This window comes from Pleuronectes platessa, chromosome 10, assembly GCF_947347685.1.
Source record: "Pleuronectes platessa chromosome 10, fPlePla1.1, whole genome shotgun sequence".
Classification (NCBI taxonomy): Eukaryota; Metazoa; Chordata; class Actinopteri; order Pleuronectiformes; family Pleuronectidae; genus Pleuronectes; species Pleuronectes platessa.
The window spans coordinates 8641882-8713970 of NC_070635.1; the positions used below are offsets into that span (position 1 = coordinate 8641882).

General features: G+C 46.0%; 1 protein-coding gene across 2 annotated transcripts; it reads right to left on the reverse strand.

Annotated features, from left to right (window-relative positions):
• Positions 1-385: 385 nt before the first annotated feature.
• On the reverse strand, positions 386-31109 carry grik5 (glutamate receptor, ionotropic, kainate 5). Of its 2 annotated transcripts, XM_053433473.1 has the most exons (20): positions 30998-31109; positions 29336-29500; positions 26745-26842; positions 26216-26381; positions 21879-22057; positions 21103-21156; positions 20158-20316; positions 19605-19757; positions 17933-18037; positions 15107-15214; positions 13647-13850; positions 12542-12655; positions 11839-11948; positions 11424-11597; positions 9498-9663; positions 8290-8515; positions 4339-4467; positions 2335-2456; positions 1652-1688; positions 969-1021 (listed from the first exon to the last, which is right to left on the reverse strand). In XM_053433473.1, the coding sequence occupies exons 1-20, from the start codon at positions 31107-31109 to the stop codon at positions 969-971; spliced, it is 2634 nt and encodes an 877-aa protein (XP_053289448.1). The 2 variants fall into 2 exon arrangements, with proteins under 2 accessions (XP_053289447.1, XP_053289448.1); XM_053433472.1 differs by lacking the exon at positions 1652-1688 and having other exon boundaries at positions 386-1021; positions 2290-2456.
• Positions 31110-72089: the final 40980 nt, after the last annotated feature.

Consider the following 72089-nt stretch of genomic DNA (forward strand, 5'->3'; position numbering starts at 1 on the left):
TCACATCTAAAGGTTAACTTACGAGGGAGAGAGAGAAAGGAAGCCAATGACGACCGTCGTCTGCGACCTCTGGGCTCAGATTTCTCCAAACTGAACTGTTCGTCAGAGTCAATCACAGAAGCTTTAACCCACCACTATCTCTTTGGAGCCAGTTCTGTATCTGTGGGCCTCAAGCTCACCTGGAGAACAGGTTACAGTCTTCCTTGTTTATCCGGTTGCCTCGCTCTCTATTGGATGACCTTGCCAAGTTCCGTTTTTCCCCCTTTTGTTCTCCGATGAATTTCACCTGCGGAGCCGAGCAATGTTTTTCTGAGCAGCCCAAATGTCCCTCAGTCATGTCATTGGCTACCTGCAGCCCTCCGCCCCCGCCCACACGCCTCTGGTCTCAGTCCTGGTTCACCAGTAGGTCTGTGGTGTTGCTGCTCTGTGGAGGTGGAAGGGGGCGGGCAGTATGAGGTGGGGGGCTGTGATGTAGCCGCCGCGGGCTGGGCCCCCCTCCGCCCTCACTGTCTGTGTTGGATGAGGATGGAGGCGGGGGAGGGGGTAACCTGGGCAGGGGTGCCGATAAAGGTGGTATTCTTGTCGACGTCGATCCTAAACTGCTGCCTGACCTCAGGCTCTGGATCCTCCGGCACTCCTGGCAGATCCTCACGTGGGTGCAGTTGCGGGCTGGCAGCATCACAGGGGCGGGGGCCGGTGGAGGAGGGGTGGTGTTGGCACCCAGGGGATCATCTAGGAGCCGCTGCGGTCCAGGACCAAGATCTGAAAGCCCTGTCCCTCCTGCTCCACCTCCTCCACCTCCAGCACCACCTGTCAGGGGGCCTGCCCCACTGTAGAGCTTCCCGTTGCTGAGGCGCATCTCCCGCACGAGGCGCAGGGGCCGAGGGGCCCCCAGAGCGATGCGTGCCGGGTGGCGCAGGGCCGCGGAGCTGCTGAGGGGCCGACGGCGCCGCATACGGGAGCTCTTCTTACAGGAGACGGCGTTTCGGAACTCTGTGATCATCTCCTGACAGACAGACACCTAGAGAGGGAAGGGGAGGGACGAGGAAGGACAGTAGGAAAGACGGAAGGGAAGGAAAAGGGAAGGAAGGGAGGCAAAGGTAGGAGGGGCGCAACAGACACAAAGTAGGCAGGCAGCCGAACAAGACAGTGGTAAGGCAGTACATGAATAATGAGAGCGGAGGGAAAAACGCAAAAGAAATGAAAGGACAACGAAAAAAAGGGAACAAGGCAGAGAAAATAGGCGTAGTAAGGCATGGTAAATGAAAAGTTTGCAGGAGAAGCGAGGGCACAGAGATCAACAAATGAATTTTGAAAACAGAAATGAGGAGGTGAAGGGGAAGGACGTGGAGATGGGTAGAGATGGGAGAATAACCGAGGAGCAGAGAGTTATTACAATCCAAACACACAGAACACCGAAATGTCGTTTAGTTTATGGGCACTTCATTATGACACTGTGCACTATGAACGGACAGGCAGGCCTACAGGTGCACTAACACAAACAAAGACACACAAACGGCACAACCCCACACACACGTCCCCATGTTTAAATAATATCTACTGGGATACACGACAAACAAAATGCATCAACACGTCCACGACACACAAACACCACTCTCACTGAAATCATAATAGAAAGTCATGTGCTCACATAAACAGAAACAGGACTCATAATCGGAGAACAGACACTGATGGCCGAATGACGGGAGGTGTGTGTGTGTGTGTGTGTTTGTGTAAGTGTGTGTGTGTGTGTGTGTGTGTGTGTGTGTTTGAGAGAGAGAGTGAGAGAGGGAGACGCACAGTGAGATGGGTAGAAGTAATCCAAGAATGGAAACGAAGAATACCAGCGTACATGTGAGGCATGTAAAAGAAGATACATCATGACATTTAATGCCAGGGGAAAAGATCACACTACTTCTTTATGCAAGCAAATATTGGCATCTCTCAATATTGCTTATTCGCACCATCAAGTTTAGCTTCGCAGACACTTGAAACTGCCACACTGTTTAACACCAAACACTAAAAAAAGGGCACGGTGACTTCAAAACAGGCACGGCATGCAAAGTAGAATCCAAGTCTCTGTTGGGTTTATCGTCTTTTGACACCACAGAAGTTCAAGGGCACATTCCTCTCATCTCAACATGCACATAACCTCAAAACGTTACAGCACGCACAGACCAACAAACGAACATATCAGTGGAGGCAAAAGGAAAAAGAAAATCTACCCACACTCACACACCCACGAAACAACGTAATCAAAAGGGTTGGCGGGGTGCCATGGGAACCTACTGGGGTGTGTCTGTGGTGTCGGCGAGGGCAGGTATGGGGGCATACCTCATCGGTCTCTGTCGAGCGGCGCGTCGACCACACAAACTCCATAATGGCCACAAACACGGCAATGATGAGGCCACAGATCAGCACCACAAAGATGCCCCCAATGTTCTCCATCCCCAGACCTGAGAGCGAACCACAGGAGAGAAGACATCAGCACACACACACGCAACACTTTGTCAAAAAGGCCATTTTGTCTGGACTAGACACAGGGAGTACTGTGCAGCCAGTAAAAACTGTTGCATAATGTTTTCTGTGCCACCAGAGGAACTCTGTTAAATGAATGGTTCAATAGTTTGGGAGATATTGGCTTATTTCATTTTCTTTCTCCAACTTCTTGCCAAGAGTTAGATGAAATCAATAAATATGAAGTCATAGACAGCCGCTGATTAAATACTGGAGACAAACTCTGTCCAAATGTACGAGCTTCGTCCCAATGTCACACAATCAGCTTCCCATTTTGACAGACACTGCTTATCCTTGGAGGATGGCGGAGGGAGCTGGAAGCAGTCCCAGCCGACTTTGGGCAGGAGGCGCAGTACATCCTGGTTACGTCACCAGGGTGTCGCAGGACCAACACACAGAGACAAGCAACCATTCACTCTCAGTCAATTTAGACACATAAACCGAATTTGCATGTCTAGGGAAAGAAGGAAGAAGCTGGAGAACATGTTGCAAACACATGGCGAGTATGCAGACTCCACAACACAAGCCAAACCGGGATTTGAACCAGGAACCTTTTTGCTATGGGGTGTTAACAACCGCACCTCTGTGTTGTTATTTTTTTGCACAGATTACACACAGTAGCTATAATGTGTTGCTGATAGTTAGACTTTGTTAGCTTTGGATTGAGGCTAGCTGATTAGTACACACAAACATTTCCAGTCTGAATGCTAAGTTCAAATAACCAGCTGTAGCTTTGTATTGATTCTCATTAAAGTCTCAGCAAATTTTCAAAATTGGTGAACTATTCCGTTAAATCTGAGAAAATTGCTCAAGTGAGGACACATTTATCATCTTGGGTAGGCACTGGCGTATCCATGGTCGGGGCCAGGGGGGCAGTGGCCCCAGCTGAAATCTGGATTGGTCAGTCAGTCAGTCATCTTCTATGAAGTACATGGAACTATTTTCAATGATGTGTGGCCTTGCTCAAGAGCTTACAGTGAACAAGGAATGACTTAAATGTGCACCTTTCTTAATCAGGAATTGTGCTGGGATGTTAGACCCATTATTGGCTTCCCCGTGTAAATTGTGGCCCCTTTATGGCCTCTTATTTTAGAAAAATTCCTCGATCCGCCACCGGGTTGACAGCCTGTGTGATGTGAGGGTCTGAAAGGCCTCTCTCAGTATTAATGGAGCTTTTCTCGTCCTAAGGACTAAAAATCACAATTTCTCAGCCTCAAACTCGACCCTTCTTTTTAAATCTGTTCCAACCTTAAGAAAGTGCAAAACCAAATCGCTGGAGTGCTCCTCCAATTGAGTTAAGAAAAAAAGATTAAATGCCCCGTGATGAAGTGACTGAGTGAACAGCCTGAAATGCTGGAGTGTTCAGATGAAGCTCAATGAAGCTGAAACATCCGGCACAGAGCATTTTGTTCAAAGTTATTGAAACCATTTTTTAAAAGAGGTTTTCCTCTGACAGCAGCGGCTTTAATGCAGAGTCATTTTCATTGTCTTTGTCATGTACGCAGGCAGAGACTTTTAACGCTCTCACACACAAACACACACACACACACACACACACACACATACACACACACACACACACACACACACACACACACACACACACATAAACAGTCACACTCTCTCTAATACAATTTCCATTACACACCACCTGAGACAAACAGGAGACATTTGGGAAAGTAGATTGTGCTAAGCACCCTTCACAAGGACTTTAGGTTAGGCATTAGCCATTAGTGGGACTGTAGCAGAGAGTGAGGAGACTATTACTGGGGACATTAGAGAGAAGAAGGGAGTGGAGACAGACAGCTGCGGTCAACTGACCCTTGGCACGGTGGTCCTCCTCTTTGGGACATTGGCCCCCCTCCCACCACCTCCTCTTCAGTATCTCCAGCCTGTTGTTCTCCTGCAGCTGGAGGATGGCCAGCGTGATCTCATCTCTGAACGGAGACCCTGGCAAACGACAGGAAGGCAAGGATAAGAGAGCGAGCGTTGGAGGACGGGGAAAAAGGTGCAGAGGAAAAAAACTAAAACACACACAGCCCTGGACAAGAGGAGGATTATTCCAGAAGAGGAGGGGAAAAAACGTGGAATGAGGAAAAATGTGAAAGAAGCTAGGAGGACGAGTCGCAGAGTATGAATTGCTGCTGCAGCCGAGAGATGGCTACGAGTGATCTTATGGAGAGAATAAAGAGAGGATTAGTGAGGGATAAAGAGCGAGAATACATCCAGACTGAGCCCAGCGGAGCAGCTGCTGGTCAGAAGGAATAACAAGCATGTCATGAACTAGATACAGTAGAACAGGCCGAGAGGATTTAAAGGGTCTGCTCAACTTAAACCATATATTTTCTTTGAATACATATGCTTATATATGTTTTTTTATTATGCAGCATCTGTCTTGCTAACCAGTTAGAAGGAGGCAATGTTTTCATTTGTGTTTCAGCAGCATTACCCAAACATTACTTGACGGATTACAACAAAACGTGGTGGAAGGATGCAGGATGGGTCAGGGAAGACAATATTAAAATCATGTAGAGGGTCTGGATCCGAGGAATTCTTTTTCACTTTGCTTGTCGGGCGTTTTTTTGACATTTTCATCCAGTTTCCCAGGCAACAATTCATGGATCAAGAACTTGTATCTATGAGTCAGTGCAAATTGGTGCAGTTTGATCGACTTTAAAGGGGAAAGATGGGCCTTGGCAGAGGTATACGCTCTTCTAAGCTTCTTCTAGTTTCATAATAAATCAGAACCCTTAAAATGCAATCTGTTGAAAGAGCAAAAACAAGGAAACATGTCCCCAGCCCCTGTGTCCAGGAGAACCACTTGTTCAAGCTGTTATCATCTATAAGACGCTATAAATCACCTCCCACCTTGACAAACAATTTCAAAAATATAATATCCCCCCCCCCCACCACCACCTCAATGCAGACCCTGAAACCCTCTCTCCATAAAAATCCCTCGCCCTCCGAGTGGGTTACATCACAGCTGCTGTGCACTGACGCAGGGGAAGCAGCTCATGCAGATGTTTCCTCTCCCAGGTAACGAGTTATTATCCCTTCTCCTGATGAGGTTCAGGGTTTTGGATCCAAGATAAATCCTCATCCTTCATGTTGAACCCCCCCCCCCTGCTCTGTGTGGAACATGCTCACTCACACCGTGTCTATTTCTCTGCCAGAACTTGTGTTCACCAGTGCAGCAGACTCAACCAGCACTCTCCTCCTCTACAGGTCACTGGGGCTATAGGTGACCTACTACCTCACTCTGGAAATAGCTCTGAGAATAAAGACCCCGTGTCCTTGACTATTTTTGGAGTCCAGTCTCTGTGAAGAAACTCAGCCTTGAGCTTAAAGGTCATACTTATAAGAGATTTTAAACAGTACGGCAGCAAACTGTTTTCTATGGAAGTATGTTTGTTGTGTAATGGCATCCTGAGTGGAGCAAGAAGCTCCATGGGCCCTCCACGAATTTACAAAGCACAATGACAAGGCCAGTACACAGTGCTCAGGTGAAATCAAGCTTTCACGATTTCCTCCACTGAGGAAACCCTGCTATTCAGCTAAGAAAGAGATTGAGAGGGCTCTGACTTGAAATAGAAGTGGCCTTTTCTCATTAATGGCTTTGGGTGGATTGTTGTGTTTTTTGTGCTGCTGTGAATACAGGAGGGGTTTATTTGTGTGTTTTGGGGTCAATTTTGTCGCTTATGGCATTTGTTTTAATTCAAGATGCTGGTGCTCCTGATGTGACATCTTTTGGCAGAATAATTTACAACTGTATATGTATATATATAACCTTTAAGCATATAAAACAGTCTTTTAAGAGCAGCATTTCTAAATATTGTAAGTTGCACATGCCATCTTTACATTTTTAACCACAGTAGATTTGACAATTAGGGACTTAAAACATGTTTAAATCCCCAACTCTGCACCGGAGTTCGGCTTCTGCTTTTATTTTATTAATCTGGAGACTTTGTTGCTTGTATCTCTTCAGTTACATGCAGTTTCAATTTCATGTCCAAAAACATGGACACTCCTTGTCTACTGCAGTGTCACTGTTGTCCTCTGAGCCCTCTGATATTACTAAGTAAGCTGAGTCTGCTGATGTCCGGGGCGGTATGTGTGACATGTTGGTGGAGATGAACAAAGCTCCAGTCTCGGGGTCAGAACCTCTGAAAGGGTTTGCAAAATGAGTTTGAAGTGCAGTGAGATTATTACCAGAGAGGGAAATAAGAAAATCTAACTTCAACTACATCATTTTACATTTATTTTTCTCCAAACTTTCCTTTAATTCTTTTAATTTCCCTTATTTTTGCTTGTGAAAAACTGCGCATGCTGTTTGAAAAGTGAAAAGAAACAATGTAATGAGAGAAATCCTAATGTGATGGGTGGCTGCAAGCGCATGTTGCTTTGTATCAAGACATTAAAAGGCTTGGAGCCAGTGTGTTAACATGCTTTGTGATAATATTTCTTTTCTTTGTTAAAAGCCTGATCTCACAGCTATTGTTCCGTCCTTTAACTACTGGATGTAGAACCCAGAAGACCATACATTAATAATAGGTTCCTGCTTTAATTAGTTCCTGCTATTCCTTTGCCTTAATCTACAAGCCACGGCACAGTTACAATAAAATACTGCAGGAGCGTATGGAACCAAAACAAACGGGTAATTGTTACAATCCTCGTGGTTTCGTATATAACACTAGATGCCTTCTGTCGATTTCACAGTCGATCTAGGGCCTTTATGGATAAATTATATGTGCGTTGACATGACAGCTATATTTGTGACCTTCCGTGACCTTTAAACGCTTGACGAGGCCAATCCCAGCCTTGGACCTTTGGGCGAGTGAGTGGAGGCAAAAAGACAAAAGATGATTGAGTGGTTGCCACAGGGCTTCGTGTGCTTTTAGATGCACAGCTTGAAAGGAACGACCCTGAATAAATCAATACTGATGTATAAATCTCCTCTCAAAACATTTTCATAGGCCCACTGGAAGACTCATACATTCATTAACATATTTTAAACTGTGTGTAATCGCATCCTCTCCGCTCGAAGGTGTTTTTTGTTTCAGTTGTTTATTTAACATAGTAGCAATTTAAAATGTTATAAAATTAAAGTAACTCAATATTCAAACGTAAGAGCCCACTAAGCATATACATGGATGTATGTATATATTGTATATCTCTAAATAAGGACTATAATTTAGAAGTAACAACTTAGCAGATAGATTTACAGAATGACTATCTCTAATTATGACGATTACTGTGACGCACTGTATTCCAAGCAATTTAACATATGTGTGATTATATTTTTATATTGGTCTTATTTGAAGTTATTACCTTGTCAGTCATGCTGTGTCAAGAATTGAGATGGAGATGCTAATAAACTTTCACGACTGCACTGCTGCAATTGCCTTTTCACCTGTCTCACTAAATCACTGCAATGTTGACAAGCCATTCAACGTGCTGCTGCTATTGGCTCCTAACACAATACAACACAAGGTCACACAATACACTTATTTTTACCTCTCAGGCTTTATGTTAATCATAGAATTCATTTTAAAAAAGTTAACTTTGGGGCGATTGGGATTTCTAGTCAGTAGCACCTAAACTCTGGAATAGTTCCCCGATAAGATTAAGACATTTGGACTATTTTATTTGCTCTCTGATGTGTTTTTTGTTAGAAATCCTCTATTTATTTAGATTTTATCACTTTTCTTTGCATTTATCACATCATCAGGTCCAACAAGGAGAAATGGGAAAATACAAAATTAGCGTTGTTACCCAGTGGCATGCCGATGCCGTAGCCCTTGGTGTCCAGCAGGCCGCCGATCTTTGTGAGATTACAGTTGAGGCCGCGGTGGTATTCATTCATGGTGCTCTCCATCAGGAAGGCATACTTTGAGTTGAGCACACGGGCAATGCCCTCCTCGGTGCTTTTCACAAATACACTGGGCTGCTTGGAGTTCATGTAGTTCCACATGCGCTGGTAGGTCTGGTAACGTGAGTTCTGCAGAGGAACGAGAAGACATCAACGCAGATTCAACACTGACCGCAGACATCGATATCTTATCATTGGTATTTAAAGAAGAAAGAAATCAAATGGAAAATACACATAGATCAGAAACTCCGGTGTGAATAATGACAAGTAGAGTAAAACGTCAACAGCAAATAGATGGTAAAAGGAGAGAGGAGAGGAAAGGAGAGTGAGGAAAAAGTGAGATGAATTAAGGCAACAGATTATTTGCTCATGGCGCAGCTGATGCAACATCTTTTCTACAGATGGAGGTAAATCAGCACACAGGAGGGGGTGCAGCACTCAGCAGAACGAGGCAAGTCCAAACTGAGGATTGAGTGTTTAATGTGTACAATTACATGTTGATTTGAGTGTAGAGAAGGTGTGTGTGTGTGCGTGTGTGTATTTGGCAATGAGTGGGGTAATATATACCACACTTACTTATATATATGGACAAACACCATGAGAAATCAAAACACACACAAAAACACACATTGGCATCTAGCCCTTTCCCATACATGCACACAAATAAACAAGTATGTTTTTTTTTAACATTCACCTACACAAACTCCCACATGTAAACACACCTACGCACAAAGACAACACACACACACACATGCGCGTGATCTATGACAAACACAGATGCCGACACAGATGCCGGAAGCGCTTTCATAAGCAAACACAGGCAGCCAGCCACTTAACACAAACAGCCATAAAGAAAACAAACGAGGAACTCAGAGATAAAGTCGCAAAGATGAGGACAAGCATTCACTCCAGGCCCGACAATAAAACACAAAAACACAAAAAACTTCACGATAAATGGTCGCAATAAAGAGATTCCGGGAAATGTCAGATTGAGTAGATCCGGCTGCCATCACAAAGAGCACAATATAACATCTACACACACACACAGACACACACACAAACAGTGCCAAACACAGAGACAAATCATATATTCATCTGCAGTGGCTCGTACCATGAAGAAGGTCATGGTGCTCCCTCCATGGATGGTGCCGTACCCGATGTTGGTCTGGTCGGCCAAGTCGTCGGGGGACTCGATGGGAACCTCCATCCTCTGGACCGTGAGGAATGCCGCCAGGTTGGCCGTGTAGGAGGAGATGATGATCAGGGTGAACGCCCACCTACGAGGAGGAGACAGAAGGAGAGGAAGAGGGAGAGGGGTTAGTGTGGGGATGTGTGATGTGGACGGAGATGACATTCTAAACAGAATATCAATAAACAGCTTTGGGGACTTAAAATAAATCAGGTAATACCCTCAAGACGCCATCGGATCTGTCCCAATACTATTCTGCAGTACAACAACTAAACCTTAACACAAAGAGCTATGTTCAGTGATAAGAGGAACAAGGAACCGACGGTGTGGCCCCCACAGAGCCCTGATCTCAACATCACTGAGTCAGTCTGGGATTACAGGAAGAGACGGAAGACACTGAGACAACGTGAATCCTACAGGAGAACTGGGGAACCGTCTCAAAGATGCTGGGAACAACCCTCCTGCCATTATAAATGTACAGAGTAGAGGAAGGTGGTGCTGGTTTGGCAAACGCTGGTCCTTTAGGTTAATTTCTGCGTCTGCCAATTGAGAAACGGTTGAAGCAGAAATTTTTGTGCTTCTCAAAGTTTTGCGAAATAATCATGCATGGCCACTATTTCCATTAATCAGCCCTGCTCATTGATTTGAAAAACCGCCTGAGTACAGATTCCTCTGCATGAACAGTATAGAGATGTAAAGCATCTCACCCTAAATAAAATACTGTACAATTAGAAACCTGAACTACACTGCACGTCTAAAAACTTTCTTTCAGAAGAATATCATGTACTCAATATATTTAATAATCACTCCTATTCCATATCTAGCTCAACCTCAGTGTAATTATCCCTTCCTGTCTTCCTCTACCCTTTATCTCCTTAGCTCTTAGCGATTATTATTTCTTCCTCAGCACAGCGCTCTTTTAACACTCACTCTTGTTGCCACAGGAAAATGATTGGGACAGTATTTCTGTGGGCTTAGCGTTTTCTGTTTGCATGAAGAGCTAGCCCTTCAACACCGAAACTTATAAGCTACGCGTCAGCTATATGACGAAAATCCCCGAAAGTCATTATCTTACACAGCAGATGTGCAAAAAAAAAGTATTAAGGAAAAATGCAGGTTCTTGATTAAGGAATGAGGTAGCCAGTAATTGATTTTTGATTTTAATAATATAATATATCAATAAACTTTATTTATATGGCACTTTTTAATACGAATTAAGAATACAAACCATTATAAAAAGAAGCAAAGTAAAAGGGACAAATAAATAAAAGTAAATATATAAATTAAATATAGGTTGAAGAATACTCATCTTATAAAATCTGTGCAGCAAAGTGAAAAAATTTAAGTAAGACCAAAAGCCTAGTAAAGAGCAGTTTTATAAGAGCTATTTATTAGAGTATAAGGATTCAGCCTCAGATCTCCTCTGGGAGTTTGCTCCACAGAGAGGGTGCCACAACAGAAAAGGCCTTGGTCCTCATCCTCGTTTGTTGCTGGTCTCAAATTCTTGCCTGCTTCACTAAACTCTCCATCCTCGATGAATGTGTCCTTCAATTTTCCAAATTCCACTGTGGAAGTTGCACAAAGGACAAAGACTTGCGTCCAAAGTAGTTTGAATGTCACGAATCAGACCTGCACAAGTCTTGAGCTCCGATTAAAGCTGAGCACTGGGACATTTTTTCCCTTTAGCACATGAAAACAGCTTTCAATGTCAAACTCTAACACCGCTGTGCAGAGTGAGGGTGAAACATTCAAGAGTAGCAACAGTAAGTCAAATACATGTTTTTGAGTGGAGGTGGGCACACAAACACACAAACACACAGACACACACAGAGCAATTCAGGTACTTACCAAACCCCACTAACACATCTGGTCGACAAGGCTCTGGGCATTATCTCTGATCCCTGCTGCATGAAGCCTCCAACAGGGAACCACAGGCTGTTTCCCAGTGTGTACTGGTTCTCCAGCATGTCCCTGCGCTCTCGCAGACACGGGTGAGGGTTGTACCACTCGTAGGGACTCAGCCTGTCGGGGGGGAAACAAGGGGTCCAGTGGAACCAGGTCAAACTACAGAGCGGTAATGCTCTTCTGCCAATTCATTCATCAATCAGTCACTCGATACTTGTCAAACTGTCTGCAGGAGGTTGTGTTGGGTAAAAAGCATCCCGGTATGTGACAAGCAACCCGTGTTCGACAAGATAAATGGTGATAGAGCGCAGATGTGAGCTGCAGATTATCAGTACAGTGTGTGATGTAATGTATTGACCTTGCAGCCAGGAAGAGCACGCAGCTGACAGCCAGGTAGGCGAGCAGCATAAAGAGCCAGACAGCGGGAGAGAAGGGATCGAGGAAGGAGAAGTAACCAGGCTTCCGACCCTGATGCGGTGAAAAAAGAAGAAGAGGAGAGGAAGGACAATAAAGAAACAGAAAGGCGCCGACAGACAGACAAACAGGCAGGAGGGCACACTGTGATAGAAAAGAAGTCATCTCCCAGTAGGCAGTAATTGTCCCTGCTGCACCACAGGAGGGCAGTGTCCTTCACTGCACTCCCACTGCAAGTCTGCAGTGCTGTGATACGCTAATGCTACAATCCATAAATGCTCTATTTCACAATGCCTACTGCCGAAGCATACTTGGCCTAGCCCCAAAACCTCATTAGCAATGTACAGCTGCCACAGTCACCGACTTACAGAGCACTGACTTACTGGGCAATTTAAACTACAACAATAAATTTCACTGTGGACCCAGTGGCTGCAGCAGCATCCTACTTTCTACACATAAACAAGCTTTAGCTTCGGTAGACGAGATCCACAGCCTGATTCCTGAAGCGTCATCTAACGACTGTCATCGGCTACTGTGTGACCCTCGTTCGCTTGAGAGCAGCGCACACGGTAGAAATGAAATCCAGTCCAAGGTCCAGTGTAAGTTTCACCCAGTGGTCGCCCCACAGCCCCGGATAACACCCTCACCAGCTGAACCCTGTACAAGATGCTGATCCCCAGGGTCATGAACGGCTTAGAGAAGTCGATAACTTTCTCTCTCTCTGACGTGATGGTGAAGCCCGCCACGGCCAGGTCCGCTTTCTGTAGGATCGACAGGGAAAGACAGATGGGCAGATGGATAGATCATAGTGGGGGGGGGGGGGGCAAGAGAAAGACAGAGGTGGTGGACGAAAAAACGAGAAGTGGTCAGGTGGCTGTGCAAAAACACTGGATGTTGCATGAGAACATTAGGGTACAAATAAGAGCTCTGGATCACGGGAAAATACAATTCTGTCCTCACATTTGAAAAAACATACACACACACACACACACACACATTATCCCCGTCCAAATGAGGCTAATTGCAAGTAAGCACTGGGTGTATGGTCTCTCCACCTGTATAAAACCTCGCAGGTCTCTGGTCGCTCTGCCTTCCCTCCATCTCTTCCATTAAAAGCTAATTGATGAACATGGGCCGCTAATTAGAGCTGAGTGATCAGGCAGTGGGGGAGGGCAGGGAGCGTGAGGAAGCGTGGAGAGCTGGGGGAGCACCAGTGTGGCAGGCCCCACACAGGGACCACAGTCTGGTAATTGAAGTATACTGTATGGTAATTAAGCAGAGAGGGGCTCTCATTAGCCTGCTTCAACCAGAGTGTCTGTCAGAGGCGCACTAGGCCTGGACAGGGGGGAGAAAGAGGGGCGGGCGGCGGTGGCGGGGGGGGGGGGGGGGGGCGGGCTGGGTTATGGGAGGGTTACTGTGAGGAAAGATGGCGCAGACAATTTAAGGCGATGCTACCACTCTCTTTTGGGGAATTATCAAGTCAGCTTTTGTCCTAGATAAGAGCCTTACTCCCCTCTGAGGGCAATTTGAGACATGGGAAGTTACAGCAGAGTTGTGGTTTGGGGCTAAAGCGCGAGTGTGTGCGTGGGTGGGTTTGTGTGTACATGCTTGTGTGTGTGTGTGTGTGTGTGTGCCTGTCTGTCTGTAGAGACACTTGTTTGAACATTTGAGCATTTTTCTGTGTTTGTGCTTTGTGCATGAGAGTCGGGAGCAAGAGGCAGAGGGAGGTGGGGGGGGGGGGGGGGTACTCACCCTGTTGATTAGCTCTCCAACCATGCCAGTCCAAGAGCCGTTGGGCTCCGGAGCCCCGTACAGCCCATCATCCACCAGCTTGATCTTGAAGGAGAATTTCAAGATGTTCGCCAGCTCCCTCAGCATGTCCACGCAGAAGCCCTCGTACTGGTCGTTGCCCTGGTACACCTGGTAGTTGTCCTTACGCATCACATATGGGTTTTCCTACACACGGGGGGGGGGGGGAGAACAGGGAGGCTCAGTCCAAAACAATTCATATTGTATTCGAGCAGAGATTTTAAGGCTCAAGGTTTCAAAACCAAAACTAAAATATTAAATGATATTAAAGACATAGTTCTGCAATGAAATATGCTAATTTGCTTTATTGAGTCTTTCTAAAGCGTTTTCAATCTCTACTCAAAATAAATAATAATATAATAATTAGAAAGTTTATTTGTGTAGCATCACTCATGCATTCCATTGTTGGAAAAAAAATACAAAATATATAACATAGGTCTACTCATTTTTTAAGATTTAAAGAAAGAGTTGTCACATCTGACACCTTTTTATATGAATTTTAAAGACACTGCAGTGAGAACATAATACAAAGATGAGTTGCATCACAGGATTCAGATTTTCATATTGTATCGAATATCGTGGCCTTGTCTAAACCCATTTAGCTCATTTTCTTTATCAGCTTCTTGTCAGTCACCCCTGGTGTTATGGAGGTCCAGTCCTATTTGCTCAAGTTCTTTGTTGAAAGTCATAAAATGGCTGGTGCAAAACGCTGTAATGGATCAGATCAAAGCCAAAACAGACAGAAACAGTGACAGCCTTTGCAATAGACCTGGGTACAAAGAGAAGACAGACGGCCGTCTTCTCCACTGAGCGTGAAGCCAAATGAAGAAATCCTTCACAGAGCTTGAGTCATATGTCCAGAAATCCCTCGACACATAATCAAGGGTAAACTCATCCTGGGAGAAGGAAGCAAAACAGCTCGGTTGGCTGGGAAATATCTACGTACAAGCTTGCCACAACAAAACCATATGAGACTCCTCTTTTGTTCTACTATTTTATATTCTAATAGGATTATCCTCCTTACTGTTTATAGAGCACCCTGCGGTGCAGACGCTTTCCTGTATCAGGTCGTTTTTACACATCTATTTCCAACCTGATGATGATACAGCAGCATCATGCAAGAGCTTTATTGATTTTCCGATGTTACATTACTCATGAGGAAACCAGCAGGAGACAAATCATAGTATTTGGATTAAAGCAGGGCACCGTGATTTTTGCCAGTTTGAGTCCAGCAACACGTCTCTCTCTGCGCTGTGTCAGTTTCTATGACAGCTTCAGTGACAGGAGAATTAGCAGAAACAGACCACAGCACAGCACGGGCTGCGGCACAGCTTGCGCGGCAAAACACGAAAACAACTCTGACCTCGCCAGGGCGGCAGTCCAGAAAGTAGGCGCGACCTTACCAGTATGGTGGTGACAACGAGGGTCTTGTTTGCCAGCGTCTCCGAGACATTGATATCCAGACTGGTGGAATTCATCGCCAGGGTGTTGTTGGAGTACCAGATCCCAATCTAGCACAGAAGAGAAAGTGAGTGGAAATCAATTGGCCATTATGGGATAAATAATGTGCTAAATAATCTCCAGGTTCGCTGCAACCGTTACTCTGTCACTTCAGGCTACAAATAAGCGTTTCAGTGAGTGCGTTAACCCTATTGGTCTGGTTTATAGTACCTTTGCATGTTGAATATTTGATGCCTTGCGTTGTTATCCATATTGTTACATGCTGCATACACAGGTTGACTTAATTGTTCCCACTAGAGCTATATAAGAACCTGCAGTCTATGCACTAATGTTAAAAATAAAAACCTGATGTTTACGGGCAGAGCAACGAGCTGAGACAAGATGGCAAAGATGGTAATGAAAAGCATTCATGATCAGGAGCTTCCCTGCCATGTGTATTTTCCTTCATTTACACCTTCTTTAAATTGCATTAAAAAAAAAAGGCAACATATTTCCATTTTATGGAGACAGTGAAGTCACTTAGGCAGATAAATGCGTGATTCAGACCTCGGCAGCGTGCACGGAGGACACCGGCATCACAGAGGAATTTCTTCTGAAATTATTATTGTACGTCTTTCAGTAGGTCAAACGAGAGGTAACGATTCCTCGGACAGAATTACAGTTTGTCTTTGACACTCCGTTTCCAGCTCTGACATTTAAGTGTACTCGTTTTTTGTCTTTTTATTTCTGTGAACCACCACAGCCGGGCTACAGAAGAGGTGCTGCCGGGCTGAGAGAGGTGAGTTTAAACGCTAATTACCAAAATGCAAGTCTCCCACGGAGATGAAGTCTGGCTTTAACCACGGCTATCAGTTGGCATTTAGTGTTTACCCAGAGTGCAGATGGCCTCGTGGTCAAGCCCGAGGAAACATATAAATGGAAGGTGACGAGAGAGTGTTTCCCGGAGTCAATGGACCGCGGCGCAATTCGCTCAGTCTGGCTCAGCAGTGATGGGTGTATTTATGCTTCATTTAATCTTGACTTTGAAACACGGGGGGAAATGGATTTTGATTTCCAGCTCCCCTCACTTTCCATCTAATGTCCATTGGAGGAGTCTTCATTGACGGAACGAGCCACTCAAACGGTGCTTACTACCTCGTTAGCTCGGACCGCCGACGCTCTACTTTGGTTCCACAAATTGTCCAACAACCCCTCAACAAATGTGTTGTGGCTTGTTACTGATAGATCAAAAACATAAATACACACCCTTACCAAGAGGACAGATCTGATCCAGGAAGATGAATGAAAGGGAATAAATGCATAGAATGAGAACTTGAAAGCAGGATAATAAATATTTTAAAAGAAGAAACACGCAATAAAACACACCCTAGCGCGGATTAATACACATGCTGCTGCAGATTTAATTGGTCTGGATTATGGCGATTTACGTAAACTAATGTTAGAAAATGTATATATTGCTGAAATACGTAACTCAGTGTGTTAATGACTTGAATTGCTTTTGTTACACTGCACTCACCCAGTAGTTTATGAGGAACACCTGAACATTATCTATCCAACCAGCGGTAGCACTTACATATATTCAGTGCATATGAAGGTCAGGAGCTTCACGTTCAACATTAGAATGAGGATACATGTCCGTGGAATGATGGGCTGAATATTTCAGATTTTTCTTCACAACAGTCTCCAACGTTTTCTCACAATGGTGCAAAGAACAAAAAACATCCTTTGAGCAGCGGCTCTGCAGACGGAAAAACTCCTCTTTGATGAGGGAGGTCAGAGGAGACTGGCCTGACATGTCGGAGCTGACAGAATAACCGGATAACCGCTCTTTACAACCGTGGAGAGCGGAGGGGCGTCTCGGAGTGCGCAACGTGTCGGACATCGAAGCGGACGTCAGCCAAGAGCAGACATGACGGCCTGCAGAGGGCTCACCAAACACCGGACAATTGAAGAGCCGGAGAGATGTAGCCTGCTCTGATGAATGTGGATTTCTGCCGGGGGGGGGACGGAGATGGAATCCACAGCATCAATCCACACGGCCAACCTGCCTCGGGTCAACAGTTCAGACTGGAGGTGGCGGTGGCGTAATGGTGTGGAGCATGTTTTCTTGGCACAGTTCGAGCCCCTGAATACCGATCAATTTGAACGCCACAGCCTATCGGAGTGGTGTTGCTGACCATGTGCATCGCTTTATGGCCACAATTTACCATCGGCTAATGGCTACTTCCAGAATGATAATGCTCCATGTCTGGTCCCCCTGAACCGTGCCAGTTGCAAACACTGATTTCCACAAATTAATCTCATTATTTATGGCCGTGGGGAGAAAATAAACCAAACATTAATGAAATATCATCCGTCAGATGAGAGAACGTCACGTCAACGTGCAGCTGTGGTCGAGGGAGGAGAGATGCACAATGCTGCACTCAACACTGCAGACCTGCTAGAGATGTAGCATCTCAAATTCAATTGATGAAGTATGCAGGCAGCTAATGTATTCAAGCCTTCAGATAAAACAAATGTTTACACACATTTGCAGCTCAAAGGCGCCACCTCAGATCGGAGGCTGTGGTTCTGTGCCGTCAGGTGAAATCCCAAAAACTTCACCAAATAAAAATATTTGGCTGCTATCAGGGGGAAGCAGTGACGAGGCTGACCTCAGGGTCAAACCCCCCCCTGAGCGATGTTCAATCAGACAGTTGATCTACTTCTAACCCAAAGCCTGAGGCCCATGTGACCTGGCTGCTACATAATAACCGGTGACTCCTGACCTCTTTGTGGCCTCCTCTGTGTTTCTCCAGGATCCTCAGGGTGTAGTTGGTCCTCTGACCTTTGCTGTTGAACTCCACGCGGCCCGTCAGACCATCGTACTCCACCTGGAGGGGGCGGACGTGGAGAGGGCACACGTGAGGAAACACGAAGGAGGCAGGGCAAAGGAAAGACAAGTCAATGAGAGGAGATTGGGTATAGGAAAAATGAGGATAGATTGCGGAATAAACAAATACAGGCAATCTGCTCTGTGAGACAAAACATTCTTCTTCTCACTATCCATCACGATTAGACAAACAGATCATATCAGGAGTGATTAGGAGGGAAGAGTGGGTGAGAGGCAGAGAGAAGGAAAGAGCAGGAGAGACAGAGACTGTGTCTGAGGCTGGACCAGACAGGGATAATCAGTTCCGGATCAACTAGGAGAAAGTGACTGAGTGAGAGGCTCAGACAGAGAAGCAGAGGGAGTCAACAGCTTCCTAATAAGACTTGCACCTCGCAGCTCAGCTCTGCCGCTCCGAAACCCAGGTGCTGGCACAGTGAGCGAGATCTATGATGAATGGAACGCTGCTGAAGATGGAGCACACCATGATGTTGACTAACAAAGACAGATGTCGGGTCGGTGGGGCGGAGGCAATGAGAGATGAGGCTCGGGCTGCCTTGACAACAGGTTGTCAATGAGACTCACACACACACACACACACACACACACACACACACACACACACACACACACACAAACGACCAGAGATGGGAGATGACAAAGAACAACAGGAGACAGAGGTTACATTTGACACGAGGCGAGGATGATACAGAATGTGGTTGTACTGTCATTGTACTTCATCAATAAATCAATCAGGAGGAAAATGAATCACCTATTCATGGTCATTGTTTGAGCCATTTTCAGAGCAAAATAAAAAACACAATGGTTCTACAATCTCGGATTTGATGATTTCATCCTTAATGATTATACATTTAAGATTTTGTTTTTTGGTCAGACAAGACAGATTATTATCATCAACAATAAATATATATTTTGTTGTATTCTCTCTGGTTTAGCAGTCATTGTTTTGTTTGTGTGTTGCCTACATTTTAGAGGCTGGAAGCAACAAATGTTTGACATTTTTGCTTTTAAATGACGGAAAACGATTAACATTTACCAAAACAACTGTCAATTAATATTCTGTTTATCTTCAGTCATTTAAAAACAGAAATGTCAAACATTGGCTGGTCCTAGTCTCTAATATTTAAATGAGACAGATCATTTAAAGTCAGGCTGCTGATACAGTTTGTTTCGGGCATTTTGCTTCTACATGACTGATCATTGTGATGACAAAGTTAAATCGATTACCAAAAAAGAGTTCATTCCTTTTGAGACATTCATCTTCTGATTGTTTCTGCCTCAATTTGAAGACTTTGTCTCAGGAAATGGCAAATGTGTGTGTCACTGTTTTCACACATTGATTATTTATCACTCCAGTTGATATTGTCACTGTGCATATGATGGCTGTGTGTAAAAATATGAAGAAAAAAACATCAGGCTTCTATTTCACCCACACTTCTTATGATGTATGCATGTGCATGTTCATGCGAATGGAAATTACCATGGGCTACATATGAGGGGGGTGATTGCACGTCACGCATTGCTCACAGGCCGACTGATCAAACGTTTACCATGCGCAGGTAGTTCATCAGACTGGTCCCGTGTTGCCAGATTTGAGGTGAGCTGCAGCTGAGCGGCTTCACACCGATTTCCTGACTGCGGTTCAATTCCCTCACCGCCCCCACCACCACATGCACCGCGTCAAACATCAGCGCCGACGAGAGCTGTGGAAGAGGAGGAGAAAAACAGAGGGGGGATGGAAGCATAGGGAGGAAGGACAAGGAGTCAGGAGGGGGGAGGCAATAAGGAAAGAGGAGAGAGGTGCAGGCACAGATGATTGAGTGGTTAAGAGGAATGGAAGGGGGTGGCAGCGGGTAAAATAAGAGGGGGGAGAGAGAGAGAGAATAGATGTGCGGTATGAGTAAACCAGTGGGGAGGAAACACAGATGGATACATCAATACCCATTAAATACAAGCAAAAGACTAGCTGAATCTCTTTAACTGCTCCATGAATCAGTGTGAGGGATAAAGTGGCTTAATTTTCCCTGGCATGCAAAACAAAGCTGTAAAAATTACTGGTGGATGTGTGCATGCGTGAGTACGCCCCGTGTTCCGGGGACTGACCGCGGGACCGGGATACGTGAGGTCGCAGCCCTCCCTCCAGGAGAGGTTCAGGCTCCGGATGAACTCCAAATAGAAGGGGTGTGTGGTGTTGAACATGGAGAAGCCCACAATATTGGAGTGCTCATCCACTATGTCATCCAGTCTTAGGAGGGGGAAGTCCTAGAGAGAGAGAGAGAGAGAGAGAGAGGACGAGTGGAGGGGGGGGGGGGGGTGTTTGTAGAGACAGAGACAGAGACAGAAAATTCAGGTGAGTGACAATGTTGACAAAGCATCAAACCTCAGCTCAGAAGAAAAATACGGTGCCAAGAAGAGTGTGATAAAGAAAAAGAGAGGCTGCGGGGAGCGACAACATCTAATCTCTGAAGGAGAGAGAAAAAAGGATAAGGACAACTTGGGAAAAGGGGGAAATGGTGATAGGTCGAGGAATCCAGTTTCGTTTCACAGAGATAAACACACACACACACACAAGACGCAGCATCTGAGGCACAAGAGAACATCACACAGAGAGGGGCCAAGAGAGGAGAAAAAAATAAATCAGGTATGCAGCATAAAGTGACACATTAATTCAAATGGCAGGAGGGGAGGGGAGTATATCAAAGCGGCAGATGAAAACACTGGAGGAGTAAAGAAGGTGGCGGGGGGCAGAAGAAAAAGGCCACATCCCGTCTGTCATCATCTTCACCTCAGACCCCTTTTTACCTCTGCTTCCCCCCCCCCCCCCCCCCCCCATCCTCCTCTGCACTTCCACATCTTTGTACAGTATGTTCATTTCTCAGATCTCGCCATCCTTCATCTCCTCTGCCTGTCACCTCTCTCTTCGCCCTTAATCGAATACTTTCTCCGCCTTAGCACCTTCGGTGGCTCGTAAAGAGACAGAAAGGGAAGAGCGGGCGGGGAGCGGGGAGGAAGAGAGGACAGAAAGAGAGGAAGGGGAAGAACTCTTACCATGGTGGTGAGGATGTACTTGTAAAATGCTGATGTCATCCCCAGCTCGGATGCCTGTCGAAAAGAAAGAGAGAGCATTAGATGAAATAGTAAGTCCGGGGGGGAATACAGGATGTGGAAGCAGGGAACGAGGGAAGATGTAGGGAGATTGGCGGAGGGAGAGATGGCGAGGGCAAAGGAGCGGAGTTATTGAGAAGCAGAGAGCAGAGGAGACGGTCGGGGGACAGAGTGGGAGAGAATGTGGGCGAGGAGGCGGGCAGCATACGTTAATCACAGTTTTACATCATCAGACTAACACTAGGATATTTCGCTGAGGGGCGACATCCGCTCCAATGTGCCCAGTGAAAACAGCCCATACGCGTTCAAACTGTGAGTCACTGGGCTGGCTATGGGCATCACAGGCCGCACTATGAATCAGAACAAGCCTGGGTAGCATCTGCACCGCATCCCAGCTAAAGATGTTCTTTTGTCAAATACTTTCTTAAGAGAGTAAAGTGATTGTTGCTGGCAGAGATGCATAAATATTGTTCGCTCTGCTGCTCCGGGGGCCGAGAAGGTAAAAATAGATGTTAATTCTATTATAACAACAACTGCAGCCTGTGGGAACTTTGAGCGAGACGTGACTGTAACCGGAATTTTTCCAAAACGGATGTACACAAAGAGAAACACACAAATCCCTTTGAGGGATACCGCGCGTACTGTACACCGGAGTAACTTCAAAATCCTGCACCTGTGTGGGCGGCTCAGAGAAAATAGATTGATCCTTGAGATCTGACCTTCTTGAGGATGAGATAAGAGATGGAGGCATTGGCATCGATGATGATGGTGGCCACTTTGTCATCGCGGATCTCCTTCAGCAGCGGCGTCGGGTCCAGGTTGTCGTCCAGCATTCTGACTGACAGCGTCTCCCGGGAGATGAGGAAGCGGCGGACCAGCTCCTCCAATCTCAGCAGGCCTGAGGCAGAGCCGAAGCAGAGCCGGGTTGCATATCAGTGTCTGTATCAATAGACATAACTCATATTTCCAAAAAAGTAAGCTTTGCAGGACCTCTGAAAATCGGATATCCTCGGATGCCTATATAGTTGTGTCGTTTTTGCAAAGCGTGATTGATGGTTTGTCTAAATCTCCAGGAAATGAAACATCATTTAATGTGGAGGCTACATTATGTTTTCATTACTGGCTTTTTTTCAGTGGGACTCGTTTTTCTTATCTATGGTTCTGTTTTCAGGCCTGTATTTATGATTGTCCTAAACCTACGAGAGAGATGTTTGTGTTATTTGAAAAGGAGCAGATAGGCTATGGGCCAGGGAAGAGAGTGGTGTAGATAGCGCCACCATGAGGTCATTTTTGCAGCACTTTATTATATAATCAAAACTGCATGGATGCACATTTACGTACGTCCATTCGCACACTAGCTATTTTGAGTCAATAAGTGCATTGTTAATACTCGGATTGTGCACTCAAACCTGTGTAAAACAATAAACACCTGTCACTCTAAACAGTCTCCAGCTTGCCTCTGTAATGAAAGGTGAGGGAGCATTAATGTATTTTCATGTTTGTGAAAATGGCAGCCAGGTTAAGAGTCACGTTGTTGTCGCTGCTGCAGACTTTCCATGTTGCCTGACTCAGAGAGCACACAGAAGAAAGAGCAGCACAGCAGTAGATCACAATCACTGTCACATGTTGCAATGGGCATTTACTCCCGTGTTCGATTTGGAACACAGTCTGAGTACAGATGAACAGAATGTACATAATGTTCAGAATGTTCAGAATGTACTGCACGTTCATGCACTGACTGAAGTCGCCTGCTTGAGACACAGCAACAATAATTTCCCCCAGTGATTCTTTCTACTTCCAGGCTATTTGTTTTCTCCTATGAACATTACAGACTCCTGGAGGGAGGCGAGAGCACAGACTCGTTGGTGTATTTTTAATAAGTTCGGCATAAAGGGATTTCTGGCCGTCAGCCTGGATGTCGGTCATTACATTTTATGTCTCACATCATATGCATGCATCTTCCCTTACTCTTACTCTTTAATGTCACTCCTAAAGATTTCATCTCATCTTAATTTTGTTCATAAAATACTTGAATGAGCCAAAAAAATTGATATTTTGAGAAAACATAACTCAATCAACTGAGCCTGTGAGTCTGAATCATTTGAAATTCATCTTTGTACAAGACCTTAATATTCTCAGACAGGGTTTATGTATCCTTCAAAATTCATAGCTGCCACCAGCCAATCAGAGTGACAAATTTCGCAACATTTGCTATTAATAGATTAATACATTTGGAGGGTTGTGCAGCCTTGGCAGAGGTCTGCGCTCCTTCAGTGCTTTGTAATTCCCTCGGTCTGTTGTCCTATCCCTCAATAATTGCTTTTCAGTGGTTTGAGCGACGTGTGCTGTGAATGACACAAGCGTGTGTTCCAAAAAATTCGAAACCGTAAAATTAAACAACACAACAGGGAATGCAGGAATACTTGCTAACCTCCAGCAAGAAAATAAAGATGGATTGAGAGAGGGTTGCACAGCTGCAGGAGCAGAAAGACTGGCATACAGTTCTTCAGACAATTTGCCCACTTCAAGCAAGTTCCTCTCGAAAATGAGTACAACCCATGGCTGTCAAGACTCACTTGACATTGTGTGCGGAATGAGTCTTTACTAGAAAGTCTACCCTGCCGCTTCCTAATTGTAATTCCATAGTAAAGCTCCCCTAGCTATGTAAATAAGTGGTGGGGCAGGCATCCGGGGGATGGGGGTGTGAGCAGAGAGTGAGGAGAGGAGAAAGAGAGAGGTAGCACACAGAGCCCTTCAGCAGGAGAAAGCCTCTGTAAGCAGTGGGGTAATCACTGAACCAGGCCAAAACTTTAATTAGTTTGAGGAAGGAGGGGGAAAGAAAAAATCAATGCACTTTACAGCTTCCTCTCCTCCCCTCTCTCACTCTCCTTCCTTCACATATTCCCTCTCTCACACGGCTCTAACCTCCCTATCTCTCCCTCTCGTCTTAGTGCTGTGCTCTAGTTAGTTCTGTCTGTCTTTATCCATCTCGCTCCTGTGCCGCCGCCACCGTCTCCTCCTCCTTGTGCTCGGTCTCTCTCCCTCTCGCCGTCCTTAACCTCATCCATCTCATGAAAACTGCATAATGGAATTAGGCTCCGATAGCACGTAGTGACCCGGGCGCCGCGACAGGAGCATACGTTTGAATGTGACCCAAAATCTCCGGCTCGCTCTCATGTAACTGAATATCTCAGGACTGCTGCACTTGCACGGGCTGGGAGGAAAAGTCAGATTAATCCCATTAACGGGCGGTGGCAGAAATAATCGGTCGCTAAATACGTTACTTAATTAGGGAAGGCACGCATGGTGGTGATGTGACTGAAGTGTGTGACTTCACACGTCACTCGCCTCACTGACGAAGAGGTAAGAATGTCGACTTCCCTTGAACGCATCACTCTACGCGGGGGTAAACAAGATGAATAAAACAAGTGATCTGGTGGTAAACATTGTCTGATGTAGAACCCCAGCAGAGCCACACACACTCACACACACAATCACAGACATACAAAAACCTGCTCATGTGTGCACTCAGGGACAACACACACACACACACACACAGACACACACACATTGCTAATTGCATAAACTAGCACTCAAGCATACGCACATGTACAGACAAAGTGAAGCAAGCAGACACATTTTTTTATATACACAAACACACAACAGTCATTTAGCGGAAGGGGGGGGGGGGGGGGGGAGGACAAGCCTTTTGAGTGGCGGTTAGCACCTATTCTGAAGCCATGGCAACCAGCTTCATGGCGGTAGATAGCGCAGCCAAGTGGGTCAGAGTCTGCGAGTGTGATAACCTTGTAAAGATCACCTTCAAGCCAAATGTATTACACACACACACACACACACACACACACACGCTCTGTCTCACAACCATCAGACTATCTGTTGCCTCTAATTCTCCTGAAGAGAAAAGCCTGTTGAAAGACGACGCTCTTATCTCTCCCCCCGTTCAACCGACGATCAAAACTAGGAAAATATGTCTGATGCCGTTTCAAAGCTCTCTCTCTCTCTCTCTCTCTCTCTCTCTCTCTCTCTCTCTCTCTCTCTCTCTCTCTCTCTCTCTCTCTCTCTCTCTCTCTCGTAGTTCAATGAAACGACGAGTCCGCGAGGAATTCAGCCGACTTTCAGGGAAACCGTGGGATGGCTGGCAAACTGCTGGCGAGATAATGAAAGCATCTCGGTGATTAAAATCGTGTTTTCATAATGCCCCAGCGTTTGTTTGTCATAATCTGCCCGAGTCACACTGCGATGAGAAGTGTTCAGTCTTAGAATGGCCGCACTTGTTCTTTATGTAATTGTCCTTCACTTGTGCGGTTTCTACGTGGCTGGTGAGAGCAGGAGCTGCGCAACAACTCATCCCAGATCAGTTTCCTTCAGGGCTGCACAAAGAGTCCTCGACTCTACAGGGGGAAAGAATTTAGATTTTTGCAACCTCCTGCTGCAGGTAGTGTATTCCGTCTTTATTTTTATCGAAGCCCTGTTTGAATACTACAGCCACCATCCGACTCCAAGCCCTTTTAATTCCTGCCACTCTTGATAGGTGAATGCATAATAAATCAATAATGCACTCTTTCAAAATGAAAAATAAAGAGGGCTAGTGACTAAGCCCCAAATCCCCTGTAATGTTAAAATCTGTGGCTGGCAAGTTAAATCAAACGTCCCCTAAGTTCCTCCGCAACTAGAAAGCATTTCACACACGAATATTTATTAAACGGGTTTGGCCTAGCAGCGCTCTGAGGTGGGAGGAGAGATGGTGCACGATGGCATGAGTAATAAATAGGAAGGGCTGTAGCGTGAGCCATGTTCTGAACTCTAACAGCAGACAGAACTTTATGACCAGACTGTCCAACTGAGTGTCCAGCAGCGCAACACTCATATGTGCCAACACTCCCACAGAGGCATCCGCACACAAAACGTACACATACAGTCGGGTAATAAGCTCGGAGAGAACACAACTGATTTGTGCGTTTACACCCACTGGAACGCCAACATAGCCTAATGCACTGTGACATCCATTCAGGAGAGAGGCAGCATGTGTACTCACACTCAGCCTTGGCACAGACCAGGCTGGCTGAGGGATAACTGAACGAGCGCAAGATGGCTCCGATGGCCAGGCTCAGGTCCTCGTTGCTAGGGTACAGGGTGACGGAGGCGAAGCGCAGGTACGGCAAGCGCGGCGTCTCCTCGGGTCCAATCTTCACGTGAGGGATCTGTGGGAAAGAGGAGAGAGGGAGGAAGGTAAGCAAAGGCTAACGTGTCGTGATTAGGTTCCCTTCCAAACACAAACAACGGGGCGAAGAAAAACACACTGGAATGAGGAAGATCCATTAGAAATGCTTGAGGGTGAAAAGGGAGATAAGAGAGTTGGCAGAGAACAGAGAGACCTGAGGATAAAAGGCTGCAGGAAGAAAGGAGAAAGAGGATGACGGTAAATTATGTGAGAAAAAGGCACAGAAGAAGTGACTGTTTAGAGGCATTCATCACGACGTGTGTGTGGGAGGGAGGTTGCAGCGAGTCGGAGGGAACGAGCAACTGGATGTGTACATATTTGTGTGTTTACCCTCCACACTCACCTCCTTCTCTCCACATATGTGACTGACAGTGGAGCCAGAGGCGGGGCTGGAAGCGGGACCTATCACAGACACGACGCCTTTGGGTAGAATCTGACACACTGAAAGGTAGAAAAAGAAAAAGAGAGAAATAAACACACCTGCCCTCTGCTTCATTCCGTTGGCAGCACTGAGCTGCAGTCAGGGGAAAGTCGTGGAAATAGAGAAATGCAACAAAGACGCATGAGGATTTCAGTTAAACCGCTGATTCAAGTGTAGCAGCACAAGCTGTCTCATTCTGATCTGATTTATTTTGTGATAAAGACTCGGAGGACCACAGCAGGGCAGCCCGCGGGCGGCTTCATGTTATTATTCACTTGTTTACACAGAGATTTTTAAGACAATTTGCTCCCATTTGATCTGTGGCATCAGAGCAGCACTGGTAAATTGGTCACCTTCAATTAACCCTTTCTGCTGTAGGACAAAGCTTGAGAAACAGTTTCACATATTTGTGTCTAATATTATTAAATGACATGATTATTAACTCAGTAAATCTCACTGTTAAGCTTCCTAATTGACAACTAATGTCTCCATTATGCTCATTTAGGCCTAACTGACTAATTTCCCACATTTTCTTACCTGCAGTTATCAATTTCAGTCAATTACCACATTTAACTGTATATTTTCTCATCAGTGTTTCTTTCTTTATTGTATTCTTGTAAATGTTTACATGTTATGAAGCCTTCTTGTTTATATCATGCAAAACCAGAGCTGGTGCCAGAGGAAATCCCCCCGCACACAACCAAATGATTTTATATGGATTAAACAGATATCATGTGCTAATTCATCAGCTCTGACAGAATGGTAGGCAGATTGTCTTGCCTTATGACAAAGCCAGATTATCTGTTTCCCCCTTTTATGGGATTTATGCTAAACTAAGCTAACCAGCTCCCAACTGTTTCATACACTCATCAAACTCTTTACAGGCGAAATAACTGGCGCTTTCCCCAACAGGGATTTCTTAAAAATGATTTCTGAAATCTCTGTCTGTCGGTATATTGTCTGTGTGACAACCCACGACAACAGCAACATCATCTGACTCTCCAGGTCGGGGCTCTGAGTCAGACTTCACTGAACTCTGAATAAACAGGCGAACAGCTCTTTGTGCAGCAGCAGTGGTTCAGCCTCAGGTGGATGAACTCTGCCACCAGCATCACCACAGGCCAAGAAAACAGCCCATTCCAAACTGGTAGTTTTAGAACAGACGCTGCACTCGTTCCTTTTAAAATCCCAAATCACACCGACCAGTATCCATCACTGAATAAAAGTTAAACCTTAGAATGCTATAGGACTAAAACCTAAAGAAATCTTAAGCACAGTTATTAACGATTGTTTCTAAAATGTTTTCATATATACAGTCAAAAAATTGTCTGGTGACTTAACTATGTAATTCTCAGAGTCAAAAAGTTCTCTCCTCGTTGGTATTTTAATTCATCCCAATTAGTCCTCCTCAGTTCCTGTCATTGTTAGTCTGTGTGTGTGTGCCTGTGTATGTGTGTGAGTGTGTTTAAGCCCACACTGTGTGCATGTGTGTGGGAGTTTGTGTGTGTGAGTGTGTGTATGCCCACACTGTGCCCGTGTGTGTATGCATGTGTGTGTGTGTGCATGTGTGTGATCGGCTGTGCGTGCCTCAGACAGCTGTAGCTGTAAGATGATGAGCTCTCTGATCCAGAGACCAAAAAAAAGGCTGCTAGCAACAAGCCTGTCAGAGTCTCCTGCCCATCGGTCAAGGACGGACACACACACACACACACACACACACACACACACACACACACGCACACACACACACACATACTCACACACACACACACACACGCCTGTAACTCAAGCATGCAAATATGTACATAGCCTTTCTCCAGCACATATTTTGCCAGTAGCTTGTGGCACGGTCAGTGAACTGTTGGAAGAGGAGAGAAGGGGGGGGGCTGTCTCTGTCTCTGCTGTGGTTGGATTCAGCCGAGCGTCTCCGTCAACTCCTAACATTCTGTTTTAAGTCTGTGTATCAATACAAATTTAATGGAGGGTCCTCTGTGGTGTGCTGCTGCGTTGTGCTGGCCTGCATGTCGATCTGTGTTAGTATTTGATGGTTTGTTTTCGTCTTCACAGTGGCTTGTGCCAGCTGTTACTGGAGGGCACTGGTCTCCTCTGAGAGGCTTAGTGGTCCATTACTGGTCTCCAGTGACATGTAAACTAATCAGCGTGAGCTCTTACTGGTTCCTAATCACACGTAAGTGGTGGTCTTTTATCATGCTTGTCATTTGAGGCATTTGCTTTTTAGAAAATGGAATTATATCAGAACCCCTCTTAAGTGTTTCGGGATGAAACATGCAGTAGACACGAGGTTATGGTTTTTTAAATTCATGGACTAGTTACTATTTAATATTAATATACTATATTAATAATAATATCAACTGGCATTTTAATTGGTCACTTTTTACGAGAGCTAATTAGACACCATGCCATGTAATGGATTTTGCTGGATTTCATCACTCATGAGGGGTCGTGTGAATCTGCTGTACTGGTCTTCTCCGACATGCATCGGCTCCACTCACTGGTGTCAGTAGTGTCGTACTGGGAGTCTTTCTGCAGCTCATATATGTCCACCTCCACTCGGGCACGGGACCCGCCCTCCATAGCGCTGTTGATGTTCTCCCTCGCTAGGGCCAGCGCCAGCCGCTCCCCGCGCCCACACACAGACTGGTCATCCAGGATTGCAGCTGGAGAGGCAGAGAGGGAAGAAGCAGGGGAGAGAAGACAGAGGGCACCGGACAGAGGAACAGGAGAGAAGGAAGCAAAAGTGTGTCAGTGGGGATGTTTCCGGGAAGATGAACTTTGATGTTATTCAGAATAGTAGGTGATATGGAATCCACAAGAGCTAAATAATCAGCCTGGCTAAACTAACTGGCTGCTGGCAATGGCTTCATCTATAAAGACTATAGATTGTATCTAAGGATAGACGACAGCTCCCCAATAATGAAGCCAAACCATCTTAATCGCCCCCTAGTGGCTGACTGCATTTCCATATTAGTGGACTGCACATAAACAAAACCCCATTGATGTTAGTTCAAGTGCCCATTTGAGTTTAATGTGATTACAGTGTTTTAATCAGTTATTCAGTTGTCAATTTAATGATGGACATCTGAGACTCGCAATTGGTCAAGCTCATGTATCGGTGGGAGCTAAAAACCAAGGCTCCACCCCACAGAATCTGAATCTGATGTAAAGAATCTGGCTCCAATGACATCAACAGTGCAAGATGAGAGAGACATGACAATGGTATCAATGCGGCTGGAGAGCAAATAACCAATGTTAACCAATATGCTGGACCAGTCCTTTGAAGATTATAATCTTAATGATGTTTGCCATGAAATCAAATTAAAATTGAATCAACAATACAAACATCTGTACAAGGGTGGGTCATATTTGTTGGTGTGATGAGTCTATATTTACGACCTAACAATAAAAACAAATATAACCGATGTGGCATCTCTGATCTCAGCTGGCGAGTCATTACAGATTTTAGGGGCCTGTACCGTAAAGGCATCACAGTCAATCGGGCTCTGGGAACCAGCAGAAGACCATCAGCTGATCTGATGGGAGTCAGGAAAACCTTGACATGCACAGGAGCTCACACACAACAAGTACATTTCTAACCTCTGATACTATCCAGGAGATCCACTGATCTATAAACTTTTAAGAGTAAAGTGGTTGGTTGCATGTATATGGCACCTCTGCCTGCTCCTGGTGAAGATTTCATAGTTAAAACTGAAATCTTGATACTGCAACAGAGCCTCTGAGAGAACCTGTCAACTGCTTATCACTCTTGGCTTGCGATTGAGAGAGAGAGAGAGAGAGAGAGAGAGAGAGAGAGAGAGAGAGAGAGAGAGAGAGAGAGAGAGAGAGAGACAGAGAGAGAGAGAGAGAGAGAGAGAGAGAGAGAGAGAGAGAGAGAGAGAGAGAGAGAGAGATGGCTCAACTTTTACTGCAAATATCTCCTAAAGGGTTTTACTGCATTAGCTCAGTTAGGACAACATTATAAGTGCTAATTTGGCTTTGAAATGCTTTCCTGTCACCCCGGCTCTTACTGTCCAGCTCAATGTGGCAACAAACTCTTCGGGACACTGACGCAGGCTGAAAACCAACCATGAGAAGTATGTGATGAGCAGGGTGAAGAGCAGGAGCAGGAGGAGGTGAAGGAACAGCTGACCACTCACCCATTCGGACCGAGGAGAGCAGGGGGGCCTGACTGAGGGAGCTGGGCGGCATGGTGACTAGCAGGAAGGAGAGGATGTGTATTGACAGCAGCAGTGCTGGCAGAGCCGGCATCTTCTACTGCTCCTCATGGAGAATGGTCTGCTGGCTGCCTGTACCACCACCTGCAGAAATAAAGGACAAACCGCTTGTTACTGAACACACATACAACCATTCTCATCTTCCTTTAAATTGTCGTCCTGCAGCTTATCGGCAGCTTCCTCTGCCGTTTCCATGTAGTGGGTGTACCTTTAATTTGACAGCACATAGAATACACTTTTATCACCAGCTGTGAAGATGTTCACTGTCACATCACAAAGGCTGTCCGGCGCCGTTCACACACACACACAGCCCATTTCATTATAAAATACAGTACACACTCACACAGCCCATTTCATTATAAAATACAGTACACACACACACAGACGTCTCTAGTAATGTCTCATGTAGAAAGTCGGCCGTTTAGCGGTGACAGGACTCAGCCTTGAAGAGATCTCCAGAGGCAGCTCAAAGACAGCAACACAGCAACTGTGCACGGGTCAGCGGGAATTCACTCATCTACACTGTACTTACACATGCATACATTCATATAAACACATGCAAACACAGCCACATAGGAACACTGCATCACACACACACACACACTCACAGACTCGCAAGCACAAAGACAACTGCCTTGAACATGAATAAAAAAAACATACACTACACTCCCTCACATTTCCATAACTCCCACCGTCACCACTAAACACACACAGGGGAGATAAAAAGGGACACAAAGAGCGCTTGGCTGTGCACCACCGGCGCCCAGCACACCTCTCCACGAGTGACACAGCCGTGCACTGACTGACAACATGACAGGGCAGTGTGAAAGGATGGAGAAATGAAGGGATGGTTGGAGACAGAGGAGAGGAGAACGAGTGTCGTGTGACAGGCAGGCGAGGGACAGTAGAGGGGGGGGCGGGCTGTTGACCTGGGATTGTTTCAAATGTCTGGATCACCGGTCTGAGTTGTAGACGGGCCGGACAGACGGCTGAGATGCTCAGTTCACGACCTTTAATTGACCTTGCAGAGGGGAGGGAGGGCGGGGGGGGCGTGAGTGGCAGAGGGTTGACCTTTGACCCTGACAAGTGCATGCGAGGGGGGAAATTAGTCGACATGTGTACATCAAAGAGGCAGATGTGTTGAAATGGAACTCATTATACAGAGCACGTTTAACCAGGTGAGCATCGAGTGCGGCCGCTCCATCACCGTGTTCAACGAACATCCATCAGCTCACAACACGCAGCCTGCTTCACTTTGAAATCTTCTGCTTCTTTCACGCTCACCTTTCCAACACTTGTCTCACTTTGATGTTTAAAGCACGTCAAAAAAATAATAATCAGCAACTCTGTGCTTTGAATCCCTCTTCACCTCCCACGAACCCACAATGACGTCTTTGTGCTTTGTGTGTGTGTGTCTGTTCTCCGTGTGATTAACTGCCCTCCCTTTCCTCCTGTCTGACTTCACGTAGGTCTCGTTTTTTCGGGGGTTTGTTGTGTCAGAGGGGGGGGGGGGCAACGTGTGCACAAACACGTTTGTATTACTAATAGCATGCGACACACTGTGCAAGGAGACGCCATGCTCTCATTATGGTGGCCCCGGCTCAAAGTGAACAGAGTCAGGGCTTATGTAAGGCCATCTGTACGTGTGACACAAAATAAAATAACAGCCACACAGTGGGACTAACCTCGTTTTTTCCCCCCCACACGTTTCCGATAAATCAGACTTGTTCTAACACAGTGTGTTACATTAGAGGTGCAGGGGAATAATGACTTCTTCATGCTGTTTATATATTTGTGTAAATGTGTCTAATGCTGCACATGTAGACTTACGACACAGACAGTTATTACAGAGCTGATTATTGTGACCACGCAGCGAGGTGCAGTTAATGACCGTGTTGTGTTGCACAGTCTACTCCATTGTGTTGCCTATTACCACTGTATTCTGTTTGCCTGCCACACCAGTGGTCTCTTTCTCAATTTACTCTTCTTCGCCAAAGTGTGTGTTTGGCGTCTGGACCCCGTGTGTTTCTTCCAGGGCATGTATGAACCACAGTGCGAGTGTGATGGCATATTGATCGAGCCCGGCTGAAGTGGCGGGCCCTCAGGTGCAGTCAATCAAAACAATGGGGAACCTATCATGGGACCACTGCATTTCACGGGAGCCATCTGATTGGCTATTACCAGGAAGCAGATTGCCATGATGACGAATAAGATCCTTGCTGAGGCTTTGCCTTCATCAATGATGGGATGGAACCGGTGCTATTTCATTGTTATTGAGAGCTATTGACAGCATTAGACAGAGAAGATTACAGCATCTGCACTCTGAGGACAAGAAGAAGAAGGAGAAGAAGAAGAAGAAGAAGAAGAACAAGAAGAACAAGAAGAAGAAGAAGAAGGGTGGAGGAGATGGAAAGCTGAGATAGAAGTAAAGGGAATGAGAGAGAGAGAAAATAGTCGAAACAGAGAGGAATAGGCTGAGGACAGTGAGGGAATAAAAGAAGAAAATTGAATGCAGAGAGAAGAGATTGGAAAGTGTTTCTGCAGCAAGAGAGACGCAGAGTACGGATGGAGATGGAAATACAGAAGTGAAGCGGTGGAGAGTACATTCACTCAAGTGCTGTACTCAGGCTTTTATATTAGCTTTTACTTTTCATCCACTGATTTTCAGAGGGAAATATTCAAAGACAACCACATTAATTTGATGTGACTAATTGCAGCTAAGATTATACTGCGCAGTATATGATCTACTCATATAATGTGATTCATGGTTCTGAATGAAGCACCGAACATTAGACGTGGTTAAAATTAGCTCCACATCCCCAGCCCACAACACTAAAATAATGATTATATTATAGTAATTATTCGATAACAATAATCGGATACGTATAACACATATATTCTGTTTTGTTATGTTGCTCCATCATTACTTCAGCACTAAACCCTGTTTATCACAGCGCCGGATGTTTTATCACTAATGAGTCGTCAGTGTTCTCTGCTCTTACTTACTGACAGGAATGGATAATCATGGCATCCGTCTCTGAAGCTCGGCTGCCGACGCTTCCAGACACTCTCATTTAAATCCTGTTGAGCACAATCCAACAAAAACATTACCTGAAATATCCTAGACTTCTTACCAACCTTTATGCAAAGCACATGTTCCTTCAAACTCTCTGAGAGTTTCAAACCTTACTCTTCGATATATTCATCATCACTCATCTCACTAATTCTAGTTTTCTATTTGCTGCTTGATGTTCCTCCTGTTTGCAGGTTGACTGCTTATCCGTGTTTCATTTGAATAAAAAACCTCGGTCTAGGTGAAACTACATGATTAAAACCACATTGTGACATTAGTGGTTAAATGAAGCCAGGGATCTGCCTGCAGCGCTGCAGGAGAGTGAAGGGAAACAAGTTGATGTAGTCGAACGATGCGGAGGGGAAGCAGATACAGCCAGAGAGAAAAGAAAAACAGAGAGAGTATTGCCGTGTTTAATCTGCGAGGGCTGTGTGCCCGGGTGCTGTACGTGCTCTGTTGTTGTAGCAGTACGAGGGCTGAGTCCCTGTAGCAGTCGGGTGTCAGTCTGCAGGGAGCCGGAGCAGCAAGAGGGCCGAGCCGAGCCAGACTAGTCTGAGCCGCACAAAAAAAACACACCGCCTCTAGCCCCCCTCGCTCGCTTTCATTCTGCACCCTGCTGTAAGTCACCGCGCATGCTGGCACCGCTGAGAAATACACAAAAGCAAAAATACATAAATATCCCAACTCGCTCTGTGTGTGTATGTGTGTGTGTAGAAGAGAGAGAGAGAGAGAGAGAGACGAGAGAGAGAGAGAGAGAGAGAGAGAGAGAGAGAGAGAGAGAGAGGCAGGGGGGAGAGAGAGAGAGGCAGGGGGGAGAGAAAGAGAGAGAGAGAGAGAGAGAGAGAGGCAGGGGGGAGAGAGAGAGAGGCAGGGGGGAGAGAAAGAGAGAGAGAGAGAGAGAGAGACAGGGAGAGGGGACGTTCATCCCAGTTGGAGATTTAGCTGCTTGCTGCATGCATTCATCTCAGTGTGTGTGCGTGTGAAGGCAAATGCATTTTTGGCGAATCATTTGTTTTTACCCCTTCTGCCATATTGTATGACACAAGAAAATCTGACAGTGATCATAATGGAGGGATGAATCATTCCCATAATTGAATTTGCGAGTGGAACGGCTTCGGCGGCTGTGGATTTAAGACGACTGCGCTGCCAGTCATCGTGGGACAGACATGTTATTTTGCTCTGTCCTCTCACAGCCTGTAGTCATTGTTGACTAAAGGCTGCCGGACTCCTGCCGCTGAGTGAGCACAGCGAGGGCCAGGAGAATTTGTTTACCCCGAGACAACACGGGGGAGTTTGGTGTGTCTGGATAAGAAGGGTCTCACCTCCTTTGGCCTCCTGCATCATCATCAAGTGTTTGCTGCTTTCTAATATCAAAGCAGCATCACGTGGCCTTCATCGTACTGACACTGCACTTTCTCCCTCTGCGACCTCCAAACTCACCCTCTCTGCCTCTCTCCTCTGTCTTCCCTTTGCCCTCTTCTCCAGAGCCCCGTCTCTCCGTTCCTCCCTTTCTCTTCTGCGTCTACATTTCCTGGTTATACCTTCACATTTCCTTTTCATTGACTCCCTTGGTTCTCTGGCTTTTGAGAATTTGGATTTCAGACATGCCAGGTTCAACATTTGAAGTAAATATGATTTATTCATGTGATGTTGTCCTGCTGGGGGGGGGGGGGGGGGGCTGGTCTGTACATCTCAAATTAGATTTCTGAACCTATTTATCTGAAAGCAGAATGCTGGGTTAAAGGTTACATGAGCTCGGTCAAATGCAATAAGAAAAGGAAAATGCGGCTGACTATTCTAAATGCAAAGTTAATCGTATATAAAGGAGGTGGACAACATAAACTTGGGCAGTAGGAGTGCAGCGTTCATTGAATGTGCGTTCATACGCCGAAGCCCAACAAATTCACTAGATCTGGATTTCTGGGGGTATTCGCACTAAATTACACCACACCACTCATTAATATATGGATCTACGAATTCCTCTCAGAGAATCAAAGCAAATGTCGAAAAAGATGAAACAAAAATGTCACGGATCTTCACCAAAATGAACTGGTTTCCTCCTGTGATCAAGCCTCAGCAGTTTCTGCATAATACTGCTTCCTAACAAACAAACATGATCTCCTCGGCGCAGGCAAAGAAGCACAGCTCCCACTTGTGAACGTTTGCTTCTGAGAAGAGTTCCCCTCACTGTAGTGACGAAAAAAAAGAAGCATCTGATGATGTCTGATACGGGAACATCACAAACTGCAAGCTTCAAAACGCTGCTGAAGCGACATCAAACAGAAGTTATGAGCAGACAGAACATTGATACTCTGCATGATTCTGTAAAACCACAGAAAACATACAATCCTTCTCCACGGTTCAAGTGAGGGAGTTTTTAAAAAGTGCATTTGTATCTATTTACTTGCACCGAACACAGTGTGATGGGTTATGTTCAAATATGGATATAAATCCAAGTTTAAAACATGTAACTTTATGAGAAAGACAGACAATTAATCAACAATTTGACAACATTTGAATTATTATGAAGTAAGACGGACAAACATTTGCTTTTCAAATGTTGAATTTTTTTTCTATGTTTGAAAGTTGAATCTCTTTGGGTTTTTCTTGATGGTGGAATAAAACCTTTTTTGACAATGTCACCTTGGAACCCGGGAGCTTGTGATTTAAGTGGAGGAGAATTTGTAGAGCAGGTGGAAAAAAGTCAGACAAGAGATCACAGCTCTTCTTGGTCTATTTAAATTAATAAAATACTTTTTGGGGGGTTTGACGTCAGTGCACAGATGTTTCATTTATGCAGCAAAGTGATTTGCACGTACGCTCTTTGTGAATTTGTCGGAGAAACGGTCAAAACAATAAAACACGGAGGAATATTAAAACGGGGAAATAATCCTCAGGTGCAGCTTTGACTCAGAAGTTTTGAGGGCTGTTCCTGGATCGTACAGGTGTTAACGTTCATCAGTCAACACGTGCCTCCTACACGTTTTCACCTTGTCCTCCCCTCAGCAGGTGTGCAGGTGCGCCGATCGCTCATTTCCACCTCTCCACCCTCTCTCCACCACCACCACCCCCCCCCACCCCCTCCGCCCATATCTCCTCTCACTCAGCCACCATCTATTTTGTCTCCTTGCCTCAGGAACACTCCATACCCCTGTCTCCTCACTGACCTCTCTCTTCTCTCTGCCTATCTTGGCTCTCGCCCGTCTCCTCAATCTCAACAGTACACTTTCTCTGTTACAGTCCTACCCTCCACCACCACCACCCGCCCAAACCCACCCACACACACACACACACACACACACACACACACTCTCTCCCTCTCTTCATTGGACGTGGATAAATTCTTCCCAGAGTTCTCCTTGACAAAGAGGCCCTCAGTCAGTGACACCGCCTGCTTGGGGAACCACCGTGCTCCTGAGACACTGTCACATCCGAGCATGTCACGCCTAAACATACACAGAAAAACACACAGGCAGGCACTGGAGCTACACACACACATATACACACATACAAACACACACACACACACACACACACACACACACACACACACACACACACACACACACACACACAAACACATACACTCTTGAGGAAGGTCCAAGGAACATTGTCTGTGCGTGTGTGTGTGTGTGTGTCTTTGTGTTTGTGTGTATGTGTGTGTGTATGTGTTTGCTTGGTTCAACGTGAGAGCATGTCTTTTTAGTATTCTCGACGGCAGAGCATGTCTGTGCGCTGTTTGTTTGTACATGCCAGCAGTGAGTTTGCATCTCAGCCTTTCTTACCACCCGCTGATCAGATCAGAGTGTGTGTGTATAGTGTGTGTATGTGTGTGTGTGTGTGTGTGTTTGTGTGGGATGAGGAGGAGAGGGGGGGTGAAGCTCAGAGCACCGCTCTCCCCAGGAGCTGTTTTAAAAAGATGTGCTGTTCAGTGTCACTGGCTGTCGACGCAGGTCCCACTTGTTGCAGCTGGGGCTTATATAAGCGCAGCAGTTTAATCACAATTAGGAAGCTCTCCTTGAACTCTCTCGCCCCCTGGCTTGTTTGGAGAGCTCCAATTTGCATTCGGAACAAAGCCTTGGAAAGACTGATATTATGACACATGGCGCAGCAAAGAGAACAATGTCTGGGTGAGAATAGAGCGCTGTCAGTTGGAATCAGTGTTAACTATCAGATGGACGTCACAGTGGATTTTCACTTCCATCTCCAATGGCTGGTTTGGGTTGTGTTGTAGGATTTTATATAATAACATGGTGCATACTTAAGTGCTTGACTTATTATAATCCCATTGTTGGACTGCAAATCCCTTGTGTTTTGAACTGGTACAATTTTCTGCTCATTCTTAGTAGTTTTCCTCTTTCAACTACTTTTTCCGCCGCAGAGCCAGCCAGCCGAGGAGGAGGAGGAGGAGGAGGGAGGGGGGGTGTCTTCTTGAATTGCCTCTCCTGAGACTTCTTACGTTTTTTATGAGCGTGTGCTTCAGGGTTTTGTGAGCGTGTGTGAATAGTATTTTTTCTTGTCTTCTTAGACAGTTTACACCAGTGGTGTGAGCTCGTTAAGCCCATTGAGATGAACCCAGACGTTGGTATGTCCTACTGGTCTTCGCGGATATCCCCTGACTTGATTCGACGAGGCATCGGGACGTCACATTAACACAGAAGCCTCCGAAACGTTTCAGCTGACGACTGACGCAGCGGAGCCATGTTGAATGATGAAAGCGTTTCAGAGTCAGAAGTCTTTTCGATCAGTCGCAGCACAAAGGCTGAACCACGCAGACGGGTCGTGGATCCCTGCAGCTGCTGAGCACGTAGGACTTTGAAGTAAACCGGATATTTACAGTGAAAAACGGAAACAACACTGGCTGTGTACAGAGGGACAGACAGAGGCAGCATGTGTGCACTGCCACGGCTCGGTGCTGAACCAATGAACCGACTCCACACAGCTCTCCCACTTAGACACCCACACACACACACACACATCAGATATTCACACACACTACAGATACATAGAGATCCACGCAAACATGCCCAATATATTCACCTCCATGGCCGCACACACGTACACACATACAAGGGTTGTGGATTAAATGACTCAGATGGCATTTGTTCTCTCTGCCTCACTCTCGCTCTCTCTCTCTCTCTCTCTCTCCCCCTCTCCCTCTCTCATTGTCAGGTTTTGCTGCCGTGGCAACAGAGTCGGAGATGAGAGGAGGAGGGAGTGGGAAGTGGGGAGTTTGAGGGAGATGGAGAGAGAGAGAGAGAGAGAGGAGAGAGGGAGCTGGTGATGGAACAGGTAAATGAGAGATCGGGGAGTCAGAGCCCACTGGTCATGTGAGGCGGGGCTGCTGCAGTGTGTGTGTGTTTTTCAGACTGAGCTCCGGCAGAAACGGAAAGAATGTGTTTTTATGCTACGTGACTGGGAACAAGCGTGCAGGCTGCGCCGGACTCGTGTGTGTGTGTGTGTGTGTACATATGTGTGTGTGTGTACTGTATGACTCGGACATGTTGCGTGTCCACTCATGTTGTTGTATAACACCCACGATTACGTCTAAAATTGGTCATCTGAAGTCAGGGCGAGCCATCACACTATCAGCGAGGATAGAGGCGGAGAAGAGAGAAGCCCAGAAAAACCAAATAAAGGGGCAATGGAGTGCTGTGAGAGGGCTCTAGTGCTTCAAGTTGAACCCACATGTAGGATTTCTGGCTCGTGTGTTTTTTCGTCTGTGCTAATTTGCTCTGCAGAAACCAAGCAGCCTGCTCAAATTTGTTTCTTTGTTTTTTTTGTTGTTTTGTTTTTTTTCTCCAGTTGCCCGGAGCAAGAGACAAATTCTCTCTGACTGCACTTCTCAGATTCAATTCAACATCTGCGATGGATTCATTTGCGACTATGCAAAGTAACTATGCACAGACCAAAATATGTAGGGCAAGCTACTGCTCTCATTCAGGAGATGGATGACGGCAACTCTCCTGCAGAGGTAAACCGTTGAAGAGAAAACACATTTTTGTTTCAGAGGATTTCACAATGAGATCTGTGAGATTTAATTTTTCCTTCTCCTCCAGGAACATGTGCATGGATGTGTAATAAATGATCAAGAGTTAAATCATCTTTAAGTTAGAGGGATTTTCACGATCACTGCAGGTATTATGAAACGTTTTTCCAGTCTCTCAGTGAACAGACAATTAACTTAATCGTTTTAATATCCATCCATCCATCCATTATCCATATTATCACTTCACACTCCTGAACAGCTCGCCAGCGTATCACAGGGCCAGACAACCACTCACACTCCCATTCACACCTATAAACAATAGGGAGTCGGTGTTTTAATAATAATAGTAATTTTTAATGACGTGCTGCCCAGTTCCACCTCCTGCCTGAATCCCACAACCTCTTCCCTCGTCACTTCTTTCTTCATCCGTTCCTGAAACACATTTACATTTCAGGCAATAAATTAAAATAAGAACTAAATCTAATGAATACAAATAGAGTAATTATCTTGTTTACTTCACGTTTCTTCATCTGACATAGTTCCCTGGTTGTGTTAAGGGGATTGAGCCTCGGGATGAACGCATGAAAAATACAATTTACTATTGAAGCAGCTGCTAAAATAGATGAGAACTTTGCATTAGTGCCAGATGGTAAATATAAGCCATGAATAATACCATGCGACTCCAGACTCCAGCGCCAATCTGTGTTGACTCAGTGACAATCTGAAGTCTGTGTCTTCGTAGATAATACTGACTGTGGCCTTCGTGTTATTATAATGGGAAAATCCGACTGTCACAGAAAAACTAATTCTCAATCCACAAGTATATTAATAAAGAAAAAACGGAAATAACACAAACCATTTAAGGTAAGTTTATTTATTCTCGCCTGAGCAGATAAAGAAACACAGGCCTTCCCAGTGGCTGAATGGGACTAAATGATTGATCAACTTATTTATGAGCAATTCCATTAAAACAGAAACAAACCAGCATCATCCATATTGAAAAGGTCATAAAAGCGATCGGATAACGATAAAACCCTGAGGGATGTTTTCTCATCGCATCTCATGAGGACAACAACGCGGGTATGAAAGCAGCTCGTGACCTTGGTGGATGTCACTCCCTCTCTGCCATGTTGTCTCTCATTCTGCCGTATCCAGCACAAGGGAAATGCCACGAAGTACATATATATTTTAATAATCCTAATGTCCTTTGCCAGACTGTGGAGTAGCTCCAATGTACAGAAAATGCCACATAGCTGGAGGAGGCAGAGAAATAATGGCTTTGCAGTATGCTGGTTTCATAATGCCATAAATTATCATTTTAATCAAATATTTCCATCAGTTCTCCTCAGTTTTGATTTTAATTTACAAGCGTACAGACGATATTGATTTCAATACCTTAATTTAAATGAAATGCTGTCCAGGAAAAAATGCTCTCATCTGAGCAGACCACATTTTTAGCTACTAATCACATTGCTGTGCATTTATCCTATCACAGCTTTATTTTATTTAGTTATTATTATTAATTTATAGTTTTTAGAATTTTATTTAAATACTTTAATTGTCCATACATTTATTGGTATTTATGTCATGAAAACTGCTTGAGACAGTCTGTCCAATCCTAACTAGCCTAGTTGAACGATTCAACCAGCCATGATGCAAGCTAATCACATCAGATTAGTCACCTAATTACGTTAGTAGATCGGTGGTATAACCATGGGCTAATGGTCAATATTTATCGTGAATTATTTCACACTCTGCCTGAATGTGTTGAGCGTCTCGTCAAGAAGTTGAATAATTCTGTCACACACGGCTGAGTCTAAAAGTCATCTCGGCTCAAGACGAGACATCCCCCCCATTAGCCCTGATAGGGAGCGACTGGAGAGGGGGGGCGCTGGATTCAGGGAGATACAAAACATGTGGAGCGATGGGCCACTTCTCAAAACGCTGCTCTGCATTAGTTTTGCATTAATAGCTTATTTTTATTATTATTTGCGTATCCATCTGTGTTAAATGATTTGCCTACAACAGCTTCCTCAAACTGTCTCCTGATGCCCCAGACATGCGTCATATTCTCCTTTTCTTTTTCCTCTGAGGCACAGTTAAGAAACAGAACAAGGATCTTGCATGAAGCTTCATCGAGGACTTTTGGAGGATTCAACCACTTAATATGATTAATGAAGTCAAGTTTTGCTGCAGTGTTTTGGGGATACGGATGCTTTTGACTTTAGTTGACGAGCACATCACTTTCCTTCAGTGTGATGCGACAAAGGTGCAAACCTCGCGCTGTCCAAAATATGGAAATTAGAAGTTTTTCTTTTCTAACAACCCACGACACATTGCTGCACTTTATTTTACTCCCAATTTAAATGCATATACACGGAGGGAATTAAAAAAATATAAAACGATAAGGTCCTAATTCAAAAAAGACTTTGTTGCCACAGGAATTACAAAAGTGGGATTTAAACATAAAAAAGCATTAAGCAAATACAACTGCCTTCTGTCGACAGTTAAGAATAAAGTATGTTTTCGTTATGAGCGGATCCAAAATATTCTCCAGACGTAGCAGATGAGAGTTTAATCAGTGCTTCAGCTGCTCAGATTGCGTTTTAAAGAAGAAAGCTGTTAACTCCAATACATATTTCATCTTCACATGGGTATGATGGGATTCAGTCCATGGTCAGCCGCGGAGCACTGGAGGCCAGAGGTCTGAGGCAATAACAAGGACTCGGATGATCAAAAAACATCGCGTCTGACAAATGATGAATAATTTCATGCCATTTGAGCCTTGATTCTATCTGTAAGTCAATATTTAATGTCCCTCACCAGCAGGACAGATTGGCTCTTCAACCCGTCTCCACGAAGCACGTTGCAGCCGAGCACGAGAGCCGCCGAGCTGCAGAGGAGCCATTGAAATGTAGAAAAGAAAAATAAAGTGCCTATTTGTAGGGGAAATGGCTCCTCCAGGCCCGCGTGTGCACATGTGTCTGCATGTGGAGTCTGCACGAACGGAGGGTGACCTTCACAAGATCAATTAAGTGATTCCCATTGTCGCTCTGTGGTCAAACACTGCTGCACAACATCCAGTCCTTCGTGTGCTAAACTGCTGGTTATCCCCTCTGTCGGCTCTATGCTAATAGATGGTAGCATATGCGAGGAGCGATGCCTGTTGGAATATTAATGCAGCAGCACGGTGTTTAACGCTGGATTAGCATTTGTTTGCTCCATTGTTCAGTAAATCAGAACCAGGCACTGGTGAATAAATGCATGATGCATCTAGCTAGCCCGTCGGTACATTAGCATTAGAAGTTCGGCAACTTACTACAGAATTATGAATACCCACATTCACATTTCATACTGCTTACTACTGGCATCTCAAATTAGAACCTTCATTCATGAAACTTGATCTAGGTCAGGATGAACTTAATTATGGATGAGAAATGTGTGTTTGTTCAATTGCTTATTTGTTTGAATCACTATTTGCCGGGTACTAGCGCTGTATTCGGGCCCAGGGGCTTTGTTATTCCACTTTTGTACACAGAATGAATGCACTACAATATGTGTTCACACAAAGGGGTTTTCATGTGTACAGGCGTGTATTGATGTTCTGTATGTGCCGCTCATTATGACAGCAGGAAGGAGGATAACGCTTTGTTAGTCTGGCACCGCATTCTACTGGTGGTGGGTATGGAGATCGCATAATTAGGCTGTTGGCATGCAGCGGCTGCACTGGAATTAGCTTTATATACGTACGGTGTTCGTAATGTAGCCGACCTGAACCCTGATGTCAAAGGCTCAGTCTATTAGATGGGCGCTGTAAAAACAAAAAGCTGTGGTGCTGTCAAAAAAGAAGCTGCCGCATAAAACTCAGCAATCATCACGACAATGTCCCAAAACTGCCTGAGAGGAGAGAAAGCAACTTTCTAATCCATAAAGGAGTGGACACAACCCGGTGTTATGGTCGATGGTAAAGACGTAGATTTAATTGAATTGCCCGTATTAGCATTTTAACTGCAATGTATGTCTTACAGTGTGTTGCTGTCCAGGCTGCAGAGGCGATTATCGAGGAGCCCGGCTCAGGACTTGGCAGCGACTAAAGCGCGCTTCGAAAAAAAACTGCGCTTTTTGATTTCCTGCATGTCTGAGATAAATGTAAAACAATATAATACGACGGCGAGGGAGAGCGGCGGCTGCTGCGGCTGCTGAATTTACTCGTCCGTTTTACTGCCGCTGCTTTCACATGGTGTGGCCGGTCAAAAATGACACTCCCCCCCCCCCCCCCCCCCCCCGGGACCAAATGGGGTGTGATTTGAAAGTTGCCCTACATTTGGCTCCGCCGCTTCCAAATGCACCCTGTCAACTTGCGCCTCTCTCTCTCGCTCTCCGCCCGCCTGCCCGGTGGCCCTATGCTTGGTCAGGTGAGTTATTGCCAAGACTGTTGCTTAAACACTCAACCCACCCCCCGCCCCCAGCCCCTGCACCACACATATGCACAGACACACACACACACAAACATGAGCACACGCTCAAAGTCGTCCATTACTGTGCCTGTCAACCAAGCGTGCAATCAATACTCCCCCTCCTCCAACGACGACCGCACATGTGATGGAAGGCAAAAAACAGGGAGGAGAGGGGGAGGACAGCAAGGGTAAAGAGGGGATGTTGTAGGGTGAGAGGGGGGGGGGGAGAGGTGCAGAACGGCTGTGGAGGCGGGAAGTGTTGGCGATGGGGAGTGTGAGACTCGGGGGCAGCGGGTGATGGAACAAGGGAAAAAAGAGAGATGACAAGAAAAAAAACTGTCCAGAGCGCGGAGACAAACAACAGAGAGCAGTGCTATATAACAAAACACAGAGATGGAGTGAGTGTGGGAGTGGGAGATGGAGGACAGGGATGAGGAGTGGCAGAGGCAGAGGAGAGATGGCAAATAAAGGGAGGAGAAAAACAAGAGAGAACGTGTGAGAGAGAGCAAAATGGAGAGAGGTTGTGGGTGGATGAGGAGAATGCTATATATAATGGCATGAGGTTCAGGAATAGACCAGAGTGATTGCGTTTTGTGATTACCTAACGCACACATCGCCGAACCAGAGGCAGCCACCAGCTGACATCAAAGACCACCAAACACACACACCCTACACACACACACACACACACACACACACACACACGCAGTGATTCACTCGACAAAGTAATGCTGGCACACGCAGGCCGGCAAACCTCATCTTCATGCTAAACTGAACTAACCCTCCACTAAAGGGCTTCTGTCGTCTGGCCTGGATTGATAACGGAAGCAAACACTGCCCACTCACAAACACACAATCTCCGATACACACACACTCCCAACGACCATGTCTCCTATACAACCCATACTCACATAGAGATACAAACGTATAGCTGTATTGTAAACACTCCGTCCAAGTAGCCGTGGTTCTCTCCTACCGCACACATGCACACGTAAAACACACACATCTACGGTGAAGCTCTTAATTCATCTTAATCATTCATCATTTTTCTTCCACAGCAAGAACTTAAACCTTTTCTACGCTCTATACTTTTACAGGAGGGCTATGAAGCAGGGGATAATCTACATCCCTGTATTACCTGGTAATCTGCACAAATCTGCTTGGGTTATCCCAGGTCCAAGAACCTGTGAGATTACACTACTTCCACTGCATGTGTGAAAGTAGTGTGTCAGCGGATCTAATAATCTGTCTACTAATTCCAGAGATCTGTGGCTCGCATATCTTGACAATTGTGGATCTTATCTGCTACACACTGTGTATTGTTGAGGCCCAAGTGTTGAATTTGGTGCAGTTTGGTTCAATATCCATGAACTTTGAATGAACAGGCGACCAGCGTATTGTAGAACTGACGGCTGTGTCTCTACAACGCAAGTGACGTTGACGATCACAACAACAGCAAGTCCATGACAGCAGCCGCAACAACTCATTCTGTAGTTTCTAGTTCCGCGAACTGAGTGGACTTTCACTGAACTTTGGATAAACGGCTCTTTGTGCGGCTTCATGGTTCAGCGACTGGTCTTTACTCACCAAGGCTAAATTTCTTCCACCGTTTCATAAAGAGCCAGCAATACCAAAGGCCAAGCAAGCAGCCCATTCCAGAGAAACCAAGTACTACTACCAGACAAAGTCTAACCCTGAGATGGGGTTATAATGGTAACGCAACAAGATCGATTCCTGCAGCAAAATGGCAGATTACAGTTCAGCTGTGTGGCAAAATGCTTTTGATAAAGCAAGTGCAAAGGAATGAGAGAGCTAAATGTGTATTACAAGTGGCTTAATGAGACGTGCCCGCCTCGACGCCTGAATCAGAGTGAAACATATTCAACCAGTGGAGCGTTGAGTGCAGAGCGCAGAGAAAATGTTACAACTAAATGTCCATGAACAATGCTTCTCTGTCTCACACAACTAGAACTACATCCCAGAATGGCTGCAGTGCACAAAGTAAAAGCCACAGGTCAGCACACACTCCCACAGTCCCACACTCAAACGTGTTCAAGCAGCACAATCATCGTTCTGTGCAGTGTGATTACAAGTTTTTCCACCTCAGAGACTGTGTGATTTTCAGACAAATCGTTTTTCTACTAAACCTCACAACTTGATCAATATGAAATGATAACATGAATAGAACAGATAACATTTGAGGAATTAAAGTGCTGTGGTTAAAACTGCACTTAAATCAATGAAGTGATATAATAGAGAGAAAATGGAAGGGTGTCACTATGAAAAAGAGTGTAGAGATTTGAATGTCTCGATCTGAGCTACTCCTCCTCCATTCATTCCCAGTGATTAAGAAAATAACATTTCTGCATGTGTGAGAGAGCTTTGACTCAATGTTGATGTTTGTGCGAGTGAATATATTGGTGTTTGTGTGTGTGTGTGTGTGTGTGTGTGTGTGTATACTCTGTAGAAAGCTCTACACAGCATTGCCTGGTGTGTTTTCCCTCCAGTCTGAGGCAGTGAGAGGAAATGCTGAGGGCTCACAGGGAATGCTACAGCCATGACACGGGAGGAGCCTCTCTCTCTTCTCTCTCTTCTCTCCTTAGCTCCCAAATAACGAACAAAAGGCAACCAGCACTTTGTGTCTCCTCACCAAGCTGTGGAGTCCAGGAAGGGCTGAGTGGGGAGAGAGGTAGTGCAGGTTCTCCAGTTTCATGGCTGCGTAGCGCGGGCAGTGAGCTGCACGCAGCCAAGGTGATCCCTGCCAGCCATTTTGCCCGGTATTTAGTATTCATTTTCCAGGCGATCAAACCTGCTGCCAGGAGGTGGAGGGTGTAAATGTGCATGTGTGAGTGGGTGAGCATTAAGGTGCTGCCACAAATCGTGAGCAAAAGTGCACGTGCGTTTACAAAAGTGGGTGTGCAGATGCATGCTCCACCAGACTCACAACTATTTTGTCACAACACAACAAAATGGTCAATAAACTGCACTTTTCTCCTCTTATCAACCACTTACATCACTTCACACTACAGGTCACATTCACCCATTCACACTGCACTAATGCTATTCCAATTAGTGGAGAACCCGCTCCACCTGCTGAGCCACAGTCCCCCCCCCCCCCACACACACACACATGTGAGGATGTGTGTAAGTTCATGAATTTGCAAACCCGTGTGAATTGTGCACAGGGCTGATTAAGAACACGGGGACGGATCCAGAATAGGCCAGGGGCCAGCAGACCCGGGTCCCTGTGCGCAGGCGGTGGAGTGAACCTGGATGCGCACAGCTTCCTGCTGGGGAAGGATAAGAGAGAAAAGGGGGGAACGCAGGAAGTAAAGAGAAGGGAAAGAACAAAGGCAGCGGTGAAGATGGGTGAACCGAGGAGAAGGAGGATGAGCAGAGGAAGCAGGTTTGGGGGAGAAAAGACAAAACAGCGCAGTAACAGGATGAGCAGAAGAGAGGACGAGGGGAAAGGAGTGATAAGGGGCATTGAGAGCAGAGAGAGAAACCGGGGGGGGGGGGGGGGGGGGGTAAAACGTGTTGTTTTGTGGTGGTAGAGGAGGACGGGAACGAGGGGAAGGAGGGGAGAAAACAGAAGATGGGGGGTGGGGGGGGTACACAACAAGAGGAGAGGAGCTGAGCAGCAGTGCCCTGGCAGCGTGCAGCCATCTTGCCTGCAGGGGACAGAGCACCCGGCCAAATATGGTCATCAGGACCCAGCTCTGTCCTACTTTCTCTAATGGGCTAAACCAGAGCCTGGGTGATGCAGGAGAAACCATATATGGTCAGTGGGCAGCAGCGTTGGCTCCTGTCTCTCGGATGTGTGGTGCTAGCATGAGTGATGCGGGACTTGGGCCTAACGTACAAACACAGCCCTATAGCTCGCTGCGTACACACTCATTCCCTCCAACAGCGAGTGAGTTGACACGTTGACCCCGGCTAGAAAACGCCAGTGGGGGGGGGGGGGGGGGGCGCTTCTGGCCTGTGTGAGGGTGACTGAGCAGGCTGTGAACACATTGCACCTGTCCATCTGTGTTTGTGTGAGAACGTGGCGCCCTCCTCCTAACACGCAAGTGCGCCTGCTCGCTCGGAGGCGTCTGTGTGACCCCACCCGGGGGCTCCAGTGAGTTTCTGAGAACGCTCGTCAATCGGTGAAGACTAACCTCTGGTTTCACTTCGGGCCCTGGTGTAATAGACGGGGGAGACGAGCACCATACGCTCACCATGAGGCCAGGTCAGCAACCTTCCACTGCAACATCTGTGCTCATGGCCGGCGTTCAGGAATGTGTGTTACACGGCTCAATCAAGGGCATCGCTGCAATTCAGCTCCTGTTATATCACTGCGCCCTCTCTACGTTGTTTACAGCTTCAGATGTGAAGGCCGTGCTCCCAGACAAAGGAACAAAATAATATTAATATATATATAGCTTCTAGCAGACATATATTTCATTTGCAATTATTCCAACGCCTAATTCGATTGTCTTGTCCACAGTGTTTTTCTTGGCAGTGTCCAAACTGACAAATGCTGATCACAGAGCAGTTGTCGTGGCCAGGAGATGAAGTGAGGCAGCAGTACAACACTGCTCCTCATCTCATCTGCTTCAGTGGTCCTATACGCAGGTCCGGTTGCTAGGCGAGTTGCTATGATTGACCAGTGGATCTCACATCCGTACACACGGCACATTTCATTCCTGCATGAATTAAGCCATTATATGCGAGGCAGTGCTTCAGAGTCAGGAGCCGCAGAAACAACAACCACGTTCACGCCGCTGTGCAAACAACTTAAACAACTCGCCCCAACTCTACTGTAAGACCAGTCATGCGGCGGGACATCACTTCAAAGAACGGGTCTGCTTGGTGGGATGGCTCTTAATGTGACAAAGTGAAGTCCCCTGTACACTGCGCCATACACCGACACATAAAGGGAGGTGTCACTCTCACCGTCAGTGAAGCAAATAAGTCTTAAATGATCGGAACACAAGGGCCTGCGGAACAAAACAACAGCAGCTGACTAACTAGATACAAGCAGTCGGTGCAGCCAAGAAAGCAGCATATGGATTTAGAGAATTGTGAATATTACTCAGATTCATAGGAGTGAATATATACGGTGAGAGTTAAACATACGCCTACGTGAAGGGAGAAATGTTTCATATAGAATGTATGCTAACGTTCCCTTTATCATCTCAATATATGCACAGTGGGTCCACATTTGCAAATGCTCTCCCTCTACACGGGTAATATATATTTTTAACAACAAGTCTGGAATTTGCCCAAATTGTTCAAATGTCACTAGTGACCTTCTGCGAGGCACCATTGTTTCCATCAGCCACTGATCTGGTGTGTGTTTAAAACAGGCCCCAGTGTGGAGCTTAGTCTCTGCTCATCCTGACAGTTACACTGACAATGAGGCCTGTTGGCATTAAAGTATTGGTTAACATTCAGCTACAATGCCTCGTAACAACTCCACTGTGGCTGCTAAGCCCCGTATTAAAGCGTAGATAGCGCGCCAAAATGGTTCTCTGCATGCCACCTTAGACAGGCATGCTTTCATTCAGAGTCCCGCTGAGCCGGGAACATTTCAGACTTCCTGACAACACAAAACACTAATTTCAAGTGAGCAATTATGTTTCCACTGTATCCTCGCAACTGTCTAATAAATCTGCATAAAAAAAAACAAAAAGATGAGGCTTTTCACCGTTAAAGATTCAACAGTGGTCAGGTGGAACAGAAGAAGTAGATAAAGGAGGAGAGACAGAAACAAGTAATGTGTCAATGTTAAGTGGGTATACGTCAACTTCAGAGGAATTTAAGTGCTGTGCTAAAGACTCTGCCTGTGGATGGATGGGGTTAGGGAGGGGAGGGGAACTGGGATAGTGGGGGAGGAAGACAGCCCTCTGTTGCTGTCAGGTGAGCTGACACACACCTCGCAGCTTCTGACAGTGTTTTATTACGAGTTTGCATAACGTGGACACTCACCGATGGCCGGTGGGAGAACTGACAGAGCAGGAAGAGCTGGTGAGCGCACGTGGGAGAATGTACGTGTCCTTTGTTTGTCTGTGCTTGCAGAATGTCTCGTAGAGAGTGCATATGTGTGCATTTGTGCACATTTAAAATGTGACTGTGTTGGTGCAGGTGTGTCCGTGGCTGTCAGTGTGCAGGACGGCTGTGGATGTCACTCCCCGTTGACAGTGGGCTCAGAGCGGGGATGCTAGTCATAACATAACAGCAGGAAGGTGGGAGGACATTACCTCTAAGTACTCACACACACACACACACAGTGACACACTATGACACAGTGTTAAAGTCATATCAAGGTCCCTATTCAGATTGGCTATCATCTCTGACCTCCCTCTCTATCCTCATTAGTCGGACCAGACAGCCTCTACAGGCCTGAAGCTGCCGCCGGCCTACACACAAGATGTCACACTGCTTCACCGGTGGTACAGTAACTAATGCACGCAGCACGTAGGGTCCATGCTGCTCGCCCGATGACTTGCTGTGCCAGAGCTGACTGTTTGATTGACATCCTCGTGATAGCCTTTTTTGCTAATCTGAAACCAGGTTCCAAATAAGCTCATCAGCTTCGCTCTCAAAGGATATATTTGTCTCGGTTTGTCGGTGAGGCAGGTTGTGTAAGATCTGGGTAGCAGATTGGAAACACACGACAGTGAGTGTGATACTGCACCAAGGCTGTGAAATGACTGCAGAGACTTCCGTTGTCATTGGAGAAATGGTTCGAGGTGCAGGATGACTGGAGAGGAGGACATAGCATGAAGTCTGGCAAAGCTCCAGCTCTGACACGAGGGCCAGAAATGGGTTCAAATCAGGCCTGTGTCACATTTCTCTCTCTTCACATTAACCTTAATGTACTCCCCCCCCCTAATAAAATGCCAAAGTGAAGTCTACTGGCCTCTCTTTTAAATGTCAGATGTCAAGATGTCAAATGCCCCTCGAGTACGACCTTAAAACCGAAATGAAGGTTGAGGCGAGCATCATCTGAGGACATCATCTGACTTTATCTTGAGGCCCCATCCAGCCTGCCTGGACTTTAATTATTAATGTGAGCATGGGCAACAGAAGAAAAAAAAGAAGGGCAGAACTCGGAGATCTGTACCTTGGTAAGTATTTACCTGGAGGACGAAAAACCTTTCATTATCTCTGCCTTTCCTTCTCTCTACCGGTCTTTGTTCCTAATTCCATTTCTCTCTCTGTTTTCCACTTCTCCTCCTCCTTTCTCCGCGTGTCTCAAGTCGATTCAGTTCAGTTCAAAGGGTCTTTATTAGCGTGACCGGCCCTGTGGCGAGGAGCCGGTGCAGAGAGAGGGAACGCTGTAATGGAACATCAGCGAAGCTCCGAGATCTCAGCGCCGCTTCGCAATCACTCAACAGGTGAAGGAACATGGAGATGAGAGAGTGGTCTCAGACTTTTGGGCGCCACTGTGTGTGTCTGTGTGTGTGTGTGTGTGTTTGTGTGTGTGTGTGTGTGTTTGTTTGTGTGTGTGTGTGTGTGTGTGTGTGTGTCTAGTGTCTAATCTTGTATCATTTGATGGGTTTATGTGTATTTAGCCGATTAAATTGTTTTATTACGCTCATACAAAAGGTAAATAGGAAGAACGCTGTCGCCCACACACGTCTAGCTCACGTTGACTGACAGTCACATTGTGTGTTCCGTGCATTAGTCATGTCTGCAAGGGGGACACGTCAACGGCATCCCAAGTAGCTACGACTGGAATCAGAGAGAGAGACAAAGAGAGCGAGAGAGAGCGAGAGAGAGAGAGAGAGAGAGAGAGAGAGAGAGAGAGAGAGAGAGAGAGAGAGAGAGAGAGAGAGAGAGAGAGAGAGAGACAGATTTTGCATTAGCAGCCTCATAAAACGGTGTCTGATTTTAAACCCTGTGGTTTTATCGTCAGCTGCCATCAGATACCTGAGACAGAAATTAAATATTTTGGCATTGGCGCGGCACCAGGAGGTTCGGAGGTGAGATAGATCAATCCAGCAACAACCTCCACAGTCGAGAGCAGTTACTTAATACAAAAAAAAAAACAGACCTGCATCGATTTATACATTTTATTACAATAATCCCAACAACAATTTTCTAAACCACCACAGAAACACTGGAGAGGGAAAAACCTACAGAGACCCTAACATGTGCTGTGTTGACTTATTATTTACAAAGGAGAAGAAGTCAAAGGTTTCCTGTTGAGTTCAATAAAGATGCAAAGTGCTGATGTCACATAAAGGTTCACTAATGTTCTACACACCTCAATAAATCAATGCGATCCGTTGATGAAAGTCCCCAGTCTCTGTTAGACAGTAAAACATGCTCTTTATGTTCACCACGCACAAGCAAAGATAAATGAGAATCTGTTAGAGCCCTTGTTCCTAGAATTACAGCCTTTCGCGTTAAAGTCAAACTGTTAATTTTCTTTAAGATTCTTTTTTTCATCGTCATAATTCTTTAGTCCTCATCCTCTCTTATTACTGGAATGTGCACGCTGCAGTTATCACTTCTCTGGATGGATTCACACTCAACTAGCCTCCGATCGAAAAGCTGGGCAGCTTTAAATGAAAAGTTTTGGGAAACGACGCAGAATCTATACGTCTGAGTGAATGTATGAATTTGACAAATAGGTTTCAAAATGTTAAATTTAAAGCTTAAAAGTGTTTGGTTGCTGATGGAATTTTAGGAAGAGCTATAGCTATTTCCCCCAGTGTCCAGTCTTTAAACTTAACTACACCTTTGACTTTACCATGACCTCCACGCTCTAAAGTCTAATCAGGCAGGTCATTAAAGCAGTTTTAAATCAAGACTTCGGGAAGATGTGGAAAAAAAAATGTTCCGGATCAGACAGGAAACAACAGGAAAATAGGGGGGGGGCTAAAGCATTCTGGAGGCAGAAATGAAAGCATATCAACACCAGCAACTGCCATTTTCACCAAAAGCTCTCACATCTCATTGTCTTTTTCAAATTTACATCTTCTTCCTTGCCGTCGTCTATGTGAACAACCCGGTTCCACTTTATCATCCTGAGATATGTCATTCTTCCAGTCTCACGTTCGCACACAAAGACCCTCTGGGAAATTTCAGCAAAATGTCCAGGGTTCATTGAACGTCTTGTCAGAGAATTTTCTAAAAACTTGAACTCTTCCTCCTGGATTGTGGGAATCAGACTGATGATGATTTAAGGATCCTAAACGCAGGTTGTTGTTTATTTTGAATCACCACCAAGTCTTCAGAAACAGAGTGAACTGAACGACAGAAGCAGGGTTAAATTACGACAGTGCAGGAGTTTTAATGATGTTGTGAAGGTCAATGAGATTTAGACTCAGGTTTTCCTGCTAGTTGGAACTTTTCTCTCTGTGCAATTTCTCAGGAGCCGGTGTGAAGCTGAGATGTTTCTGCTCAAGCTTCAGTTGCAGCTTATTGTCAAACCTGTGCGGCACTGATGGACAACAATGTGCAGCACAGTCTTTGTTCTCTTCCTCAGTGACAAGATGTTCGATACTACGATGCTCTGTCTGTGATGAGCACATCCTCAAAACCTAATGAACACAACTGAGGCAGTATGTGCCCACACACCCGCACACACACACACACACACACACACACACACACACACACACACACGATGCTATCAAAGGAACACATGTGCACACACACACCTACCCAGGTGGTCCCATACCCCCACGTGTCTCAAGCCAGCTCACCTATTAGAAAACCAATCATGTTCTGCACCTGGGCCTGTGGACGTCACACAATTCAGAACAGCACTGTCAGAAATTGGACTTTGTTTTCCTGAAATCTGATTATACCTTGTTTCGACACATGTTCCGTTTGTCATAGAAAGAAAATCATGAACGGAGCTAAGTCATCGCTCTGCAGGAGTCAATTATTTGTCAGGAAGGTTTTGTGTCTGTCTATTGTGTGTTGGAGAGATTCTAATAGAGAAAGTGGGAGAGCTCAACGGGGCGGAGAGCGAGTACACACTGTGCTTTCAAAGCAACAAAAGCGGATCCGGAATCAAACTCGTGAATGATAAGAAAGAAGAAGGTCAGGGGGAGGTCGGAGTGGTCAGCGTTTATCGCGGTGTTGTAATATCTTTACAAAAATAGAGAGGAGAAGGAGAACAGGAGATAAGTCAGACAAATACAGGGGTCAACACAATAACATGAACAACTTCCCAGTCTTATGTAACCCAGCGCAGCAGCTCTGCAACAACTACAGCCTGTGAATGAACACTTCTTTGGCATCGAGACGACAGAACAGAGAGAACTTACAAAGGTAGTTACTGCAGTTTTGGACTGAGCAGGATTATGGTATGGGTTTTGGAGGTATTAGTATGATATGCTATGTGCCAGCAAGCTAAAGTTCCAGGTAACAACAACTGAATCTTGCAGAAAGCCATTGCTTAGCATTCAGGCTGAGAACAGACCTGCATTAAAATCTGCAGGGGGCTGCGAGCAGTTTACAACACAGTGAGCCAGGATTTCTCTGCTCTGGAAAGTTATCACTGCAGCAGTCTTTATATCTTTGACTGCAATGATCGCATCCGAGAAACATGATGTCCATAGAGCAAAGTAATTCACCAGGAGCGTGCGCTTGAAGGTGTGTGATTGGCCGACACACCGACGTGCAGGATGACGTCGGACTGCAGCAAAAACAGTCGAGTCAGGTAAACACGACCGACTCATTCAGATAGATTCGGGGGTTTGGTGTTTTCAGTGCTGTTGTCTGACAGGTTGAGTGGGAAATATCCAAAATAGCCTCTGAAATAAAGATAAACTGCCTATGTAACAATTTGACCTTTCCTATGATGCCAGCGTTGGGGAAACATTTTAACTTTGTGGTTGGAATATATAGTGTTGACAGCGACTCACAGACTTTAATATTATATATCAGGGCTGTAAATTTGTACTAGCTTCAAATTCAAATCAAAGTATTCAGTGAACAGTAACAGGCCGTGTCCTTTACTCACACATTTATAAAGTGTCCTGTTGGTACATTGAGCGAATGTTTATTGACCCAAAAGTGGAGTCACGAGCTACAGTGGATAATCGTGACAGTAAATCGTCCCAGTGTTAAATGTGCTGAAGCAGTTTGAATTCAATGCCACCACCAGACTTTACACAGACCCTAATGAAATCCACCAGCTTCACAGAAACGTTAGCATGTGTCTGCGGGGAGGCGGCGGGGGGGCCACGATCAAACACTCATACACTGTCATTTTGTTAAAATTAATTAAAACAAATGCCGTGCTCGTTCTCATTTGTTCGAGCTTTTCCCTTAAACATTAAAACCTTTTTACATGCTAATTGGACTCTGCGTGTTCCACATCGGTTTCATAGTTAGTGTACAAGCACTCACTTTACTTTGTCTTACTAAAAGGATGTGGATATGATGCAATATGTGAGCAACGCCTCCTTTTCCTTGGTGCATTGCATTGTGGGACAACGGCCAACATCAACAGCACACTCGTCAGTATTCACGATGGATATTTCAAACACACCTCATTTTCTCCCTGTTATCTAACTAGAATAAGGAAACAGCTTTATTCTGCTTTTACTGGCAGGACAGATTTTGACAACTTCATCAAGTCGAGTCGGGATAAATCCAAACATGCGACATGTAATTAAGACTGTCAGTGTCCTCTGTGACACTGTGATAGCTGGCAGCCGCCCTCTAATTACCCTGGACTGTAAATATTGTATAATTCCACACTGAGCAGAAAATTACACAGGGGCAACACATCCAGGCGCTAAACACGGCTGATAAAAGATGACACGCGCCGGCGGCTTCGTCTGTAGCTGCATCCGCGCGCCTCACCTTTCACCTGTCTCTCAACGTGCCATCATCATCACCCCCCCCCCCACACACACACACACATACACACACACACACACACACACACACCACGACGCATCCAGCATAATCACTTCTATACCACGGAGAGACAGAGAGGCAAGAGTGATTAGCTTGACATCACAGGAAATCAGGGTGTGATAGAGGAGGGTGTGAGCGAGCGACAGAGAGAGAGAGAGAGAGAGAGAGAGAGAGAGAGAGAGAGAGAGAGAGAGAGAATGAAGAACAGGTGAGAGACGGGGAGAGGAGAACAAAGCTAATAAGACAGTGAGATACAGCCGGTCACAGAAGAGGAACATTGAAACGCACGAGAGGAAGAAAAAGAGACGGGCAGTCGGCGGAGAAGAGAAAGAAAAAGACTCACAAAGATGGGATGAAAATCAACAGCATTTCATTTTTATTTAAAAGACAGAGGCGAAAAGAGAGGGAAGAATTCCTTCATGGCCGAGGAAATAAGAGCGATAGAGAGAACATGCCTGGAGGATATCACTATATTTATAGTCTACTATGCCATTATTTATTTCTTTCTCTCCCTCTCCCCTGTTTCCCTCGCTGCCTTTGATGGGTCCAATTTTTAATAACATGCATATCTTTGTTCTCCTTCTTGATTAAGAGATGGAGATTGGGAGGACAGTGCCGTGGGGGCCAGTGAAGACCACACTCCTGCTGGATGGAGGACGAATCCTCCTCCTTTCCTACCTTACAACATCCCTCCAGCCGTTTCCCCACTCCTTCACAACACGCCTCCAACGCCCACACACACACACCCGACCCCCCCCCCCCCCCCCCCCCCCGCCCAGTGTATCTTCATCCTATCATCAACATCCCATCCTGCCTTTTCCGTCTTGCCTTCGGTCCCCTCCCTCGTCCTGTGAGTAGCCTCCCTCCGTCCGTCCTCCAGCTATCTGTCTTCCTCGCTTCCCCCGTCCCCGCACCCCTCGTCTTCATCTCATCAGCCACTCTCGGCAGCACGTGCACAGGAGGGCCTCCACTCACTGTTCATTCATTCTACAGGAATACATCACGACCTGACGCTCAACATTGGGCTGCAGAAATGCAATTTTCAGATATGGATGGACATTTTGATTGGAAAAAAAATAACATAGAATAGTCGTAATGATGTTGTTACATCTGTCCAGGGTTCTGTTCTCACACAGCATATATACATGTGATATGAAGAGGAAGACGAATTGACCAGTCAGAATATAGGAAAGCTGGAAACTACGGCCCCTTGGAGGACAGGCTTCTCATTTCTATGTTTTTCTATGTTGTCATTCTTGTAGCAAAAATATAACTGTGCCTACACCTCCAAGGTTAAGTCAGGGTTGGTCTCTATACACAGGTTCTTCATGTGTATTTACAGAATCTTTTGGCGAGGGACAAGCTCTGTAGGGCCGGAAGCCGCCTGCTTCCTATTTCTAGTTTGACCACGTTTGAGCAGCCTTTGGTTGCCGGCAGCTAAACAGTCCAGGTGGAGCGAGATAGAGGTGGAACAAATTCACCGGGATACATCTACCTTACAACATCCCTCCAGCTTTTAATTTACCTGCATTTATATGCAGATAGCTTTTAATAGAGCTTAGCCAGAATGTCATCTGGAGGGAAAACACAAAGCCCTGCAATGTTGGCCATCACCCCCAGGGGCTAGTTCGCTGTCACATGATGACACCTTATCATGTTAACATGCAACATTTCGTCAAAACATTCCTCTGACACGACAATGACTGCCAAGCGGTTTTGTCTCTTGAGCATCAAACGTGTAATTTTTGAACATTGTCTAGTACAACCAATGCAGTTGTTTTTAATGAGAGGATAATCCACACATAATAAAACACGAGGTCTGAAGCATGATCCCGATTGTTGCTTAAAGTCTTGTTCTTCACTTTTGTCTCGAGGTTTTCTCTTGAGTTTCGTTGTTGTGTTCTTGCCTTTGGAAAAGCGATGAAAGAGACTCAACCCCTCAAACTCTTCAGCTACACACTGCACCACAATGTGAAAGCTGATAAACAACAATATTGAGTCATTCCTCTGCCCTGTGTTGTATTTATCCTGTAACTGTATGATGATTTACTCCGCCTGAAAATACTTTACGAAGACAAATCCAAAGACACACACCCTCCGTCCTCTCGGCTCCTCCAACTCCCGCTGCTGGTAAGAACCCAGTCCTCCAGCAGCCCTGGCGTATTGACATGACAGCCATCAGCACCTCTGCAGCACGGCCTTTGTGCTCGGAGTCTGGAGACGTGTGGATGTGTCAGAATGTGTCACGGCATGCGTGGTTCATTTAAGTGTGCGGAAGTTGTGAGTGTAAGGATTCAGTACATATATAAATATTTTATGTGTGTGTGTGTGTGTGTGTGTGTGTGTGTGTGTGTGTGTGTGTGTGTGTGTGTGTGTGTGTGTGTGTGAATTTGAGCGAGTTGCTGTTTGCTGATTTGTTTTTGATTCATTTCCACTCTAATTATTAAATTGAAAGAACTTGTTATTATTCAGATTAAAATTTCAAATCAAAACCTGTCGTCGGATACAAACGTTCATTCTTATAGATTAAACTATCTAACATCATTTAATGTGTTTAGCTCCAAGATTAAGCTGCTATTTTCTTGTGAATGTAAATTGTTGAAGAAGATAATAATGTATTGTTACGATCTGAAACCCATTCGGCATATAGAGAGCTATTACTTTTTGTACTGGTGTATTTTATTAATAACACAACTGCAGTTTGCTTAAAGGGAACAGCGCATTTAAATTAAAAACAACACTGAACATCTTTGTTCTAATGGTATACGCATCATTTAATTTTATTTATCTGGAAGGTATTATCCACAGATTTTATAGGGACAACTTTTTGGGTGGAAAGTAGATCCAAGGTAAAATGGCACATACTTCTGCCAAGGCCTGACAGTCCCCACATTTAAATTCATGGATTTATTTGCGTTTGCACCAAACTGCACACACTCATAAATATCAGTCCCCAAAAACATACCTGATTTATTTCCTCCAGATCCAGGAAAGTGATTTTTTTTTAACCAACAAATCCTGGTCTATAGGCGTGTGCACAACGTGTGTACACTCTGCTTATTAAAAACACATAAGGTCTGATCCCACATGCAGTAAATCTGTTCATCCTGCAGTGAGGCGCTCTCCCTTTTACCTGCATAATCCGCCCTTATAACAGGGAAACGCCAAGATGGCTTTTAAAGTCAGGAGATTCTGATTGGTCCAGTGTAACATTTTTAAAAACCATGAGCCTGGTGCTGCAACCTTCTTACTCACTGTTAAACAAGCAAAATTGGATTTGGATACGCCCGAAGCCCTTTCCCCCCCCATGTGCCTTAGACTATTAGCTTATCGATGGTTACAATCACGCTCTTTGTGTGTCGACAACAGCCATGTGTGTGGGTCAGACCACATTTAATGCACTGCTTCACTCACCACCCAGTGTCGCAGATTTCTTGGGACCATCATGCACTCTGCTTCTGTCTATCTGAGACTATCACGCCTTTCTTTTTGCCATTTCTGTTTCACTGTGACGCATCTTTGCTCTCGTCTCTCTTCAGCCTATAATACATGCCTGGCTATACACACACACACACACACACACACACACACACACACACACACACACACACACACACACACACACACACACACACACTTATACGGATTGCAGAAATGCTGACACAAAGATATTCTTCCTTCCGCATGAGCCTTCTCCTCTAAGCTTCAGGTCAGGACGGAGCACATATCATCCACATACCAGTAACAGCTTAAAGATTGGATCTCATACTCTGCACATGACAAAAACAAAAACACGTGTGCACGGAATCACATACACACAATGCACAGTAACGCATGGGCTGTATTTATTTTTCATTATCCTTCACCTTCCCGAGAAACCCTCAGTTTTCCCCCCACAGCTCTTTGCTAATAGTCGTCTTTCCCTCCCTCGTTCCCTCCTGAAACAAAGGTGAAGGGCACAGAAAAGAGCAGATGAGGGAGGTAAAGAGAGGGAGACTCTAATGGTGATGTTTTTCAATTGGGTTGATTTATGGCCGGCTGTTACCATTATTTTGCCATTTACTCCGGCTGACTGGAGGAACCATGGCTGGACAGCTCAACCCGGGGGGAGGGAGGGAGGGAGGGAGAGAGAGAGGGAGAGAGAGAGGGAGAGAGAGAGGGAGAGAGAGAGGGAGGGACGGCAAAAACCAGAGCCACAGGAAAGGTATGGCAGGTGGGGAACAGCGGAGAAAGATGCAGCCATGTTTTCAGGATGAAGACGACCAGGGGCAGAGAAAGACGGCAGAGAATGAAGGAATAAAAGGTGTGAGTGGGAGAGAGATAACGAGAGGAGAGAGCAGAAGGAGCTTAATGAATGTAAGGCAATAACAATGAGGTGAGGTAAATTGTCCATTAACTCAAGGGTTCCTCATGCGTGTGTGTCGCCTGACCATAACATTCCAATTTAGCAGGTTACACTCGGATGCCTCCTGGCCGAAGACATGCAAAAACGTCTTTAGTGCGCGGAGTTAGTCTGAAGTGAGACAGAGGAGGGGCGCTAGAGCTGGACCGATAAGAGGCAAAAGTAAACTGTGACAGAGGAAAGAATGGAGGAGGCAGGAGAGTAAGACGTAGATAGCGAGAGGGAGGAAGTGTAGTGGCGGAGGAGAGTTAAAGGGGGGAGATAGGGAGCTGCGTAGGGGGGAAATAGTGAAAGTTGAGAAAGCGAGCAAAAGGGGGAGAATGGATAATTCCACTGGAGAGGAGGACATTCACTGGGGGACGGAGATACCATCAGTTCCTCAGATGCGGAGGGAGATGGCCACAGCACAGGGACAGGATCGAGATTTCAATACAGCCCCGAAAAGAACAGAGAGCGCCGCATTATCACACAGCAAGAAACACAATTATTACTCTGGACAGCCCCTGAGAGAGTGGAAGGTAAAACAAAGAGCGAGCCCGGGCAGCCGCAAATGACACAACAATTTGGTGGCAGAAGCGGGGCTGCGCTGGACGGGAGGTTAATCCATTTTAATTGGCCGGTGCAATCACAGGGTGCGATGAGGGAGATAATGATAGAAAGGACAAAACGACTTCCAGCTCCGACGCAGCCTAACCGGCCAAATTGACTCTGTCACATCAACGTCACCGGAGTGATTCCACCACGGATATCAGCTGTCACATATCAATTCATTTTTAATGACTTGAACAAGTGCACAGCAGGAGATAAGGCACCTCGTCCTGTATGTGGAATATTTGATGATGGAGGTGTTTGCCGAAAGTGACGGCAGGCGTTTGGCCACGTTTCCCCGTACAGCGAACCAAACAAGATGGGACACCTGTCATTAGCACTTATAATGAGTCCGTTTGCTGTGTAACTAGCTGGTGGTGCTGCGCCAGGAAGAGCCACACACTCTGCCTCGGCACCAATAGCATGACATATAGAATTACACTCCCTGCCCGGTGTCTTGGCAGAGGGAATAACATTTAGCTGGCTACGATGGTCTGAGCAGTTTTGACAGATGTCAAGTTGAAATGATGAAACATGTCAAGAAATTATCAACAGTTCAAAGACTCCACATGGGTTCAGCCCCCCCCCCCCCCCCCCCCCAAAAAAACAATAAAACATGAGGATGAGTGTTTACACACTGTTTGGTTTATGCTTAAAGTGTATTTGAATGTGTCTGTGTCCATGAGTGTGCATGTAGGCATGTGTGTGTGTGTGTGTGTGTGTGCTTGTGTACCTTTGTGTTTTTGTTTGGATGTTGCCACTGTGTGCAGGAAAGGAAGAGACACACACACCCACGCGCACATTCACAAACCCACACACAAACACACACACACTGTATAAAAAGGATTAGCTCACTATTATGAGGAGCTGTCAGATGCCTATAAGACCAAAACACATTTTCCCTCCCATCTCCCTTTAACCGATGTGGTTTAATCTGCAACCCAATCCGCCTCAGAAGGACTTAGAGGCTGTTACTGATTCCTCTAATGCGTTCAGATCAACCTCATGCTCTGACATGTATTCACTGCACTGGGAGAAACAAATATTCTGAAAGTGCACCCCCCCCTCCCCCCCCACCACAAAAATAAAAGAGAACCCAACACACATTGAAAGGAAGTGAAAACTGTGTATTTCACCCTGATTGATGCGGGTTATGTGTGTGTGTGTGTGGGGGGGGGGGGGGGGGGTATTCAGAACCAGCAGCCTCCCTCACTGGAGGCAATCAAACTGCTGCCAGTCCATTAGCAGTTCAGCAGGCACGCGTTCTAATCACCCCACCGCTGCACCGGGCTGCAGTGGCTCACACGGTGCTGGTTCGTGGTCTCAGCCTTGGGGGGGGGGGGGGGGGGGGGGGGGGTAGAAGTGGGTTGATTTCTGAGTGCCTCTAGATGAGTTCTGATTCAGAAGCTCAGCGAGTTACGTAACTTGCACCATCGTTATCAGCGGTAATAAAAAGTTATCACCGGTTGGTTTCCGGCATCTGACAGAACATGAGACCCATCCCTTCAAAATGGAATCGCACTCTGGAGATAATGTTTTGTTTTGTTTTTTCTTTCTCAGAATTGCGTTGACAAAATAGTGTCGTTAGGTAGCCGACAAGATATTTGGGAGGTGGTTTTGAAATTCCGAGCGATGGATGCATAATAAAGTACAGCACATGATCTTGGACGTTTCCGTTTCTGGCGTTGCTCTTCTGCTTTGTGGATTCTTTTCTCTTTTTAATAACCCTCCCCGTTCTTCCTCGTCAACCTGATTAGACGAACATGAGGGTTCAGAGGATAAATACCGTCCAGATGAACTCGCAGGGAAGAGATCGCGGCCGTGGTTGTTTTATCAAGCTCGCCTCTCGGTCTCTAATGAGCCTCACACCTTCAGCCTCGCTTTGCTTGAAAGCAAATATTCCTCATGTTTATTCAACATATGCCAATACGGGCCACTTCAAAAGACTGTCCGGTTGGCACTTTCGAGACAGTTGCTCTCCTCCTCGCTCGCTCGCTCTCTCTCTCTCTCTACAGTAGCTCTCCTTGGGGCCAGCCGGCTGCACCTGTCTCCCTGCCAAGACCCGAGCTTTATTTACCGTAAAGCTTTCATACAGATAAACACAGCAACTCAGCAGCTGCAGTGCACACACACACACACACACACACAGGCACACATATGCTTGTGCACTCTCACACTCTCAGATTTTGGCTTATGATCAGAGCAAAACAAAAAACACGCTCGCCTGCTGTGGGCTCGCCTGTTTGTTTGATTCCCGTCTTTCTTTCTTGTTTCCTGGTCCATTGCTCTCGCTCGACTCCTTCGCTCGTCTTCTCACCTCGTTCTCGTCTGCTCGCCCCCCCGACCTCCATCTTCCTCCTCGCCGGGGCCCCTGCGTGCCCGTGAGAAAGCAGTGGCCCGAGCTCGGGGAGGTGGTCTGAGGAGATGGAGGCTGAGGAGAGAAGATACAGGAGAAGGGGGACCTAGCCCCCACCTCCATCTCTGCCCCACCTCACCCCACCTCACCCCTTCCCCTCTAGACGGCTAATCGATGTGTTGGGGTCTCCCCCTGTGGCTCTGGCCCTGGAGGCCGGAAAGCTGAGCCCCATAAGAGCTTCACCCCTTCCTCCAGGAGGGCACAGAGACAACCAGCCCCCCTAAGCCTGGTAGATTAGCAAACCAGCCGAGGATTTTACACCTTTCTGCTGAGCTATCGCTTTCTATCCCCCCCCCCAACCCCCCAGCCCCCTGCCGCCAACATCCCCTCACTGGAGCAGCCTCGGAGGATGTGGTTACACACACATAGCCCTTTCTCTTTATTAGCATATCTCATAATTTGGGTTTTCTTATTAAAGTGGATAATTGTATTACAGTGTTTTAATATCAAAGCCATTGAGAGTAAATCAGGTTCCTGTTTTAGTGGTGCGGCCTCCTTTAGGAAAAAAAGGAGCCCTGTGCGTCTCTGCTTCCCAGCAACACTGAGTGAGACGGATACATGGAGGCAGCAAAGATGATGGCCCACAGGTAAGCACTTAGATGAATTACACACACACACACTCACACACACACACACACACAGACAGACAATTACACACATTGCAATCGTCCAAACGGTACTATTGATCTCTGCCGCGGCATGGCCCGACAGCCCTTATTGCCAAATGAAAACAAAGGCTGCATGTACAGTGCTGACACACACCATCAGTCACACACAGCCCGCAGCCACAATGATTACATGCTGTATGTAAATCCATTGAGCAATAAGGCAGGTTATCCCCTGTTGTGGCCCCGTTTGTTATTAACATAGACAGGATATGTGCCACGGGCCAACTGCTCACCACTGATCATGTCCCATTGAGAGAGAGATGGCGAAATTGGAAAATAGTGATATCGGGATGCGAGGCGACGTGAAACTTCAGGCGGTGCGACCGGCGGCTGAGCTGCTGTTTGTTCAGTCCTCATCAGCTGCTGCGGCCAAAGGTCTGATACTGTCAGGTAAACAGTGAATCTTCACTGGGGAAACAAGGTATGTCTTTTAATTAGCTCCCAGGTTTGTATTTGGATTTCCACCAGAACTTGATCAGCTCGCGAGGCCAGAACCGTTCAGATTATTCTCATCTTTATTGTTACAGCTGCAGTGTCTAATGTGACCGGGGGGGTTCGTTTGTGGTTCTGACACCGAGAGTGAACTCCCAGCCGCAGATCCCCGGAGCACCACCGAGTGCTTTCCCATCTTTCAGCTCATTGTCTTGGCTTTACTGTTGATTCACTCTCATCGCTCTCAGCACACAGCTGTTTACAACTAAAAGGCATTAAAACCCCAGTGCACACTACCTGCCTGGCATTAAACAGACAAAGTTAGTGACAAGCTGGTGAACACAGCGGACCATTTAGCAGCTAAAAGGCTGGATACTTCCCCCAGGAGCCGCTGGAGAAGAAAACAGGTCTGAAAGGGAGTGAACGTGGGTCTTTTATTCTTCATGTGAGCAGATGGCTCTGACTGAATGATACAGTCGCTCTGTTGCTGTACTGCGTAATTAAATATGCAACTGTTTGATGACATGTGCACCATATAGACTTACTGAGGCGATGATATGGCAGAGTTGTATTTAGAGCTTGTGTCCGCGGCCCCATGTGGCGAGACAGTCTTTCATTTGAGGTTTAAATGCTATTCAATACAATAAAAGTCAACATCATACCTCTGGTACATTACACCAACAATATATTCCTAATCCCCTCCCACTAATACCCATCGCTTCACAGCTTGAATCCAGCAGCTGAGACACACAATGTGTTGAGTCCCATGTTACCCTGCTGACTTTCTTTTATTAGTATCTGCCGGTGACTTTCATCATCTCATCCAGCCTCGGCAGACAGCGGAGCTGAGGCCGGCTGCAGGTGCTAATAGACTGGCATCGCCTGTGTGAATCAGAGGAGTTTGTTCTCTCTCAGCCTCGGATCAAAGTCTGTCTCATGGGCAGCCTGGAATCCTCCGTGCCTCTCAGCATGACCACAGCTCCGCTCGTGTGAAATACATTGATTCTGGCAACCACCGTGCACCAAGCTCCACGCTGCTATCCATGACATCGACGGAATGGGTAGATGAAACCAACCTCCCCCCCCCCATCCCAACTCCCAGCCCTGCCCCGGGGGGTTTCATCGCAGATATTACACAAACACATATGTGGAGCACAACACGGCTCTCATCCTGAAAGATCGCTCAACGTGACATGTACAGCAGGAACGCCCACGCAACATTTATATCCCACATAACGAGCACTGTATGTGCATCGGCATGGCAGGCGCATGCACATAAACACACACATGCTGCGTCAGATGTTCACGTAGAAAACAGCAGACACACAATATGATCACATATGCTAACAGCTCGTCAATATGTTGAGTCCGAACGCGGATCGTCACGTGCCCATGTGGCATATGGTGCTTTGTGTTCGATGGGAAGTCGCTGCAGCAGGAGATCCAGAGGAAGGCAGGAGATGAATTAGTCGAGCTTTTCACTGTGATTCCCCGAGCAAGTGGATGTATCTCAGGAGGAGCTGAAATAAACACTGGTCAAACAGCTCTGTGGAATAAATCAAGTTTCACTGAACCAGAGACAAAAAATAAAATAATTGTTTATCATTACATCTGAGCCTCTTGGATGATGTGCTGCTCGTTCAGCTTGAGTGGAGAAGAAAACGGACGCCCCCCCCCCCAGGAAGGTGTTAAACCGTTTACAGAGTTACTTTTCTTTGGTGAAGCTTGTTCTACTTTATGTCACGCTCCCCCTCCTTATGAGTCTAATTGCAGTCAACACTCCCTTGGCTGGATGTCTGCTATTGTTATACATCTGAGCTGATTTGAAAGTTATACCTCAGAAAAAGGCAGCGATGCAAATAATATGCTGCTATTTCATGACACCTCTGTGAACGTGGGTGCAGCAGGGGGGCAGTGGGGGGGTGGGGGGGGGGTTGACATCGCAGCCAAGTTTAGAACGCTGCCATATTAACCATAAACCTGGCGCCGATTTGTGAAACTCTAAAGTCCATAAAGCCACAAATGGGTTAATTAATCACATCTGTTGAATTTTTTTACATTTGGTTATAATGACACGATATGAGGCCATTTGGAGTATCGAGTTTCATCGAGTCAATTAAATATTCAGCAGTTTAAAATCCGGCTGCAGCCTGTAATCAACGGCTGCATCACCGTTTGAACCGAGCCAACTGAAGCCAGAAATGACTCGTGTGTTAATACCAAAACCCTGATTGGAGGACTCACAATCCCAGAATACAAACACACAACGAGACTCCCAGTGCAGGATGTCGTGACTAAACGTGGCCTTGGTCTACATTATTGTCGGCTGTTTGCAATTGTTAATGAACGATGGAAAAAACCTGCGAGGCTGAAAAAGAGCAGGAGAGAGATGAACGATCCGTCGAGAGGTAACAGGATTTCTTTACAAGTGATTCCACCTGTTTTAAAGAGGCTCAAGGAGGCCTTGATGGATCTGCTAGTGACATGACCAAGTTCAATTTAATTGGGACATTTTGTACCGACATCTCAGAATCTTTATTTCCTATGAATAATTTATTTTCTGTTTTAAAGAATAGATTGCGGTGTAATAATCATAACTCTCAGCCCTAATGTTTCCTTCTGTGTGAGGGAAGACGAGTCTATTGGCAACTGGCACAAACCTTAATTGTGAGCAAGATGTCTGATGAAAGACGACCACGCTGCTGGAGCTCGTGTGAAGAGGAACACCACCCGGAGTGAAAGGTTGAGCACAGTTATCTTCAGGTGGAATGTCATTAACTGCAGGTGCGAGCAGGTTTCATCGTGTTCCAGATGAGGAGGAGATTCATTTTTTATCAGATTCAAGTGGGCAAGTGGCACGGTGGTGCAGTGGTTAGAACTGTGGCCTCACAGCAAGAAGGTTTCCAGTTTGAATTCAAAACTCATGTTCAAAGAGGCGGTGGACTAGTGGCAGAAACTTGGACTTTGGGCAGAAAAGGTCTCTGGTTCGTCTCTGGTTCGACTCCACGGAGAAAAGACTAAAAAACGAACCTGGATTGATCTGTCCAAAAATCCAAGAGGATTCTCCTTACCCTGTCTAGTGCCCCTGAGCAAGGCACCTTACTCCCCCAACATCTGCTCCCCGGGCGCCGTACATGGCTGCTCACTGCTCTGTGTGTCCTGCACCAGATGGGTTAAAAGCAGAGGGTACATTTCCCTACCTGCATGAGTGTGTCTGTGCATGTGTTTGGGACTAATAAATGTATCTTAATAAGACATAACGTTTGTATGTAAATGGTTTTGTATTCATATAGAGCGTTTCTAGTCTTGATGACCACTCAAAGCGCTTTACAGTACAGTTTTACATTCACACATTCATACAGTGCATCTATTCGTAGCACTTTGTTATTCTATGGGGGGGCGATTCGTGGTTCAGCATCTTGCCCCAGGACACTTCGGCATGCAGATGGGTCACACTGGGGATCGAACTGCCGACCTTCAGGTTAGAGGACGACCACTCTACCCCTCAGCCACAGCCGTCTCCAATTTAGGTGAATTGGAGAGTCTAAATTGACGGTGTGTGTGTGTGTGTGAATGTGTGGTTGTGGCTGACAAATCTTGCTTCGACTACTGCGACTGTGTATTTGGTGCGAGTCCAAATGGATGCTGCGCTCCTGTTTCCATTCGCTCTCAGTGTCGGTACAGCACAGTGAGGAGCACCAGGCAGCCGAGCATGAAAAGTCTCAGTCAGTGCTGTAAATGAGATAAAGGTTCAAACCCCCAGCTCTCTCCTTCAAACCCGACGCTCCACCAACCAGAATCTAAAGTACAGCGCTGAGCGGACTGTTGAATGTTCAGCGGTGCTTCTCTAATGGATGTTATCGTGTTGGAGTCGCAAAATGTGGAACAAATTTAGGAAAATAGCGTAAAGCATGAGAGCGAGAGGCGCAGGCAGCCGAAAGACCTGCACTCAAGTTGAAATGATATCTGATCTCATTTTTAAAGAAAAGACGGAGCTGATCCGAGTCCACTGTCCTTTAATGACCACCTCAGAGACAAGGGACACCTTGTAGGAATCCTGACAAGTACCATTAGTACAGTGTGATTTCTAATGCTGCTCAGCAGGAGCTGGAACATTGAAATGTAGAACAGACTCACCAGACCAAGGCTGACAGAGCTGTTACTTGAACCACTTGTGAACAACTTCTCACACTGAAGCAGTTATGTAGAATATGTAACAGAGTGGCTGAACAATGTAAGGCGGCTTCCAGACTCTAACCTGATACTGTCGACAAACTGCTTTACCTCAGGGTTTTAAAACATCTCCAGGAAAAGGGCTCGCCGGACAGAAACACGAATCGTTACAATATACTGTGATATATCATTTATACCAGGGTGACTGACAATAATTGAATTTCTGATCAGAACTATCACCCCTGAAATATGTCATCGCCATCCTATATCGCTAAATAAAATAAATTAAACCAGAGGCCATTTTCAAGGCCAAAGATGATTTTCTCAGACAGTGCAAACTTGCAATTTTTGATTACCTGAAACAGAAACACCGGCGAAGTTATTAACTTCAATCTTTCTGCATAATCCCTGCAAGCTGCACATGCATGTGACAAGAGCCTTATAATTCATCTTTTTCTAAAATTATCATATATATTCTATAATATATATATGTATATAATATCAATCAACACTCGTGTTTGAAAAGAGTGCAGTGAAATACACCTACTTTGCAAAGTTGGGGAAACAGATGTGAATATGTAAAGTTAAGCAGTCAGACTCTACTCGTCCTAATTAGAAAGTGTTTTCCATTCTGTTTTAATTACTCTATCATGTGATTTGATGTTGATTCTGCCCACAGGAGTCGGCTTTGTGTGTCCACGCGTCTGAATGAATACAACAAGTGAGCGAGGCGAGCTGTGGCGGCCGCAGCTGAAGCTCAAAACACGATGAGCCCGGTGACATAAGCAAACCCTCTGGTAAGAATGAAGAAATTGACAGGCCTAATGAGCAGTCATGCCACCATGAAGACAACACGCGACACTACCCAGAATGCCGTTCGCCCAGCCTTGCCATATTCTCTCGGGGAAAAGTCCTGAACTGACCTGGGATCAGGCTTTTCAGCCCTCGTCACTTACACACTGACGCGAGGCCGCGGCGCCTGAGCCTCTGCCAGCCGGCTGATTAGGACGAGCCGGGTCTGATCACCTGAGCCTCCGACCACATTACAATTACACTGACGGAGCGGAGACCTTTTCCACTAATGCTAATGCAGAAGAGTGTCACTGCCGTCTCTCCTGCCGTCCTGGGTCCAACTCCAAATACACAAAAAGACGTTTAAGCAACTGTACATGTATACAAACAATCCCACATCCACCCGGTTCACACACATTATACACATTGCTTTTATCTTCTTTGCAATCCGATCTTAATGACTCCATTAACTGAGAGGCCATTAGCGGCATTCACTTTATGGCCAGCCAAACAGCCCAGCCGGGAACGCATTACGGAAAGGGCATGTGTGTCCTAATGTCCACTTCTTGTCACCGTCCTCTCACACACGCGCACACACACGCTCATACGCTCGCTCAATCTCCCCCCCCCCCCCCCCCAAGGCCAGCGTGCCCGAAGCAAGCAGGAGTGGACAAACCACTGAGCAAACAGGGAGATCTTCTGTGCTCCATTAGGCGATGAGGAGCAAAGGTTTAGTGCATGTGTGTGGCGCTGGTGGTCAAGCGGGCGGAGGGTTGAAGGCGGATGAAACGGAAGTGCTGCTCGGTGTTAGAAGAGATCTCGTGTCCCAAATTAGCCCCGGCCCGCTTTCGGAGCAGTGGCTCTCTGAAGCACTTGAGGGAGGAGCTGTCACGCGAGAGGCATCGGGGGGGCCGAGTGGCAGCAGCCAGTCACAGCAATGACTCGACAAGGAAGTGATGGATTCAGCGTCGATGACAGTCCGGCGATCATCTGCTGTAACTGTACACGATGATCCTTTTCAGGAGGGTTCAACATTTCCCAACTGCTGCTGACCACCGATGACGGAAGAACAGATGCTCCCACCGAAGAACAGCGAAATGATTAATGATGCAAACGGTGTGACGCCTCGTGCATTTGGACAAACACTAACATCAGAGGGAAATGAGGACGGAACAATAATGTCAGGCACGAGGAAAAAGGGGGGAAATAAAAAGTCTGAACCGGCAATTAGCAGATCCGACCCCGAGGGGAGATGTGATCAGTGATCTGAAAGGACCTAACTGGTACAAACAGGGGCTCAAGCTCAACATGAAAGATCGTCTTATGAGCCATGTGCGCTTTCTGCCACAATTCAGACCGAGTGCAGTGGAGAGATTGGAGCGTACTGTACCAGCGCCGCACACCGCCGCCTGGAAAATCATTTCAAAGAGTCACACAAACGTGAAAAAACAGATAATTTGGCACATCTTCTCCGTGTCTGTGTGTTTCCTGCGTGTCTGGACTCGCTGAGCGGAGAGAGCGCCTCTCAACATGGATGCTTTCTGACTGGAGCTGGACGGGTTCCTCGCTGTGACTCACACAGTTACTTCGTGACCACGGGGGCTCGGCTGGGAGCGCCGGGGATCAGAGTTCATTCCGTGTCACCGAAGCAAATGCTCTTCATGACAAGTGCATGGAACCTCCAGTAGATGACAAATGTGCTGCACAGGAACCGAAGCCGAAATGAATGGGTTGCCGTCTGTGAGTGGTTGCGGGGCTGTTTGAAGTTTGTGTGTCATAATTCATTGATTTTGTTTTTTTTGTGCCCTCAGCTCCGGTTTGTTATTTGCTACTATTACACATCACTATCAAGCTAAATGCATCTTTCCCGTTCCCTGCTCCAAGCTCATCTTTAGCTTGACAGGCAAATGGTCGCTCCTGCTGAGAGGAAAATGGAGATGCTTCATATCTCATGGGAGGGGGGGGGTTGAACCAAGCCCTACCCTGATATTACTGCAGTTGGTTTCAGACGGTTGTTCTTTACTTCCGCTGAGCAGCACTGGACAGGGGCTGCGCTACCTGCTTGATTTGCCCTCTCTCTCTCTGTCTCTCTCTCTGTCTCTCTCTCTGTCTCTCTCTCTCTCTCTCTCTCTCTCAAGGGGAGGGAG

What these genes read in the sequence shown, in the direction of transcription:
- grik5 (XM_053433472.1), bottom strand. Translation starts at nt 31,109, where the DNA reads ATGCCGGCTCTGCCAGCACTGCTGCTGTCAATACACATCCTCTCCTTC. An exon ending in TCACGTATCCCGGTCCCGCG is followed by an intron (nt 19,758 to 20,157) that starts GTCAGTCCCCGG and finishes CCTCTTCCACAG; the next exon opens with CTCTCGTCGGCGCTGATGTT. An exon ending in TGATGAACTACCTGCGCATG is followed by an intron (nt 18,038 to 19,604) that starts GTAAACGTTTGA and finishes CGCCCCCTCCAG; the next exon opens with GTGGAGTACGATGGTCTGAC.